The 64,491-nt window shown below is 41.1% G+C and overlaps 6 protein-coding genes across 6 annotated transcripts; 4 read left to right on the forward strand and 2 right to left on the reverse strand.

The window, feature by feature from the left end:
* The first annotated feature begins 6,365 nt into the window (after positions 1-6,365).
* Positions 6,366-7,190, forward strand: LOC149406967 (uncharacterized). The gene has a single exon (XM_089618102.1). It carries the CDS (start codon positions 6,366-6,368, stop codon positions 7,188-7,190), a length of 825 nt encoding a protein of 274 aa, XP_089474228.1.
* A 9,795-nt stretch (positions 7,191-16,985) lies between these two features.
* LOC149406968 (heavy metal-associated isoprenylated plant protein 28-like) lies at positions 16,986-17,971 on the reverse strand. Its single transcript, XM_089626561.1, has 3 exons — positions 17,836-17,971; positions 17,665-17,743; positions 16,986-17,557 (listed from the first exon to the last, which is right to left on the reverse strand). The coding sequence occupies exons 1-3, from the start codon at positions 17,839-17,841 to the stop codon at positions 17,232-17,234; spliced, it is 411 nt and encodes a 136-aa protein (XP_089482687.1). The 5' UTR covers positions 17,842-17,971; the 3' UTR covers positions 16,986-17,231.
* A 10,186-nt stretch (positions 17,972-28,157) lies between these two features.
* On the forward strand, positions 28,158-29,071 carry LOC149406969 (uncharacterized). The gene is made up of 2 exons (XM_089618114.1): positions 28,158-28,383; positions 28,479-29,071. Exons 1-2 carry the CDS (start codon positions 28,158-28,160, stop codon positions 29,069-29,071), a joined length of 819 nt encoding a protein of 272 aa, XP_089474240.1.
* A 24-nt stretch (positions 29,072-29,095) lies between these two features.
* Positions 29,096-29,868, forward strand: LOC149406970 (uncharacterized). Its single transcript, XM_089618121.1, has 3 exons — positions 29,096-29,527; positions 29,602-29,677; positions 29,765-29,868. The coding sequence occupies exons 1-3, from the start codon at positions 29,096-29,098 to the stop codon at positions 29,866-29,868; spliced, it is 612 nt and encodes a 203-aa protein (XP_089474247.1).
* Positions 29,869-41,219: 11,351 nt separating this feature from the next.
* Positions 41,220-42,323, reverse strand: LOC149406971 (heavy metal-associated isoprenylated plant protein 28-like). Its single transcript, XM_089626553.1, has 3 exons — positions 42,221-42,323; positions 42,050-42,128; positions 41,220-41,949 (listed from the first exon to the last, which is right to left on the reverse strand). The coding sequence occupies exons 1-3, from the start codon at positions 42,224-42,226 to the stop codon at positions 41,552-41,554; spliced, it is 483 nt and encodes a 160-aa protein (XP_089482679.1). The 5' UTR covers positions 42,227-42,323; the 3' UTR covers positions 41,220-41,551.
* A 235-nt stretch (positions 42,324-42,558) lies between these two features.
* LOC149406972 (uncharacterized) lies at positions 42,559-50,397 on the forward strand. Its single transcript, XM_089618126.1, has 12 exons — positions 42,559-42,633; positions 43,371-43,859; positions 44,772-44,804; positions 44,909-45,031; positions 45,129-45,481; positions 45,644-45,981; positions 46,164-46,408; positions 46,538-46,844; positions 46,938-47,082; positions 47,236-47,314; positions 47,420-47,759; positions 50,171-50,397. Exons 1-12 carry the CDS (start codon positions 42,559-42,561, stop codon positions 50,395-50,397), a joined length of 2,754 nt encoding a protein of 917 aa, XP_089474252.1.
* The last annotated feature ends 14,094 nt before the right edge of the window (positions 50,398-64,491 follow it).

Consider the following 64,491-nt stretch of genomic DNA (forward strand, 5'->3'; position numbering starts at 1 on the left):
TCAAGGTGGAAGAAGGGTAAAATTCCATGTAATTGGGTTAAAGGAGTTCCAGTCAAGGTACGTACATTTTCATTATTTGATTAAGAAATACATGTAGCTCATATTCATTATTAATTATTGATTTTCTTTAAATATATTTCAGTCATTATGGTACATTCCTCCAATGTCGCGCTTCCGTCGAATGTTTAATAGTGTCAAACACGCAAAGAACATGGTTTGGCACTCCGAAAAACGTATCGATGATGGTATGTTGAGACATCCTGCTGATGCTTCACAATGGAAATCCTTCGATTTAGAGTATACGGATTTCAGTGTTAATACTCGAAATTTGCGCCTTGGTCTAGCGTCTGATGGTATGAACCCGTTCAGCATGATGAGCAGTAAATATAGTGTTTGGCCGGTTATACTCGTGAACTACAATCTCCCTTCAAAGCTATGTATGAAGAGAAAGTTCTTGATGTTAACGCTTCTGATTTCAGGACCGAATCAACCAGGAAATGATATCGATGTTTATTTGGCACCGTTGGTCGATGATTTGAAGATGTTATGGGAGAAAGGGATAGAAGTCAAAGACGCTTACCGTGGAGATTCGTTCAACTTAAGGGCAATGTTAATGTGGACTATTAACGACTTTCCTGCCTATGGAAACTTGTCAGGATACTCTGCGAAATGCTCGATTGGTTGTCCGATTTGCATGAAAGACACATCTTCCATCAGATTGAAGCATGGTAAGAAGACCGTTTTTCTTGGTCATAGAAGATTTTTACCAAGAGATCACTCATATAGAAGGTTGAAACAGGCATTTGATGGAAATACAGAAGAACGACCGCCTCCTAGAATTTTGTCTGGTGAAGATGTCTATGAGATGGTTAAAAACGTCAATGAAGTGCTTGGGAAAAGAAAGCGGAGTGCTAGTACTAAAGAATCCTTCAAAGAGAATCCTTGGAAGAAGAAATCGATTTTCTACGACCTTCCTTATTGGAAGTCACACTACGTTCGGCATTGTCTGGATGTTATGCACATCGAGAAAAATGTGTGTGAATCGTTTATCGGTACGCTTCTTGATGATCCAAATAAATCGAAAGACGGATTAAAATCTCGAATGGATCTCAAAGAGATGAATATAAGAAGCATTTTGCATCCCCAAGAGGGGGGTGGAAAAAAAATAAAATTGCCACCGGCAAAGTACACTCTAGATCGAAAGGAGAAGAAGAAGTTGTGTACCTGGGTTGCTTCTATTAAAGTCCCCGATGGTCATTCATCAAACTATAAGAGGTTCGTGTCTTTGAAAGATTTGAGACTTATTGGAATGAAGACTCACGATTGTCATGTACTGCTACAACAAATGTTGCCTCTTGCTTTGCGAGGAATCGTGCCAAAAGATGTGAGATTCGCAATATCAAAGATATGTGTATTCTTTAACTCAATTTGCTCGAAGGTCATCGATCCTACTCGCCTAGATTTAATGCAGTCAGAATTGGTGAAAACTCTCTGCTTGCTCGAAAAGTTCTTTCCACCTTCGTTTTTCGACATCATGGTTCATTTAACCGTCCACTTGGTACGTGAAGTGAAATTATGCGGGCCCGTATTTTTACGGTGGATGTATCCAATCGAACGTTACATGAAAGTGTTGAAAAGCTACGTGAAGAACTACAATAGGCCCGAAGGAAGCATTGTTGAAAATTACATAGCAGAAGAGTCGGTTGAGTTTTGTTCTGAGTATTTAGCTAAAGCAGATGAAATTGGGGTACCCAAAAACACCAATTTTGATTCAAAAGCTCTATCTACAGGTATGTTTTTGACACTTTATTTGTTACTTTAAATTATGATGCGTTCTTGTTTAAGTATGTTTTTATTTATAGGTACCTATTCGAGTGTCAACCGAAAAGAATGGCAGCAAGCCGGTCTCCATGTGCTACACAACGTTTCTGAGGTCACGCCATTTGTGGATATTCATTTGAATGAGTTGAGAGTGAATAATCCAAAGAAAGGCAGAAATGAAAAATGGTTACAAGAAGAGCACAACCGTTTGTTTCAGAACTGGCTTGGAAAACGATTATTTAAAGAGGCAGGACATTCTTCTACATTGAGTAAACTATCTGGCGGGCCTTCCTCAATGGTTACAAGGTACACTGCTTGGTCTGTTAATGGTTTTACATTTTACACAAGAGAGAGAGACAACAAGCATCCCGTTCAAAATAGTGGTGTTACATTGTTTGCCGAAGCATTACATGTTTCGTCGGCCAAAGATAAGAATCCAAAACATGCTTTTATGAACTATTATGGATACATTGAAGACATTTGGGAACTTGATTATTGCGGGTTGCGAGTCGCTTTATTCAAGTGCAAATGGGCAGATAATAATCATGTTAAAGTTGATAATGACGGAGTTACAGTTGTCGACTTTAGACGGATTGGCTACGAGAATGATTCATTTATTCTGGCTTCGCAAGCAATTCAAGTGTTTTATGTTTCGGATCCAGCCAATCCAGAGTTATCGTTAGTAGTTCATATGAAAGCGAGAAATGGTAATGATGAAGAAGACGAAGACATGTCTAGCATTCCACCGTTCACATCGGGATTACCTCCTATTGATCAAGAGATGGATGATTTTGATGATGACGATGTTTCTCATCTACTTCGTAAGGATATAGATCCTATTTTTGTTTGATTTAGAACAGTTAACAATGTATTTTCATTTTGGATTTTATGTTATTCTCTTATGGACAACATTTCTATAGTGTTTAAATTTACAATATCATTTCTAGACTCTTGCCGCGGCTATGTGTGTTGTCCGCCGCGGCGACAAGTTTCTACAACGCTTAATAAGCGTTGTAGGACATCTCGCCGCGGCGATAATGTAATTTCGCCGCGGCGAGAGAAACTTGCCACGGCGAGAAAATTATGTCGCCGCAGCGAGGATATGTTCTCAAATATGAAGGCTCTCGGTAAGTTTCTCGCCGCGGCTATATTGTATTTGCGCCGCGGCGACACGTTGTCGCCGCAGCGAGAAAACTATGCCGCCGCGGCGAGATTATGTTTTAAAAAATGCATGCTCTCGGTAAGTTTCTCGCCGCGGCGATGTTTAATTTTCGCCGCGGCGAAGAATTTCTACAACGCCATGAAAAGCGTTGTAGAATCTCTTGCCGCGGCGACTATGTAATTTCGCCGCGGCGAGATAAACTTGCCACGGCGAGAAAATCATGTCGCCGCGGCAAGGTTTTGTTTTCAAATATGCATGCTCTTGGTATGTTTCTCGCCGCGGCGATGTGTACGTTTCGCCGCGGCGAAGACTTTCTACAATGCTTTGGAAAGCGTTGTAGAATGCCTCGCCGCGGCGAGGTGGAAAATACGCCGCGGCGAACGTTATACGCCGCGGCGACATTTCTAAGTCGCCGCGGCGAGATTAGAATAGAATCACCTCAGCCTACACATTTTTACTTTCTTTCCCATTTTAAACCTGGTTTTCAACAGAAAAATTATCATTCAAATAAAAAACCATCACACATTCAGATTTCACAATTTTTAAATATTAATCAAGTCTCAAACACACATTAACTAAAACACGAGTCTTAAACATAAACAAACCATGCGAGTCTTAATTTAAATTTAAAATGAAGCTTAAACAAACCAAACGAGTCTTAAATTTAAAATTTAAAGTTGGTGTTGTTGGTTTAGTCGTCATTCGGTGGTGGTGGTGGTGGTGAGTGCGCCGGATATTGAGGAGGTGCCATATGCGGTGGCCACTGTGGTGGTGGGTACAGATAATCGGAGTATTGAGGATATGGAGGAAATAACACCTGGTTCTCTTGGTTGATGTCCCACCGAGAGTAGAGATCGTCCAGTTGGTTGATGTGAGAGACGCCATACTCCGCTTGTTGGTGCATGTACTGTTGCGTGTGTTGGAACCCGTCGACGAGATAGTTGGAGCATTGAGCTATGTAGTCGATGGTGGCGGGGTCGACTACCGGAGGTGCTGGTAAGAACAATCGAGGCTCGTTGACTGGTGGTCCCTCTTCCCCTTCCTCCTCCTCTTCCTCCGCTTCCTCCTCTTGTGGTTCCTCCCTAATCTTGTAGCGATCGATGATGTTATTCGTAATAGGCCCCATAGGACCCTTGATCGTATCCCTTTTCGAGCGTCCTACCCCCGCATTTGTACAAAGGCCGGTAATGATCGACGGATATGGCAAACCGTGTCGTTCATTAGTATAGTCTAGACTCTTCATCCAATTGTAGATGAATCGACCGACGTTGATAGAATGACCTTTTATGATGCAGAACAACACCTGGATACGACCCTCGTCAAGAGTGGTGAAGTGCTTGATCGGATAGAGGCGAGCGCAAACAAAGTAAATCCAAGCTTTAGCAATATTGGTGAGTTGGTCACGCTTGAGTACCATTTTCCCTTTTTCAAGGACCCAATCCTCTCCTGGAATGCACAGCAACCTCGCCATCTCCTCGTGGCTGCAAGTTCTCAACCATTCCCGATAGCCTTCATTCTCGAAAGGCACATCTGGGGTCCCAAGCAAATCGTTGATCGCTTCGATGCTCACATCGACCGGTCTACCTCGGACCGTCACAACATCTCCATTGTGATCTGGTAAGTTTGCGTAGAATTCGTACACGAAGTTTAAGTTCGCCTCGAACTCGGGAACGGCACAATACTTCACCCAGTCATGACCAAGAATACTGTTGCGGATTGACACTCCTATATCGGTGTTAGAGCTCACATTGAATCCCCGCTTAGGGATCACACTGCGCGACGAGATTTTGTCGTAACGATCCTCCGCGGCCTTGCTGGTGAAGATACTTGTGTTATAATCTGCTTCAGGGGACGGTTGACGAGCTCGCTTACTTTTACTTTTACTAGGACCTTTGGAAGTGCTCGGAGCCGTGGCGCCCGCCGGATTTTTTGTTCGAACCATTTTTCACCTTCACAAAGCATAATCATAAAAAATTCAATCTCGACATCTACAATCAACATAACCATTTTAAATACTAACAATGTCACAACAATCACAAATTTTATATCAATTCCAACTTCATTTAAACATAACAATATCAAATTCATAAACAATTCCATTCTAACACAAATTCTAACTCAAATTCATTCTAACACAAATTCTAACTCTAATTCATTCTAACATAAATTCTAACACAAATTCTAACTCAAATTCATTCTAACACAAATTCTAACTCAAATTCATTCTAACACAAATTCTAACTCAAATTCATTCATAATAAAATAAAAAACCCTAATTTTGTTAAATCAATAACCACAACATGCAACTCGGGGAAATAACATGAAATCCATATTCAAAAACACGAAATCCATATCAACAACACGAAATTAAATCAATAACCACCTTAAAAACATAGAAAATCATACCTTTAAAAAGAGAGTGAGAGGCGGTGAGAGAGAGAGAGAGGCGCGAGAGAGTTGGGCGGCGAGGACGTGGCGAGCTAGAATGGCGGCGAGGATGTGGCGAGCGAGAATGGCGGCGAGGACAAGGCGACGGCGAGAAATCGGGGCGGCGATGACGTGGCGAGGGAATTTGGAAGAGAAAATGAAGACAGACTCGGCCGAAATAGTTTGTCTCGCGTTTGTATTTTGAGGAGAATGAGAAAAAAAAACTGAAAATGGGTTTATATAGTGAAAACCTAAAAACCTCGCCGCGGCGAGAATATGTCTTCGCCGCGGCGAGAGGATCCTACAACGGATATTCTAACCGTTGTAGGATCTTCTCGCCGCGGCGGGAGTCCTTCATCGCCGCGGCGAGGAAGTTTCATAAAAAACTGCTAGGCCACGGTATCCTTCTCGCCGCGGTGGAGTATATTTCCAGCCGCGGCGACATAGTCTCGCCGCGGCGAGAGATGACCATCGCCGCGGCGACTTTATTCTATAACGCTTATAAAAAGCGTTGTAGAATGCTTCGCCGCGGCGAGGTTTAAATCATGCCGCGGCGAGGTCCATCCTTCTACAACGCTTTGAACTTGCGTTGTAGAAAGTTTTCGCCGCGGCGAAAATCACATGGTGCCGCGGCGACGGTTCTACAACGGATAGTGTTAACGTTGTGGAAAATCTGAAATTTAAGTTCTTCTACAATGCTTTACAAAAGCGTTGTAGAATCACCCAGATTCTACAACGCTTATCCAAAAGCATTGTAGAAACACCTGGATTCTACAACACTTAGTCATAAGCGTTGTAGAAACACTAAGTTTCTACAACACTTATGTTAAGCGTTGTAGAATCCCTAGTTTCTACAACGCTTATGTTAAGCGTTGTAGAAAGTGGGTTGTATAATCCATCATTTATAGTAGTGAACGTTCTGACAGGTACTAACTACATGCCTTGGAGTAGATCTATGCTCATTGTTCTTGAGGCCAAGAACAAGTTAGGGTTCATAGATGGAACGATCTCGAAGCCATCACCTGAAGATCCAGAACTCTTGCGCTTGTGGAGTCGCAACAATTCAACGATCATCGCATGGATCATGAATTCTGTCAGCAAGGAAATTGCATCGAGCATCCTGTTTGGAGGAACCGCGAGAGATATCTGGAATGACTTGAAAGATCGTTTTCAGCAATCAAATGGACCAAGAATCTTCCAATTAAGGCGTCAATTCGTGAATCTCTCCCAAGATCAGCAATATATTGGCGTCTATTTCACGAAACTGAAGTCTGTTCATCAAGACCTATGCGATTTCAAACCTGAGTGTACATGTCCTTGTACGTGTGGAGGTAAGGCTAAACTGAGCAAATATGCAGAATCTGAGTATGTGATGCAGTTCCTCATGGGCCTCAATGAGAACTACACACACGCTCGTGGTCAAGTTCTCCTTATGGAGCCTATACCTCCTATCAACAAGGTCTACGCCATGCTCACTCAAGAAGAGACTCAGAGGTCTGTCGGAATGGATTCAATTGCTCCAATTGATCAGTCAAACACCCTCGCCATGGCAGCGCGTGATGACCAAAAGAAACTCAAAGGGAAAGAAAAACCGATCTGTACACACTGCAAGATTTCTGGCCATACAGTAGACAAGTGCTACAAGATACACGGCTATCATCCTGGTTACAAATTCAAACCAAAGAATTTGGCCAACAATGTAGAAGGATCAAATAATGGAGGAATCTTTGGGAATGTCACCTCAACTGATGCCTCCACAGGTCTTTCAGCAGATAGATAGATAGAGAGAGAGAGAGAAAGAGAAGATTTTGGTGCGAAAATGAGCAGAATCGGAGCTAAACAGTGCAAGTTATGGCTTGCGACGCGTGGACTTCAGCTGCCTTTTGACTTTTAGGGGCCATAACTTGCACTGTTTAGCTCCGATTCTACTCGTTTTCGCATAAACACAAATGCGACACGCATGACCAGGGACGCATCGTGTACCTGTCACATTTCATCTCTAAACCTCACGCGACAGATGCGTCTACGAAGACGACATGGAGACGGTACGCACGAGCAAGACGCGTACGGGTCTACACGTGTCGCGCCCGAGCACATTGTCAAATTTTTAAATAGATCTTTTTAGAGCTTATCTCAGCCTTTAGATCTCATCCAAAAGCCCAAAATGCTCCGAAAATATACCCTAGTATCATATACTCTTAATGTGGTCATTATTCATACATTACACAATACTCTAGAGTTTAGAGCTTAGAGCCATTTTTTAGAGAGAGAAAGCTTAACTTCTTGGAGTGAAGAAGAAGAAGAAGAAGAAGAATGGAGTTGCCATCTCTTTCATCCTCATCATCAACACTCCATTTGTTAATAATTTTTCTTTCTCTTTAGCTTATTTTCTTGTCTTGAACTCCATTTCATTTATTGTTCTAGTTTATGCTTGTTCTTAGTTTCTTTTGAGTTGAATCTTGGATTTGAAGTTTCTTTTTATATTTGGATATTGAATAGAGTTGACTTGATATTTGTTGTTGATTTCTATGTCTCTTTATTATCTGGTTTTTTTTACTATTGTTCTTATGCTTTGCTTGATTAGAGTTATGAATAGCTAATCTCTAGAGGGGCATGATGTAGTTAGAAATTTGATGTTGGTTGGTTTATCACCTTAGGGTAGAGTTGAGCTTCATGTTGGTAAAAGAAAAGAAATCTTTGGGATTATGGGTATGTGTTATCTCTAAGTAATTAGTGAATCTCTAAGCAAGTTTTGAAATCGAGAGGTGATAAACGAGCGAGCTCTATGCTGCTAATAATCCGCGTACGCAAGCGTATGTATGTCACTCAAGTAATATAGAATATAAATTCGAGTATCGTACCCCAGAGAGACTAGAAAAACAGCGACTTCCTAAAATTTGATGCTAATTAAATCCAAGTAAATTGAGAAGATGTTTGTCACAAGAACAAAAGTAAACAAAATTAAAACATAGAATTAAATACGAGTTATGCAAGGATGAGAAGGTAGGGGTCACGACTTCACCGGGGCTAACTAGATCGGGGGATTTCGGGTTCGAATAACATATCTACTCCTATAAACGATAATCTCACTCTATCGAAATTATTTACTAGTCTCTCTCGAGTGATCTAGCAAACCTATGCAATTGACGGATTATTATCATCTCGACATCTAATCCTATTAAAACAATCACACACAATAAATTAAGAGTTCAAACGATTACATAAATTGCCTAGATTTTGTACTAACCTAGGATCAACTATGAAGCCATAATAAAAGCATGATTATCGATTCTCTCTCGAGTAATAAAAAATCCTAGACAACATTTCTAATAGTGATCAAGCACTAGAAAACATTAAGCATGATTCATGACAAGCAATTCAATAGATGGAGCAAACAAGCATAATCTAACCTAACGAAACCCCCCTTCCATTATCAACCCTAGCTATATCGCAACCCCATAAGAACCTAGCCGCTAATGGAACCCATAATAATCAAAACGCAAAGAAAAATAATTAAAAGCAACAATATGAGCATGCAAAATAATTAAAAGCAACAATATGAGCAAAATAATTTCGGGAACACCCTTCCACAACGGGACATCTCTGCCGTTGTAGAAGTACTTCACTGCAGCGAAAAGACTACGTCGCCGCGGCGAAATTCAATAACGGGATCATTTCCCGTTGTGGAATTACAAACTTTTTTTTATATTTCACAATGCAAGAGTATTCCCGTTGTGGAACCTATATGATTCCACAATGGAAAAACTCTACCGTTGTGGAATCATATAGGTTCCACAACATGAGAGCTTTCCGTTGTGGAAGCCCCGTTATGGTATCCAATATTTGCAGTAGTGAAAGCAAAAAGAGATTCATATTGAAACTAAACAATATTCAACAATAATTTAAAGCAATAAAATAAATAAAAGAAGAGAAGAAAGAAACATGAATGAATTCGGAGAAAGAGAACTCGCCATGTTGTCAATTTCGTCGAAGAATGACTTTTTTCTTTTTCCAAAAGCTCTAAAAAACAACCAAACAGTAAAAGAGAAACTTAAACAAAAGGGAAGATGTGTTTTTGAGAGCTTAAAGTCGAATATATAGGTCAATATGTGATTTTCGGAGCATATTGGGCCTTTAGAAGGGTTCAAATGGCCCAAAAACATCAAAAACGGAAAGAACGTCCGTCAAAACACGAAGAAAAGAAACGACGTGCATGTCAAGGGCTCATGGCGCACACTGGTTGTTAGAGAGGCGCGCGGCGCACACTTTTTTCTGCGCGGCGCGCAGATGCTTCTGGACGCCCGGCCTATTTTTGTATCGGTCGTATCTTCTTGCTCCATTGTCTGATTTTCGTAAATAAATATGTGTTGGAAAGATAAGAGATATCTCTATCCAATGGTGGAAAGAAATTCATCCAGAATTGTGACTTTAGAATCTTAAATCATGCAGAAGAAGACGCCATGTTTCTTGATTGGCTCTAACTTGTCCGAAAAATCTTCAAATCATCCCAAAGTTGCTCAATTGCCCTCAAAACACTTTTAGATCATGATAAACCTCTAATAATAAAGAAAAACACAAAAAGATATCAAAAACACCTAAGGATTCGCTTCGATTCAAGTACGAAAACGAGGGATTACGTATAAAACGCACTCTTCACTCTACTCGTCTCATCGCAAATATACCTAGATCTATAGAAAGACTAGGGGGTATGTGTAGTTGGTTAAAATCTCGGGTATAATGTGATTGTTTATTTTAATAGGATCCAAGCCGATAGATGTAAGTTCGTTAAACCATTAGATCTCTAAAGACTCGAAAGAGATTAAATTAGCGGATATCTTACGGGGATTTAGACTAAGTTTTCCCATTTTAACCCTTCCTTACTTGTCCCCATATAACCAACCAAGTCATTGAGCTAATGAAATCATGTCTCTTGCTTTTTTTATAGGTTTTTAAATCGTTTTTATTATTTTTCTTGTTATTACTCTTGCATAAATTGAAAACCATCAAAATAAAATCCTCCATATTTACTTTTGCGTCGAAACTTAATACAAGTCCTCGTAGGATCAATAATCCGTGCTCATGCACGATACTACTTGAGGACACGTACGCTTGCGTCGTGTGAGATTTTCCTAATTAACGAAATCTCCCAGTAGTATTACCTTGTAGTCCTTCATGAGAGTCTTTTAGTTTGCTTTGGCATCCACACGGCTATTCATAATTAACGAAATCTCCCAGTAGTATTACCTTGTAGTCCTTCATGTATATAGCCCTAATTAAGGCCGTATGAAAAGGAATTGGATATTTAGTTTGTAGTCATTTGATATATCAATGGGAGATTAATGAAAAAACCAAGGTACGTGTTTTTCAGCATATATTGACATTTTCTCTACAGTATCCACTCTCGCCCCACCTCGATAATTCACGTACATATTAGTTTAATATTTCGTGTCCTTGCTATCCAAAATAAAAAAAATAAAAAAATCGTGTCCCTGAATAAATATTGATTAAATATGCACTGAGTTTTACAATATACTTCTTAAGTCCTTCGACGGAAAATGACACGTGAAGCAAGATTAAATTGACCATTCCTAAACAGAAAGAAGCTATTCAGCGTAATGTCTGTAGTTTTGACTTTGTCCCTGTTATTATACAAAAAACAAACGTTATTGGCATAAAGCTTAGAGCGCTTATCGATGTCTAGTTCACTTTTGAGTTGATTTGTTACTAACAAGTGCCTTACACATGGAGTTGACTTATGCTCCCGTTGAAGTTTGGTACCATTATCTCCGGAAACGGGGTGAGGAAAAGCATTCACACGAGAGAGAGAGAGAGAGAGAGAGAGAGAGAGAGAGAGGGAGAGTTGACTTTCCGTTAGCATTTGCTTATTACTGACTAAAACGTTAAACCTAGATAAAATGCACTCGTCACATCCAGCCCCGGCTCTAGTAGTAGGCCACATAAGCGGTTGCTCAAGGCCCATCTCATTTTGAAAAATATTAAGCCAAAAAAGACCTCTTTTGAAAAATAATAAACCAACAAATAGCATGCATTTCTCTAATTATGTTGATAAGTAGTCCGCGCTTGAGTTGTGGAGTCCTATATTTAATTATCATTTTGTTCTTTCTCTCTTGTCACTGACTCCTCTCTCACACCCTCTTACAAATACCAACATCCATCCAGTCAAAGTCAAGTACGTGGCCCACCTTCATAACAAAAAGTACTTGATCCAATCCAGAAAAAAAAATGTCATATAATTATCTTCCATGCAAAAAAAAAAATGAATTGGTATTAATAAATTATTGACCAAAATGATTAAAATATATATATAGACCAAAATAATAATAAAAAGGAGCAAAATGTTATGGCCTCATTAAATTATAGACCTAATGATCAATAAGAGAATTAGTGATGACTAAAATGCTACAATGATAAGAGGTTATGGACTATTTACATTAAAAAAAATAAAGCCTAATTATTTATTTTCGCTTAAGGCCTCGGTATGCCTTGAACCGGCCTTGGTCACATCGCAAACGATATGACTTTAAACGTCATCGAAAGTTATGATCCCGTCATATTTATAGAACACGTAACTTGGTTTGTCTAGGATAAGCACCGGTACTAAAAAGTAACAACTAATACAACTCAAGTTTTCTTTTTAAATTTTACTCTGGCACAAAGCCAGGTGGCGGTGAGGGGGTTAATAGGCTTTTTTTTATAATAATTTTGTATATGTAATTTTTATATTATTTTTAAAGACAAGTTTTCAAATAAAATAAGAGGAATTGCCATAACTAGCTACCACCAACTCAATAACTATTTCCAATAATCCATCGAACAATAATTTTGGCCAAATATACCACTTGCCTCTATGTGTAAAACCCTAAATACCCTTAAAAATTATTTTTTACATTTTATCATTTAATTCCTTCTCTCTCTCCCTAATGTATGATACTTCTCCAAAATCTCATCACTCAAACTCACCCAAAATCAAAACTCTTCTTCTTCTTTGAACCACGATCGAAATCCTTGCCCAAACATTTCAGCGAACGAAACCCTTTTTCTTCTCCACGAATCCCTTCTCCTTCTCCACGAATCTCTTTTCCTTGCCCGGATTCTACTTGGTTAGTTTCAGCGAATCTCTTTTCCAAAGACTCTACTTGGTTAGTTTTAATGTTTTTTCTTACCATTTATTTCGTTTTTGTGTATGTTTATTCTGAGTATGTTTAAATTTGGGGCAAAAATAAGGTTTTTGTGATTCTGGGTAATTTTTGAAGTTGTTCAGCGAAGTTCGTAAGTTTCGTCAAATGTCAACAGTTGACATCAATTGTTGACATCTTATGTCAACAGTTGATGTCATCTGTTGACATATATTGTTGATGTATAATATCAACAGTTGACATCAACTGTTGACGTCAACTGTTGACATATGATGTCAACAATTACTAACTTTGGATTTCTTCTTGATTTGTACAGTGATGGCGGAAATTTATTTATTATTCAAGCACGGTGGTACTTTGGTTGAACCTGGTCGGTATCATGAGAAATGATCTTTCGGAATTATGGTGTCGTCTGAAGTGAACTTCGCTAGCTTTGTTATCAATACTCGAGGAGGGGTGTGATTCGGTCCCAACTCATGAATCGGCAATTCGTTCTACATTAGGATTGGATGACTATTTTTTTTTATATTTTGTTCAGACTACTTTTTTAATTTATTATGCTTGGTTCATACTACTTTTGTTTAAGAGTCTATTTATTTAATTCATTATGTTGTTTGTTCAAACTACTTTTGTTAAAGAGAATCTCTTTTGTACAGACTACTTGTTGACCTCAACTATTGACTTGATGTCAACAATTGACGTCAACTTTTGACATCAATGTCAACAACATCAATGTCAACAATTGACGTCAACTGTTGATATCAATGTCAATAGTTGACGTCAATTGTTGACATCAATGTCAATAATAAACAGAGAGCTCATAAATCACAAATGTCAACAGTTGATGTCAAAACCATTAAAAAACAACTACAGATTGATAATTGATATATTGTTGATATTCATTAAACATGTTATCAAAAGCATACCAAAAGATTAAGATATGAGTAGTACGTGAACAACATTGCTACCAAAAGCATACCAAAAGATTAAGATAAAAGTAGTACGTGAAACACATTGCTATCTATTGTTTACATTGTTTCCTAATTGTCATAAATCTCCATGTCCGATCCAACATGGGTCGCTAACTTCACTGCCCCGTGCCGGTATAAGTCGATCGTGAACTTTTGTCGGTGCATGTACATCTCCTCTTGTTTGACATCTTGCAGATCTAAGCCGTGAGACATAAACGTAGAATTGACTGTCCCGTACCTGATCGCCAAGCCATTCTTCTTTGGTCCAGAGTTAAAAATGTCTTCAATTTGATTTCAACTTTTGTGAAATTACATCCCTATGACAATTTATCTTCTAGTGGCTTGTACCAACGCCTTTCCTCATCTTTCTTCTTCAACAATCCAAACTTCAGCCAACTCTCCATTACAGTGACGTCCTCAATAAATTTCCACCATCACTGCGTACAAATCAAGAAGAAATCCAAAGTTAGTAATTGTTGACATCAGATGTCAACAGTTGACGTCAACAGTTGATGTCAACTGTTGACATTATACATCAACAATATATGTCAACAAATGACATCAACTGTTGACATAAGATGTCAACTGTTGACATAAGATGTCAACTGTTGACGTCAACTGTTGACATCTGACGAAACTTACGAACTTCGCTGAACAACTTCAAAAATTACCCAGAATCACGAAAACTGTATTTTTGACCCAAATTTAAACATACACAGAATAAATATACACAAAAACGAAATAAATGGTAAGAAAAAAACATTAAAACTAACCAATTAGAGTCTTTGGCAAAGAGGTTCGCTGAAACTAACCAAGTAGAATCCGAGCAAGGAGAAGAGATTCGTGGAGAAAGAGAAGAGATTCGTGGAGAAGAAAAAGGGTTTCGTTCGCTGAAATGTTTGGGCAAGGATTTCGATCATGGGTCAAAGAAGAAGAATGATTTTGATTTTGGGTGAGTTTGAGTGACGAGATTTAGGAGAGGTATCAGATGTTAGAGAGAGAGAGAGAGAGAGAGAGAGAGAGAGAGAGAGAGAGAGAGAGAGAGAGAGAGAGAGAGAGAGCGAGAGAGAAGGAATGAAATGATAAAATGTAAGGAATATTTTTTTTAAAGGGTATTTAGGGTTTTACACATAGAGACAAGTGATATATTTGGCCAAAATTATTGTTTGGTGGATTATTGGAAATTATTATTGAGTTGGTGGTAGTTATGACAATTCCTCATAAAATAAAGAAAAACGGTACAAAATAACAATTTGAAACTTATTGATTAGTAAAATAACTCAAGTTTCAACTTTTCAGTAAAATAGTTAAATTTACGTTTTCCAAATTCTTTTGACAGTCAAAATTAAATTTTTTGACGATTATTATAAGTAATTTATCACTTTCAAATAGAATTAATCTTGGGGTAATTTTTTTTTTAAATTACATTACTGCACATTTTGACTATTTCACTAAATTAAGACAAACTTTGATTATTTTATAAATTCATAACTTTAAATCGCCTATTGTTTATAATAGGAGGTAATTTAAACGTTCAACTTTTTGTTGAAAATTTGAATTAGCCATAATTTGTCATGACAAATAATCTAAATTGCATGGCTGATTAGTCACAGCTAGAAGGCTAAGAGTTTTTTTTTTTTTTTTTTTTTTTTTTTTTTTTTGTATCATAAGTTATTTCCTCTATATTCGCAAAGCAATCAAAGATCCTTTCATTTTTTTTTTCTGTAATTGCACCTTCATTCTTGCTCTAGATCAAACCTCGAATTACAAGTTGTCGAGCGCATTCAACACCCCAAAAGAAGAGTAACAAATCGGAAATTTGTCATCAATAGGGACGATAAGAGCTAGCCTGTTTAATTGACAATATGTCTAACCAACGGCCAAGTTGTAATATTAAACTTCCTCAGAGTTGAGCTAGACATATTAGTTGAATATGTAAGATGTAGTCTTTCATGGTTGTCGCATATCAATCTAGTACGGTTATAATACATACTCTGGATTTTTGTTATATTTGAGGTGGCCTAAGTGGCCCCGGTGGATTCCACCCACGAGCTCTCTTTGCAATTGATGTTAAATTCTATTCCACAAAATTAGGTTTTGTTACATGTGTTGTTGGCTTATTTTTTTACGGTAAGTCTGTCTCGAAAAGATGTTTTGAAACATGCACCAAGATAAGTTGAGTCATATTGACCGTTGTGCGCATAATCTATATTTATGACAAGTTTCCTGTTTCGCCAATATTGTCAGCTGAAGACCTTCTACGTATATCTTTTCTGCATAAATGGGTAAAAACCATAATTCGACTTACTATAAAAAAAAAGTTTTTCTCTTAGTGGTCTAGTCTTGACTCTTGACGCATTCATTCACATGATTAGGGTTTTAAGACGTGCAAGATCGGAGGACTGGAAAACTATTTGTGTTGTGTGTGTGTGTGTTGTGACTCTCTAGACGATATTCCTGTTTCATAAAGCGTTGGAGTGTTGTTTTGGGTTTTGTGATTTCGTGATTGAGGATTCACGAGTGTTGACATCAAAGATTACCAACACTTGGCAGATTGTTTGAGAGTGGAAGTCGGATTCAAATGGAGCCCGAGTTAAAATTCACATGTAGTAATAAGAAAAATAGTCTTGAAGCGGAGATCTTTGAAATAAGACAATCGTGTAATATTGACTACTTTTCATTTAGTGATGATTTTTTTTTCAGTGGTCAAATTGCTCCCCAGATCAGTCGATAACGTTGCACCGAACTGAGTTATCATTTTTTGTACCATTTATTTTTATGCATTGTTTTATATTTTCATTGCATAAGAACATATTGTCGTATACATTGACTTTACATATTGTGCGCGATCTTTTCTCTCTTACTAAACAAAATTTCACTAAGAATCAGGGTGTTCTGATTGGAGTGATCCTCAACGAAACTGATCAATTTGTAGTTCTTATAATGGAGTTTTTTTTTTTTTTTTTTTTTTTTTTTTTTGAAATAAGAGCAAAAGTTGATGAGAGGGAAAAGATATGAAAAAAACAATTTCAATAAATATTATGTCACAGTGTCATTTTTTCAATTTCTTTTAGTTTTAATTTACTAATGAACAGAAACTAATATCGGGAAGGGGCGTTGCACTATATGACGTTCACTAGGTAGAATCATTATTTGTTATAATCATACATATCATTACTTGACGATTTCATGCAGTCCATGTGCTTGTCCTATATTTCTCAAGTAAACAAGACAAAAGTTGAGCAATTAATTGGATGCCTACAATCTTAACAATGGGATCCTTATTCATTTTTATCATGTTCCATATTAAGTTTCGATGTAAAAAAGATAAAAGGGACTTCAGTCCAAATGTAATGCGATATTCAACATAAAATTAGCGCAAAGAGTCATCACTCTTTGAGAGAATGATGTAGGCTACAGTTATACAAAGACGAACAAACTCAATAGGGGAAACAAACATCTAGGGTTCATTTTTATTTTCTTTAAAACTGAATTTAAAGACAAAAACATAAAAGCTTTTTTAGAGGCCTTGTTACCCGAAAATACATCTCAAAACGAAAACAAATAACGAGAATCAAAGCAATAATACAAATAAGGAAAATATCACAAAATAGGAACGACGGTTGGAAATCTGAAGATGGTGTCGTTTTTTCCACTCGATTCTGACATGGCGGCCCTAAGCCTCCATAAATATTAGGTGTTTGTTACTAATCTTGTCACCAATTTCAAGATATTCAACATACTAAAATAGATCTCGCATCTGTTTATGTATTCGTCTTCGCAGATCATGATGGACCCCGGATCATGGCGGTAACCGTGGTTATAGAAGTTGAAGGACAGAGAAGGTTTCAGCTCATAGGCCACGCTCTGGCCGTTGCACACGTGTGATTGGCTGTAAGGGTTGACCAAAGACGCCGCAACTAATATGGTTTTTAGAAACTCGGTCGGGTTGTACCGTGTTTTCTTTCGCTCGGCTCTCACTCCCGCCTTCCTCGTCATCTTCAAACCCTTCTTTTCGCCTGCATACCCGGGCAATATCGTCTCTTCCAAGTTCATGTCTAGCTCGGTCCCATACGCGCAAACATAGAGAATCTAATATGTAATCAAGTTATGGTATGTATATTACCTTGTAGTTCTTCAAGAGAATCTATTCCTTTGCTTTGACATCCAAAGCTGTTCATATGCACTCTCATGTCAGTGATGATCTGCATATATAGAACCACCAATTATATCACTCTATATTACACAAGTAGCTCTTAATTAGAAAACTAGAAAAGAGAGATGAAATATAACGCACCGTCATTGTTCATGGATATTTTTAGTTTGTAGTCATTGTGATATCAATGGGGGATCGATGGAAAAATAAGGTATGCGTTTCTCAGTATATATTGACATTTTTCCTCTATAGTACGCACTCTCTCATCACCTCAATCGTTACATATTAGTTTAATACTTCTTGTTCTCGAAAAACTACATTAAAAATGCAAAGTTGTTTAGTTTGACTTTGTCCACGTTATTAATTGATTTGTTAATAACTCAAGCGGTGTAAAAAGTTAAACAAGTGCCTACACATGGAGTTGACTAACTTAAACAATGACTTTTAGGTTTCTTATAATATATGATTAATTGATGGCCATGTTCAGTGGAGTAACGTTTTCTCGGGAGACGGGGTTGAGGAAAAGCATTCACACGATGCGAGAAAGAGAGAGGGAGTTTCCACCAACACCAGCATGCGCTTATATGATCGGTATTGAAATTGCAGTGCCCGTTTTCCTGTATAATAATTACGATGAAGATTAAAAAAAAATGTGTTCATAAATATTACGGTGTCGTACAAAATTTGATGTGACCAATGAAAATCAGAATAATCGGAAATAATATTACAAAATAATATATATAGATATAGATATATATATCCGCACGAATTTATAGGTCAAATTTTATATAACTTGAAGTAATATGAGAAAATAAATTAAAGCTTAATGCAAACTACGTTCTTTTTAAGAAAGTGCAAACTGGCACTCGTGCTAAATGCATTTTTAAGATGTTATTCTTTTTATTATGATAAAATCCAAAATCATGCGGAAAAATTACAAAAAAAGTTTTTTTTTTTCTACATTTTTAAGTCGTTTTAATTTTGTTCAAAAAATAGTAATTTTTTTTATTAACTATAAACAGTTATTTACCAGTATAATATTCCTTATAAATATAACTCATATCCTCCTCCGTCCACGAATTGTGTGTCATGTGTTCTATCCCTCCAATAAACGAATGACAGCTCATCTCTCTTAGAATTTTCAATTTCTGTTTATTTAAACACCACCTGTACTTCCCTGTTATTATGTTACAATATTTTTATAAGAGAAATATTTCCTCGATCCACGGCCATAGCACTGCTTATGAACACCGGAAAGTGTTTAAGACCACGTCGTTGCTTGCCAAGCTGCGACCTTTTTGTCTCCTTGTATATAACCTCGTAACATTCTTATATAAGAAGTACATGACTTATGGCGGCTAATCAACAAAGAAGGAAACGACCAACAAAAGAAGAACATTACCAACGAACATCCTCTAGTGAAGTGTAAAAAAAAGAAGAAAAAAAGTGATGGTGTTTTTTTTTTTTTTTTTTTTTTTTTTTTTTTTTAAATGAAATAACTTGGCTAACAGAGTAACATACCAAATAAAATCATTAAAAAAGCGTGAGTAACGTGGCCAAATTCTACGCTAATCTTGCGATTAAGTTTTAAAAATGCATTGCCGTATACAATTGGGATTATTCCTATTCTATGACCTCCACAATGATTTTGGACCAAAATCAAATAAGTTCAATTTAATCCTAAACTATGACTATCTATTTTCTTTAAGTACAAAAATACCCTCAATAACTCACTGTGACTTTTTATTGACATTAATACAAATAAGTTCCAATGTTTATTGACATTAATATAAAAAAAAAGAACATGAATTAATTATTTTTCAATAACTCACTGTGACTTTTTATTGACATTAATACAAATAAGTTCCAATGTTTATTGACATTAATATAAATAAAAAAGAACATGAATTAATTATTTTTCAATAACTCACTGTGACTCTTTATTGACATTAATACAAATAAGTTCCAATGTTTATTGACATTAATATAAATAAAAAAGAACAGGAATTAATTATTTTTCAATAACTCACTGTGACATTTTACTGACATCAATACCAATAAGTTCCAATGTTTATTGACATTAATATAAATAAAAAAAGAACATGCTCATGTTTAGAATTTCAAACAGAACATGCTAATAAAACAGATGGTTTATTGACATCAATGTCAATAAACTAGACGGTTTATTGACATCAATGTCAATAAACTAGACAGTTTATTAACATCAATGTCAATAAACCAGCTACTGTCAAACCCGGCAACACCAAACACATGTTATCAAAATTGGGAATCAACAATATTGTATAAACACACATTTGGGCGCAGTTATCCACCCGACGTTCTCTCGATTCTACCCGGCCTCGCCTCGCCGACGCTCGTGCGGCATCTCCGTCATGTCTTGGGCCGTGTCTTCGTCGACCCGAACCGCCGCTGTGGGCTCTGCGTAGCCCGCCCTAATCTAGCCTAGACCCTCGAGAACAAAACTCAAACGAAGACCAAACAAAATCCATAACAACTCAGTTACACACGGCAAAAAAAAACAGCATACACGGTCAAGTCTCACGGCCAAGTCCAAAACACGTCCAAAAATCAGCAAATCCATGGTAAATTCATCCAAAATTCGAAAACAGCCCAAATCAACAATCCCAAGCATAATTCCAAACACAAAATCGAGTCACAATATCAACAATTCTCAAGATTATCAAAACCCCCAATTTCTAATAAACATACCCTGATTTTTCGGCCAAAATAATCAAGAGAAAATCCAAACAATAATCTTAATCCATGAATCCGAGTAACAACATCACAATCGAGCTCAAATCAAGTCCAGAGTACATCGATTTCACAAAATCAAACCAGAAAATCAAAAATCTCAATCTCATGAACAAACCCTAATCTAAAAATCTATTTTCGGGTTTGATTTTTCTTACCCAATTCCTGTGAAATTCACTCTCCTCGGTGGGTTCTCTTCCTTTCCCGGCGTTCGCTTCCCGGTCGGTCTCCACGGCGACGCGCGGCGTTCTCGTCTCCTCGGCCAAGGCGCGCACGGTGGAGAACTGGTGGCTTGAGCTGTCGGCCGAGCTTTATCTTCCTCTGCGAGCTCAACTCCGTCTCACTCTCACTCTCTCTCTCTCTCTCTCTCCCGAATTCTCGTTCTTCTTCTTCCTCGCTCAACTCGGCGATAAACCACGAGAACCCCAAACTAATTTTAGGGGTTTGAAACCCCCGTGATAAGCCTCGACGGAGTTCTTCTTCTTTTGGACGCAAGAGAGAGAGAGAGAGAGAGAGAGAGAGAGAGAGATTTTGGACGAAGAAGAAGAAGAAAAGAAACGCAGAAGAAGAAAAGAAATAAAGGATAAAAAAAGCAATGAGAAAAAATTGAAAGAAATAAAAGGATAAAAACGTAATTGTGTAAAAAAGCAAGTCATGTTTTTGGATTAAATTAGAGATATTGGATTTTGGTCCAAAACTATTGTGAATGTCATAGTTTAGGAATAATCCCTATACAATTTACATAAACTGGGATATTTTCCCGACAAATTAAGCTAAAATAATAAAACCATACTTGAGCCCATGCAGGGAGGGAGGCCCAGCCCTCAAGGTCTTGAACTCTCTAACTTTTTAATTTTTTTTTCTTCATTCTATTTATTTAAAAATTATTAATTATTCTTTTTTATTATTATTGATCTTAATAACTCTTTGTTATTTTGATCTTGTACAAAATATATAACTACTCTTTTTTTTGTTAGTAATAAATAGTACAAAATATAATATAATATATATATATATATAAAGGTCTGAGATGTAAGAAAAATATATATATATATATTTTTTTTAAACGTGGGCGGTGCCACGGAGATTTCATAGAAGCCCTCACGGATGGCGGAGGAAAACCGTGGTTACAAGAGAAAGAACAATACAATCGCAAAAACCACGAAACCAAAACAGGAAGCCAAACGAAAAACGCTATCCCGACATGCGGGACTGAATTTCTCTGTCATCGGCTCTAATAGCCTCTTCCGAGCAAGGAGGGACAAGCCCCATCCATCTCGAGTTAGAATTATGAGATACAACAAAACGGGCTAAGTTGTGAGCCGCGATATTAAAGAGACGAGGAATGTGCATAATTTTAAATTCAACCAAATTGCTTACCTCTCTCTTGGTCTGATGCAAGATCGTCCCGAGCTCGGTCGTGGGAATCTCCCCCCGGCCACCGCCTTGACCACCTCCGAGCAATCCGAATGAAGTTCCAACTTCGACCCGCCTATGCTGCTAGCTAAAACTACGCCCTGGAGAACCGCAAACGCCTCAGCAAGCTGGGAGGTAAAACCTCAAGCTTGGGAAAACGTTTGCGAGGCTATCACCCTTCCGGTGTGGTCGCGCGTAATGCACCCCACACCGAACCCTCCCTGGTCCCGATTTAGCGCAGCATCCACAGTCACCGAGATTGTTCCTTGCGACGGAGGGATCCACCTAGGCTTGGTCATCATCTTCTCTTCTCCCCAAGTAGTTGTCTTGTTCGCGTCTCTGAACTCTTCGAGGAAACTCCTAGTCCACCGAACAAGCTCCGACTGATTCCAAGCTCGCTTCCCCGAGACTACATTGTTCCTGTGGTTCCACAATTCCCAGATAATAGTAATATAGAATTCGAAATTACTTACCTTAAGGGAACCAGCCGCTCTGAGGATGTTGTCAAAAGCCTCCCCCTCCCCCTGCGGCGGGAGAATCCAACCGAAACCCGCCTCTTTCCAGACTTTCCTACTCCACTTGCAGCCCCAGAGAGCATGGTGAACCGTCTCAGCCATTCCCGAACAGATGGGACAGCGATCGTCAGTGATAACCTTCATCTTGGTCAGCACGGTGCGAGTCGGGATCCGTCCCTTGCACACTCTCCAGATAAAGAGCTTAACCTTAGGAGGAGCTCTAAGCTTCCAGAATTTCCTCCACCAATCCTCCATCAGGGACTGGTCGGACGAGCTGGCTTCATAGGTGGACTCCATAGCTACCCGGTACCCGCTCTTGACCGTGTACTCTCCATCCTCTGTATAATGTCAGCGCCGACGGTCCGGGATCCCCTCACCCCCACACGGGATACTCAGAATAACCCTAGCGTCTTCCTCAGCAAACATGGCTCGAATGAGCGTCTCGTCCAACCTCATCAGCTCAGCAACTCTCATATCAGGGGGGATCAGAGGGGGATCAATCCACGTGAAGGATCTAGGTCTAGGAATCCACTTGTCTCCCAAAACCATGACCGACTCACCGTCCCCAATATTCCATCTCGTGCCAGCCAAGATGATCTCTCTATACCCCAAACCAGACTTCGCCACATAAAGGAGCTATTCGGCCCGCAATGACCACTCAGGATGTCCCCGTGTGGGTAGTAACTCTCGCAGAAGACCTTGCCCACCAAACTCTCGGGCCGCCTGAGGAATCTCCACACGTTCTTAGCGATCAGAGCTTGGTTGAACTTTTCCAAGTCCCTAAAACCCATGCCACCCTCCAGCTTATTACGCACGAGGGCCTCCCAAGCAACCCAGTGCGTCTTATTGGCCCCATTACAATTTCCCCACCAGAACTTGGCTATAGCCGAATGAATCTCCGAGATCAGCGTCTTCGGGAGCTTGAGACAAGAAGCCACATAACACGGGATTGTTAGGAATTCTTGCCCACGAGAAGATACTTATGTAAATTCTCGTTGAAATTATTAATAAAATAAAGTTTGACATTTATTATCTATTTGAATTGAAAGCATTATTTCTTATTTAATAAGCTTTATTAAACATTCATTATTCCATAGCCTCTGTATCTAACTGAGTCACGTGTTGGGCACCTGAGTTCGGGCGGTGTGCTAAAACATGGTCGATGACTGATATACGCCTGGAAAACTATATCTAAAGTCATATATGTGGAACACATGGGTGAAGGCTGATCACTATGTGGGAGCATTCTACACTTGTGGTAAGTGTACGACCCGGACAGGTCTTGGTGTAGATGTGTCGTTTAAGGACCGTTACGACACACTAACCGAGGCCACTATGATGGTCACAGTGAGACTTGATCTAAATCCTGAAGTGATCATGGACACTGGGTTATGTTACTGAGCTCTTTGACTCATTCGCTAAAAGGCTATTCATGCTAATCACAGCTTATGTCTTGGGAGTTTTCTCAGAGCATAATTCGAGTGGGAAATGATTTACAGATATGGAATCCAGCCTTCCTGAAAGAAGGTTAATGTTCTCTCACCTAAGGGTTGATTTCAGAACCGATAGATTACGCGCACTTTCGAAGTAAGTAACGTTCGAAAGAATCTTTCGATGGGGAAGCAACAATGCTTAGGGCTGATATGTATCAAGAGAAGTATAACGGAAAAATTGACTTCTCTTGACACGGGTTGAACCTGGAGGATCTTGATCACGAACTGACTATATCAGTGGACACTCGTCACGATGAGTAAATATAATTCTAGTATAAAGGAGAGTTCAGTCTTGGCTTACAAGGTGGAGTATTTGACCAAGATTAGACGAATCGATGGACAAAAGAGATAGGACTATTTCGTCTTTTTCATCGGATTTGTTAAGCTCCTATTACTAGGTCCATAGTCCCCGATTCGGCTCTGATAAAGGCGGATAAGAACTTTCGTATAATAATGTTTATCATTATTAATCTCACTTGCTGTAATTGTGATTGACAACATTAATTCTGGAAAACGGGTATTCGCAGAATTAAATAAATATTTATGGTAGAATTGTTTATTTATTGTTTGATCAAGTAAATAAACAATTATTAATTATTTGTTTATTATTGGACCAAGTAAATAAATAATTAATTGGGTTTTAAGCAATTGGGCCTTGCACAAAATATGAAAATCGGATTTGGGAATTTTTGGCACTAGGTTTGTGCAAATCCCCCCTAGGTCGTGTGCCTAAAATTCGAAATTTATAATATTGGTATTTACCAATATTTTCTCTTTAGTTGTTTAAATAAAGGAGAGAGAAAAATATAAGATATTGTCCTATATTTTCTCCTTATTTAAAGGAAAGTATTTAGGAGAATATTTAGGAGAATAATATATTCTCCTTTATTATCTCACTAAATAAATTATTCTCTATTTAAATAAAAGAATAATATCTCATAGATATTGATCTGATGGATGAGAGAAAAAGTAGGATTCACTTGTTGAGATCCAAGGGCCTAGATTAAATCCTCTAGTGTGAACACAATAAAAGGAAATAAAATATTCTGGAAGATTCCATGAATATCTCCTTTTTACTACTATAAATAGGGGTTCATGAGAATGAAAAAATAAGCAATTATTTTAAGCAATTATTTGAGAGAAATTTCGTGCATCCTAGCCTCTCCTTGGCCGTGCATCTGCCTCTCCCTCCCCTCGGAAATTCGTTTCCATTCTTAGTAAAATAAGAGAGAGATCTCGAAACACCTAGTTTCGTGATCTAGTGAGATAAAGACTGTGCCCACTCATCTTTCTTATTCGTCTCGGAGATTACGTTTCGGAAGACTAAGGTGTCATCACATCGAGTCCTTGAAGTAGAGTCCCTTATTTGATCGTGTGGAGGCTTGTACGTTCAAGACGAAGACGGATTGTGAAAGCTTTCAGTTCGTGAACCGAAAATCAATGTAAGTACTCGTTTACTCTTATTTCGGTTGCTTGACATATATGCTCTCGTATAATTTTTTAATTAACGTAAATCTAGATCTTGTCATATAATCATTGAATTAATTAGCTCATGATTAGCGTAATTAATTACTTTTCCGCATTAATATGGTTATATGGGGGAATCATCCCCGACAGGGATAGCTTGAAGAATAGACTTAATAAGAACCTCTCTGCCAGCCTGGGAGAAGAAAAGACCGTTCCAACCCTTTATCTTCTCCCAGATGCGTTCTCTCGCGTATCCGAAGAGCTCAACCTTTTTCCGACCTGTGAACGCAGGGAGACCTAAATAACGCTTGTGGCAAGCCGTCCTCCGAACTCCAAGGGTCTGGGCAAGGATCTCATCATCCTCCTCCGTCTCGACGTCTTTACCAAAGCAGACATCGGATTTCTTAAAATTAACCAACTGACCCGAAGCCCAGGAATACACCCGTATGATCTCTGCCACAGACTCGCACTCCTTAGGACATGCCTTGAAGAACATCAAGCTGTCATCCGCAAACAGGAGGTGGGACACACGGAGGTTTCCGAAACGGACTCCACTGATAGATCCAGACTGCTCTCCCGCTCTGAAGAGACTTGAGAGACCCTCAGAACAGAAAAGAAAGAGGAAGGGAGAACACGGGTCGCCCTGTCGGAGACCTCTCTGAGGAATAACATGACCCCGAGTGGTCCCGTTAATGTTGAAGGAAAAGCGGACCGAGGAGACACATCTCATCACCTTTTCAACCCACTGGGCTGAGTACCCAAGTCTCAACATCTTTTGAAAGTGGAAAATAACTCAAATAAAAAAGAGAGCATTAAATTATCTTTTTTTTTTACAACTTTTTCATTCATACAGTTCATATATTTAAATGCATGGAACATTTAAATAATGTAGGAACCTATGTCCATGTAGGAGGAGATCTCACAAGTAGGAAGTGGCTAGGGCAACCAAGTTAGTTTCTCGAGGTTAAACTTACCTGTTCGAATTCAGTACTTTCTCAGTTAAAAAAAAAATAAAAAAAAATCAATACTTCTCTATGTCTGTGTGGCTATTTTTTTAATCGTAATATCTGTGTGGATTTTGATTACCGCCTGTGCCCGGTATAAGTATAACATAATAGATGAGAGAACGAATTAGCACCATGGGTTTAAATCCCGGGGGAACCGGACGGGAACCGGTCCGGTTCCCCCTTTTTTGAAGTACCCGGCACCGGAACCACCAGAACCGGAATTTTCCGGTGATTCCGGGGGAACCGGACCGGGATCCGGGTAGGAACCCGGTTCCCATTTCCCGGTCCGGTTCAGTTAAAAAAAACCCGGGTATAAATACCCGGTTTCCTCTTCAAAAAACACAATTCACGTCGGTTTGAGGAGCTTCAATTTCCGCCGTGAGCTAGACGTTTTTTGCCCAGATCCCGCCCGGATCCCGCCAAACCGCCACCTTCCCGACGCAGTCACAGCCATTTTCTCCCAGATCCCGCCGGTTCCAGGCTTTCCCGGTGAGCTTCCCGTCGTGGTTAATTTTTTTGATGATTTTGAGTTTAAATCTTGAAATTTGTTGGTAATTCTTGAAGATTAACTATAAATTAATATTTGTGAGCATGAATGTAGTTTTTATTTAAAGTTTGTGTTGATGTTTGTAATTTTTTTGTATTTAATGATTTAATCCGAATTATTTATTAATTTTGTGATTAGTTAGTGATGATTAAGGTTATGTTAACTTGTTTATTGATTTATGAAGAAATTGTTATGAATTATTTTTAATTATAGAGTTTGTGTTGATGTTTATAATTTTTTTGGTAATTAATCCGAATTATTTAGTAATTTTGTGATTAGTTAGTGATGATTAAGGTTATGTAAACTTGTTTATTGATTTATGAAGAAATTGTTATGAATTGTTTTTAATTTTAGAGTTTGTGGTGATGTTTATATTTTTTTTTTTGGTAATTAATCCGATTTATTTAGTAATTTTGTGATTAGTTAGTATGATTAAGGTTATGTTAAACTTGTTTATTGATTTATGAAGAAATTGTTATGAATTGTTTTTAATTTTAGAGTTTGTGGTGATGTTTATAATTTTTTTGGTAATTAATCCGAATTATTTAGTAATTTTGTGATTAGTTAGTATGATTAAGGTTATGTTAAACTTGTTTATTGATTTATGAAGAAATTGTTATGAATTGTTTTTAATTTTAGAGTTTGTGTTGATGTTTATAATTTTTTTTATTTAATCCGAATTATTTGGTAATTTTTTGATTAGTTAGTGATAATTAAGGTTATGATGAACTTGTTTATTGATTTATGAAGAAATTTTGTGACTTGTTTTTCATTTTAGAGTTTGTGTATATTACAAGTTTATAATTAGTTAGTGATATTTTGTAAATGTTATTTGTTAATTTGTAGATTACAAGTTGCAAGAATGTCGGCCCCCGACTTAGCTAGGAAGTATTGCACACCTATTTCCGGAAAAAGTACCGGCCACCGGTGCATATTTTGCGAGCACATTATGGGAGGTGGCGGCATCACGAGAGTGAAAAACCACCTAGCCCATGTAGACCCAACGAGGAGTGTCAAATTCTGTGAGAAAGTCCCTCTTGAAGTGAAAACAGAGATGCTTGCTTTACTTCAAGGCAATGTCGTAAAAAAGAAGAACAAACAGTCGTCGGAATCTACGCTTCGCACGACATTGACTAAAAATGTTGGCGTGGAAGAATCAAACGAAGAAGAGTACGAAGCACAATTACGAGCAGTTATGAAGAGGTCAAGACAAGAGGCGGCGCAGACGGAATGAGAGGCTCGGATGATGTCGGGGCCCGGCAGTGGTTCTACGGCAAAATCTCCACCAGCTGCTCCGTCATTATATAAGTCAGCGAGTGCGAAGCAAACAAAAATTGATGAGATGGTGGATCCGAAGAAGAGAACGTGGCTCGGAAGACACATAACAAAATTCTTTGTTCACCAACATGTGCCGGCGAGTAAGGCCGCCTCGCATGAGTTCAAAAACATGATAGCGTCCGCTCAAGATCTAGGTAATCCTCGATTCGTGATAAGTAATTTTATTTTCATATTGTCGATTCGCATGTGTTCTTGAAACGTTAACATGATGTATATTGGCATATTGCAGGTCCAGGCGTTCCTATACCAACTCCGTATGAAATTCATAACAAGTACCTCGATATGGAGGTTGCAAACGTGGAGAACTACCTTGAAGAACAAAAGAAGCGGTGGGTAAAATACGGCTGCACCATACTCACTGATGGTTGGACGGGGCCGACCAGACTGAGCATCATAAACATTATGGTTTATTGTGCTGGTGCAACGGTGTTCTTAAAGTCCGTTGATGCGTCAAAGCATACAAAAACAGGGGACTACATCTACGGAATATTGAGGACAGTGCTCAAAGAAATCGGAAAACACAATGTTGTCCAAGTTGTGATCGACAACGGTTCGAACTACAGGAGTGCCGGGTTGAAATTACAACGAAAGTACCATGTGTACTGGACACCTAGCGCCGCACATTGTCTAGATCTGATGTTTGAAGATATTGGGAAGAGAGATAGTGTTAAGCATACTATCAAAGCTGCGAGGGATACGACTAAGTTCATCTACAACCACAGCACTGTGTTGTCCAAGTTACGGGAGACATCCCCAGGTGAAATCATCCGTCTCGGCGCAACAAGATTTGCCACGAACTATCTAGCTCTCAGAAGTCTCTGAGAGAAGAGAGCTGCGTTGAGGACGATGTTCAGTAGTCAATGGTGGGATGATTCCAAATTGAGTGCAACTCCTACAGGTAGATCCGTATCTGAGACTTGTTTAAATCCCAGATTCTGGCATTCGGTGGACGAAGTGTGTGCCATATTCGAGCCGATGTACACCACTCTTCGATTAGTGGACACTGAGGTGCATCCCACGATGGGATTACTATACTACATCTTCCACGAGATGAAAAAGAAGTTGGAAGCGATGAGTGGGAAGAAATGGGTTGTCGACATCGTGAACCACAGATGGAGTACTCAAATGGAACATCCACTACACATTGCAGCTTTCTTCCTAAATCCAAAGTTGTTGTTTAACCCGGATATAACCATGAACAATACTCACATGGCCGCTGTCACAAAGGTTTTCGACTTCTTGCATCCAGATCTTGATGGGTCAACTCTTGGGAAAGAGGTATAAAACTATAAATTGTTACAAGCTATATCACATTATGAATATATGAGTCTTATTTGATTTTCTAATTACAGTTAATCGCATTTCGAGACGCTCGAGGGGACTTCTCACAAATAAGTGTTGTTTCGGCACGAAGCACCCTTTGTGCAAGTAAGCTTGTGAGATGAATTGTATGCATTAACTATGTCATGGAATGGTGAGAAATGACATGATATGATTTATGTCACATGATTGCAGGTGAGTGGTGGGAGCTTTACGGAAATTGGACCCCGACTTTACAGACGTTGGCCATTCGAATTTTGTCACAAACTTCATCCGCCTCCGCTTGTGAGAGGAATTAGAGTACATTTGCCCTCGTCCACACAAAACAAAGGAACCGTCTAGCCTACAGCAGACTCGAGAAGCTTGTTTTCTACTCATACAACATGAAGTTGCAGCTTTGTGAAGCAACTCGGATTCACGACAACAACCTCAACCCGATGGATCCTTTGGATATCATCGAACGAGGGAGACGACGAAATGCTCCGCTGGATTGACGAAGTTCACATGGACGACGTCAACCAGAACCCGGATCCGACAGTAGCTGAAGCGGCTCGAGAGCATGGAGTTGATCCGGAGCGAGTGCTGAACGAGGACGTCCAACCTCAACGCGGATCCGGAGACAGTTCAGATTCAGATGGCGGAGGTTCAAGCCGTAGATCAAGCGGAGCAGGTGGAGGTGCAGGTGACGGTGGATCAGGGGGAGGTGATGGAGGTTCCTATCGGTCTGGGGGTTCCTTTACTGCTGGAGGCACCTCATTTGGTGATGCCGGCGGTGCTCAACTTGGATACGCACCATCGCAAGAAGATTTTGATCGTCTTCATCACCATGCCTTTTTTGATTCAGAATACGGGCACGGAGGTCAGGGCGGAAGTATGAATGATGCCATGTCATTTACGTCTAGCAATGACGTTGATGACTTGTCCTAAAACGTCGGATCGGTATCAATTGGTCCTCAAGGCACAGAGTCATCTTATGATGACAGATCTTCCAGTTACAACCAGGACGCCTATGCATCAACTCACGCTCCCGAAACGGTGCGACCATATCCAGGTTATCCCATCTACTCCATGTTTGTTGGTTCATCTCAGTATGAGTACGACTATCACTTGGACAGGTACTTTCGTGTGTGCTCATTATATGACTTGGTATGATTACTGTATGACCGGTGCATACGGTCACTTTGAGTAGTCATTTGTATTCCTCCTTTGTTGAATTTGTTGAACTATAGTATTTGGTGGATTGTGTTGAACTTTATCATTTTGGTTTGTACTATTGAACTTACTTTTTGTAGTGTTTGTAATTTGATATTGTGTTGAAACAGTCTACACTATTTTTTATTTTATGAATTTTATCCTACGTACTTTGTATGTTTTTTTGTATATTTCTTTTCTGAATTTCTCTCGGTAAATATGGTATTTGACGGTATTCCTCTACGGTAACGGTAAGTTCAACGGTACCGGTTTCCTTTTTTTTCCCGCTTCCCCCGGTATTCCTTTACGGTACGGGGGGTTACCAGTAAATTCGAAAGCTCGGAACGGTAACGGTAACGGTATTTTAATCCGACCATCCAAAAGGTTACCATATAAAAAAAAATGAATCAGTATAGGGAAACTAACTACATTATATTTGAGGGAGGCAAACAACATTACTCGTTTTTATTATTTTTCTTGTTATTACTCTTGCATAAATTGAAAACCATCAAAACAAAATCCTCCATATTTACTTTTGCATCGAAACTTAATACAAGTCCTCGTAGGATCAATAATCCGTGCTCATGCACGACACTACTTGACGACACGTACGCTTGCGTCTTTTGAGATTTTCCTAATTAACGAAATCTCCCACTAGTATTACCTTGTAGTCCTGCATGAGAGTCTTTTAGTTTGCTTTGGCATCCACACGGCTATTCATATATATGCAGTCTCATCTCTGTGATCAGCATATATAGAGCCACCAATTATATAAGATCACTCTATATTGCACAAGTAGTTCTTAGAAAACTTGAAAAGATAGATGAAATATCTAGCTCACCGTCATTGTTCATGTATATAGCCCTAATTGAGGCCGTATGAAAAAGAATTGGATATTTAGTTTGTAGTCATTTGATATATCAATGGGAGATTAATGAAAAAACCAAGGTATGTGTTTCTCAGCATATATTGACATTTTCTCTACAGTATCCACTCTCGCCTCACCTGGATAATTCACGTACATATTAGTTTAATATTTCGTGTCCTTGCTATCCAAAATAAAAAAATCGTGTCCCTGAATAAATATTGATTAAATATGCACTGAGTTTTACAATATACTTCTTAAGTCCTTCGACGGGAAATGACATGTGAAGCAAGATTAAATTAATCATTCCTAAACAGAAAGAAGCTATCCAGCGTAATGTCTGTAGTTTTGACTTTGTCCATGTTATTATACAAAAAACAACGTTATTAGAGCGCTTATCGATGTCTAGTTCACTTTTGACTTTGAGTTGATTGGCTAACAAGTGCCTTACACATGGAATTGACTTTCGTTGAAGTTTGGTACCATTATCTCCGGAAACAGGGTGAGGAAAAGCATTCACACGAGAGAGAGAGAGAGAGAGAGAGAGATTTGACTTTCCATTACATGTGCTTATTACTGACTAAAACGTTAAACCTAGATAAATTGCACTCGTCACATCGCAAACGATATGACTAAAAACGTCATCGAAAGTTGTGATCCCGTCATATTTATAGAGCACGTAACTTGGTTTGTCTGGATAAGCACCGGTACTAAAAAGTAGCAACATACAACTAATATGACGAGATCACAACTAATACAACCCAAGTTTTCTTTTTAAATTCTACTCTGGCACAAAGCCAGGTGGCGGTGAGGGGGTTAATAGGCCCATTTTTTTTTTTTTTTTTTTTATAGTAATTTTGTATATGTAATTTTTATATTATTTTTAAAGACAACTTTTCAAATAAAATAAAGAAAAACGGTACAAAATAGCAATTTGAAACTTATTGATTATTAAAATAGCTCAAGTTTCAACTTTTTAATAAAGTAGCTAAATTTAAGTTTTCAAAAAAAATTTTGACAGTCAAAATTAAAATTTTTGACGATTATTATAAGTAATTTATCACTTTCAAAGAGAATTAACTTTGAGATATTTTTTTTAAACTAGATTACTGTACATTTTGACTATTTAACTAAATTAAGACAAACTTTGATTATTTTACAAATTCATAACTTTAAATCGCTTATTATTTATAATAGGGGGTAATTTAAACGTTCAACTTTTTTTTGAAAATTTGAATTAGCCATAATTTGTCATGACAAATAATCTAAGTTGCGTGGCTAATTAGTAACGGCTACGAGGCTAAGAGTAATTTTTTTTCTTCGGCAGTATCATAAGTTACTTTCTCTATATTCGCAAAGATGAAATCAAAGATCCTTTCATTTTTGTCTATAATTGCACCTTCATTCTTGCTCTAGATCAAACCTCGAATTACAAGTTGTCGAGCGCATTCCACACCCCAAAAGAAATTTGGATTCGAGTAACAAATCGGGAAATTGTCATCAAGCTAGCCTGTTTAATTCCCTAAAAAAAAAAAAAAAAAAAGAGCTAGCCTGTTTAATTGACAATATGTCTAACCAATGGCAAAGTTATAATAATAAACTTCCTCATAGTTGAGCTAGACATATTAGCTGAATATGTAAGATGTAGTCTTTCATGGTTGTCGAGGACCGGTTTTCTAGCTTATCAATCTAGTATGGTTATGATATATACGCTGGATTTTTGTTATATTTGAGGTGACCTAAGTGGCCCCGGTGGATTTGAACCCACGAGCTCTCTTTGCAATTGATGTAAAAATACTATTGCACCAAATTAGGTTTTGTTACATGTGTTGTTGGATAATTTTTTACGATAAGTTTGTCTCGGAAAGATATTTTGCAACATGCTCTAAGATATGTTAGTCATCTTGACCGTTGTGTGCATAATTAATCTATATTTTTGGCAAGTTTCCTATTTCCACTACTACAAATTAACATATTGGGTGCGGAAGGGTATTAGGTGCGACATGTCGCACCTAAATGTCGCACCTAAGAACATATTAGGTGCGACATGTCGCACCAGATAGTCTTCCAAGCGCCTAAAAATTTCGCTGATGATTATGGCTATCCGGTGCGACTTTGTCGCACCTGATATGCAATTGTCGCACCGGATACTATTGGGTGCGACATCTGTCGCACCTAATACCATTGGGTGCGATTCCTGTCGCACCTAATGGGTTTAAAAATTTAAAACGGTTAGAAATTCCCCCCGAATATTTTGGGTTTTGGAATTTCACATTGGGTGCGACAGTGTCGCACCTAATAGTCATATTAGGTGCGACACTTATGACTATTAGGTGCGACTGTGTCGCACCTAATAGGTTTAGGGTATGTTAAATACCCGAACGTCTTCTTCTTCGCCCAAACCGCCTCTCTCACTCTCTAACTCTCTCTTCTCTCTCTAACTCTCTCTCTCTCTCTCCGACGCTCGTCCCCGGCGCGACCAGCCCCGCCTCCAGCGCCCGACGCTCGTCCCCGGCGCGACTAGCCCCGCCTCCAGCCCGACGCTCGTCCTCGGGCGACCAGCCCCGCCTCCAGCCCGACGCTCGTCTCCGGCGCGACCAGCCCCGCCTCCATTCCCCGGCGCCGTCCTCCAGGTACGTCTCACACTCTCTCTCTCTCTCTCTCTCTCTGTCTCACTCTCTCTCCGTCAATCTCACTCTGTCTCTCTCCGACCAGGTCCGACCCACCCGACCAGGCCCGACCAACTCACTCTCTCACTCTCTAACTCTCTCTTCTCTCTCTAACTCTCTCTCTCTCGCTTCACCGGAGACGAGCCGAGTCGTCGTCACCCTTCACCATTCATGCGTTCCGGCTGAAGATCGAGACCGAGTCACAGTCTCCACGACCCAGCTCCGGCCGGTAATCTCTCTCTCTCTCTCTTTCTCTTTCTCAGTGTACCTCTCAATCTCACTCTCGCTGTCTCTGCGAGCCTCGCTGCCCAAAACAGGCTCTCGCTGCGAGATAGTCCCTTCGTCCGAGGACGTCTCAACACAACCCCGAGCTTTTGTCCGCTGCTCCGTCGCTCACAGCCTCAAGCCACCGTCTTTGCTCGTCGACTCTTCAAGAGGTTAGTTCATTTATTTATATTCTTATATGTGGTCTAATTAATTAGAAAGTTAATTAGATAGCTAGTTTAGTTTAGTTAGGTTAGTTTTATATGTAAATTATAATTTGAAATGTTAATTTACACATTTTAGTTTGTTAGTAATGTTATATTGTAAATGTTATGTTAATTTTAGTAATGTTAATTTGAATTAATTTAATAACATGTTTAGATTGTATAGTCAAATGCTTAGGTTTGCGATTTAGTAAATGATATATTTGATTGAATTAACAAATGTTATGTTGATTTTAGCAATGTTAATTTGAACTAATTTAATAACATGTTTAGATTGTATAATAAAATGCTTAGGTTTGTGATTTAGTAAGTGATATGTTTGGATTGAATTAACAAATGTTATGTTGATTTTAGTAATGTTAATTTGAATTAATTTAATAATATGTTTAGATTGTATAGTAACATGTTAAATTTAATTTAAACTTATTGAAAATTTATTGCAATGGAGCTACGAAGGTTAAATTTAGTATTTAGTATGTTAATAAGATAGTCTTGGTTGGTTATATATGTGTTTTTTTTTTAATTGCAGATTTTGGTTAGTCAATATTTTAGGGGAAACTCTGCCGAATTTTCGGTAGAATAAAACGTATTTGTCAAGAAAATTAACTCTTTTGATAATATATTTTAACGAATTAACTAATTTGTCGAAATTGGTTAACTCGTTAATGAAATCAGTAGTGAATTTGTATATATTAACGAATTCTAACCACTTTTCAAAATTAATACATGTCAATCACAATTTCTCTTTCATTCTTACAAATTTGCTCTCGAATCTTTCAAATATTAACGATCCACTATCAATTTCCTAACAATTCATCACTCTCAATTTCATAATAATTCACTCTAAATTTCAAATATTAACGATTCACTCTCAATTTTACCTCTCAATTTCCTAATAATTCATTCTTACAAAATGAATTCTAACGATTCAGTTTTATCCCCCAATTTCTCGTCTCATTCAGAAGAATGTCAAATCCAAGTAGGGACTGGATTACCGAGAACAATCGGTTGAGTTTGCAATATAAAACAGGGGTTAACGAGTTTATCCGCGTTGCAAGCAGACTCCCGAACGAAAACGGTCATTATCGTTGTCCTTGTAAGTCTTGCAATAACGTGAGATGTCTGGACATCGGGGTCGTAAAGAATCACCTTTTGAACAAGGGGTTTACTCCGGGATACACCGAATGGTATCATCACGGCGAACGTCGAATGGTAGAAGATGCCAGCGAGACTAACCAAAGAGGAGTCGGTGGATTGCACGATGCTCTCCATGATATAATGGATCACGAGCACTTCGACGATTTTACGGATCCGACTCCGAGTGAAGTGCGTGCAGATGAGCAAGTGGAAGATTTGTTCGCTGAGTTGGAAGCAGAATTGTACCCTGGGTGCAAAGAGTTTTCGTCTTTGTCGTTCTTGGTTTCGTTGATGCACATCAAAGTCACGAACCATTGGACGAACAAGTCGTTTACAGAATTGTTGCAGCTCTTGAGGAAGTCTCACCCAATTGGTAATCGAATTCCGGAAAAACACTACGAGGCAAAGGCGAAGCTGAAGCGTTTCGGCATGGGATACGATATGATTGATGCGTGCATCAACAATTGTGTGTTATTTCGAAAAGATCTCGAGAAAGCTGAAGTGTGCCCAATTTGCAATGAGAGCAGATGGAAGCCAACGGGGAAGAATGTATCACAAAAGATATTACGATACTTTCCCTTGAAAGATCGATTGAAGCGATTGTACGCTTCTCGACACACGTCGCTTGAGATGCAGTGGCATGAACGAGATCGCGTCAAAGAAGAAGGCGTTTTGCGACATCCGGCAGATGGTTCGACGTGGAAGAATCTAGATGAGAGACACCCAAATTTCGCTGCAGAGCCTCGTAACGTACGTCTGGGACTAGCTTCTGATGGGTTCAACCCGTTTGGGGAAATGAGTCTAGCGTATAGTATGTGGCTCGTGGTACTAACTGCGTACAACTTGCCACCTTGGTTGTGCATGAAAAAAGAGTACTTGATGCTAACGCTTTTGATACCTGGACCGAGCTCACCTGGAAAAGACATGGACGTGTTTTTAGAACCACTAGTTGAAGAGCTGAAAGAATTGTGGGATAATGGATTCCAAGTGCGAGACGGTGCGAACGCTGAAGTGTTTCGGTTGCGTGCCGCGCTTCTATGGACGATAAACGACTTTCCGGCTCGATCGTATTTGTCGGGATGGAGTGGCCAAGGGTATCTTGCTTGCCCCACGTGCAACATTGAGACGCCATCTATGAAAATTAGAAACAGGATTGTCTATTATGACCATCGTCGATTCTTGCATACGCCTCACCGATTGAGGAAAAGCACTGATCACTACGTAAATCGTCACGAGAAGCACCTGAAACCTGTCAAGTTGACTGCGCAAGACATACTCGATCAGTTGACTAGTGTGTCTTCCACGACAACCGGCAAGCATATCGGTAAACGAAAACGTGCTGAGTGCGAATTGAATTGGACCAAAAAGAGCATCTTTTATAAGTTGTCTTACTGGTCAGAATTGGAGTTGAAGCACAACATGGACGTCATGCATATAGAGAAGAACGTGTGCGAGAATCTTTTTGGGACGATGCTCAGCTTGGAAAAGAAGAACTACGATACGGAAGAGTCGAGATTTGACTTGATGGACTTGAAAATCAAGTCTTCTTTGCACTTGAGACAACAAAGGAATGAGTGGTACAAACCGCCAGCAGCGTACACGTTAACGCTTGAGCAGAGACATCGGTTTACCGAGTTCCTCCAATCTGTTAAATTCCCAGACGAGCTCGCTGGAAATTTGAAGAAAAATGTAACTGCTGACGGGAAGCTCACAGGCTGTTATACTCGCGACTCAAGCGAAACAAGTGTTTTACATCCAAGATCTCGTTAAGGGTCGCGAATGGAAAATCGTTCAGGAATGCAATCAACGTGGGATATGGGACATTCCTGAAGTTGATCCGACCACTTCAGCATCGATTCCATTGACAATAGAATTGTCAAATATCGACTGTCTTAATCATCGACACGAAACTGCTACGGCCGAGCTTGTTAATGTCGTTGAAGATGATGAAGAAGTGGATGAAGAAGATGAGGCGCTTGCCGTTTTTGAGAGAGACGATGTTGATGTCGATACTAACATTACATCGAGTGACAACGATGAATGACTAACACCATGTAATAACCGTAGTCGTCGAATAGTAATTACATAGTAATTAAAAATACTAACTACAATTCATTTTGCAGGATGTCTACTTCAGGTCAGGACCTATCAGGAGGAGAGCGTGACCCCCCGCAGATGCCGAGGAAGAAGCGGGGACCAACGACTGGCGTCGTTTCTGCGAGAGCTCGTGTTGGGACCCCTGGAGCGAACACAGTTCGCTACGATCAGAATGCGCAGGCGTTCTACCAAGACGTCAGGGAGCAAAATCCGTTGATCGGGACGTTCCAAAACCGATTAGGAAACCTGATCAAGAGTACCATTCCAGTCGACCTCCCAGACTGGAATCATGTGCCTGCGCAGAGTGTGGCGGCTCTTATGAACTCGATTCATAACGAGTATAACTTCGTTTATGCACATCCCGAGAGTGGCGAGCTTGTGCCTGCAGATCCTATTCGCAACGAGATTGATATGGCTATCATTCGCGATGCGAAGAGGATGCGTCGTGGCCAGAAGTCGAGGTTGTCGCAGCTCTTCTTCAAGACATTTTGCGGGAGTAAGGATCTCGCTAAAAATGAAACTCCCGATGGCTACAACCAGGAAGCCTGGTTGAAAGCAATAGAGGCGTTCGACTCGCCAGAGCATAAGGTATGAGTTGAACTTCCGATGATTATTCGAATTTCTTAAAATTAAACTTCACGTATTTATGTCTTGCAGGCGAAATCTCTCCGCAACCGGGAAAATTCGAAGATGAAGAAGACGAAGGCGAGGCAAGGCTCGCTTAGTTTTTTTGGTCATCGCTCGAGGAACGTAAGTCTCTTAAAATTAATATGTAATATATATGTGATTCATATTTTAATGTTGAAATATTACAGCGAAGAGAAGATGGGAGTATAGGCTCGGCTTTAGCGATATGGTTAGAAAAACACCAGGACGCTAAGGGATCGTGGACGACGGACTCCGCGAAGACGCAATACGTAAGTTAATTTTTTTTTATTTACTATATTTAATTACTTTATTTCTTCTTATCTGATAAGTTTTTTGTGGTTTTATTTTGAAGGATCAAGTCACCGCCCAGACGATAGATATTTTGCGGCAAGCGGAGGAGCAAAACATCGTGATCTCCCAAGAAGATGCGGAGATGTACGCGATGCGCTATGTTTTGGGAGTGCGCAGAGACTGGGAAGTCGGTTTAGGGCCTTCGATCCCAAGGTCATCGTTGGGTGTTGCCCAAACGCTAGATGGAGGCTCGTCAAGTTCGTCATCTCAGACCGATCCATTGGTTGCCGAGATGCGAGCTCAGATGGATGCCCAACAAGCCGAGCTGCAATTGATGCGGCAACAGATCGCCTTCCTCAGCCAGCAGCACAACGAGCCTCCCACGACTCCTCAACCTCCGCTTGCATCGCAACCAGGTGGCACGGATCAGCAGACGCCAGGTTCCACGCCGGGTTCTATGGATTACTTGCGAGACCGTCCTTACGGAAGCGGCGGAACGAGCGGCAGCGCGTCAGGCAGCGGTGGACGAGGACGCGGAAGCGGTTCTCGAAGTTCTGGCAACTTATTCGGTAGAGGAAATTCTACTATCGATAAGTTTTATAAGAAAAAAAAATAGGAATTCATTTTTTCGTTTTTTGGAAAGAATTTGTATTTTTAATTAAGAATTCTATTTTCAGAATATTATTTCTAATTCATTTAGAATTTTGTTTAATTAATATTATTTGAATTTTTATTTTTAATTCATTTTTATTTTGTTAATTTACTTTTTTAATTTTGTATTTTTTTTTAATTGAACAAACATATTCGGTGCGACATTGTCGCACCGAATACCATGGCGCGAAAACTTTCAGGTGCGACATGTCGCACCCGATATGCATTTACCCGCCAATTCTATAAAATTTGGCAGGAAAATAACTTGGGCATTAGGTGCGATAAGTCGCACCTGGAAGTGTCGCACCTAATGGGGTACCTATTAGGTGCGACATGTCGCACCCAATACCTTCTGCGACGGGTTATCAGGTGCGACATTGTCGCACCTAATGTCGCACCTAATAAACCTTTAGGTGCGACATTGGAGGCATTGGGTGCGACATTCGTCGCACCGGATAACGTCTTTTGTCCTAGTGTTCGCCAAAATTGTCAGCTGAAGACCTTCTACGTATATCTTTTCCGCATACATGGGTAAAGAAACCCTAATTCGACTTCTAGAGGTGTTGACCACTATAAAAAAAAAGTTTTGCTCTTAGTGGTCTAGTCTTGACTCTTGAAGCATTCATTCACACAATTAGGGTTTTTAGACGTGCAAGATCGGCGAACTGGAAAACTATTTGTGTGGTGTGTATGTTGTGACTCTCTAGACGATATTCTTGTTTCATAAAGCGTTGGAGTGTTGTTTTGGATTTTGTGATTTCGTGATTGAGGATTCACGATTGTTGACATCAAGGATTACCAACACTTGACAGATTGTCTGAGAGTGGAAGTTGGATTCAAAGGGAGCTCGAGTTGAAATTCACATGTAGTAATAAGAAAAATGGTCTTGAAGCGGAGATCTTTCAAATAAGACAATAGTGTAATATTGACTACTTCTCATTTAGTGATGATTTTTTTTTCATTCGGCAAACTGCTCCCTAGAGTAGATAACGTTGCACCGAACTAGATTATCATTTTTTGTGCCATTTATACACTGTTTTATATTTTTATTGCATCAGAACATATTGTCGTATACATTGACTTTACATTGTGCGTGATCTTTTGTCTCTCACTAAACAAAATTTCACTAGGAATCAGGGTGTTCTACTTGGAGTGACTCAACGAAACTGATCAATTTGTAGTTCTTATAATGGAGTTTATTTATTATTATTTTTTAAATGAGAGCAAAAGTTTATGAGAGGGAAAAGATATGAAAAAAAAAATTCAATAAATATTATGTCACAGTGTCATTTCGTCAATTTCTTTTAGGTTTTACTAATGAATACAAACTAATATCGGGAAGGGGCGTTGCACTATATGACGTTCACTAGGTAGAATCATTATTTGTTATAATTATACATATCATTACTTGACGATTTCATGCAATCCATGTGCTTGTCCTATATTTCTCAAGTAAACAAGACAAAAGTTGAGCAATTAATTGGATGCCTACAATCTTAACAATGGGATCCTTATTCATTTTTATCATGTTCCATATTAAGTTTCGATGTAAAAAAGATAAAAGGGACGTCAGTCCAAATGTAATACGATATTCAACATAAAATTAGCGCAAAGAGTCATCACTCTTTGAGAGAATGATGTAGGCTACAGTTATACAAAGACGAACAAACTCAAAAGGGGAAACAAATATCTAGGGTTCATTTTTATTTTCTTTAAAACTGAATTTAAAGACAAAAACATAAAAGCCCTTTTAGAGGCCTTGTTACTCGAAAATACATCTCAAAACGAAAACAAATAACGAGAATCAAAGCAAGAATACAATTAAGGAAAATATCACAAAATAGGAACAACGGTTGGAAATCTGAAATGGTGTCGTTTTTTCCACTCGATTCTGACATGGCGGCCCCAAGCCTCCATAAATATTAGGCGTTTGTTAATAATCTCGTCACCAATTTATTTTGAAATGGAATTTCAAGATATTCAACACACTAAAATAGATCTCGCATAATTGGAACCTGCGTATGTATTCGTCTTCGCAGATCATGATGGACCCGCCCGCCGGATCATGGCGGTAACCGTGCTTATAGAAGTTGAAGGACGGAGAAGGTTTCAGCTCATAGGCCACGCTCTGGCCGTTGGACACGTGTGATTGGCTGTAAGGGTTCACCAAAGACGCCACAACTAATATGGTTTTTAGACACTCAGTCGGGTTGTACCGTGTTTTCTTTCGCTCGGCTCTCACTCCCGTCTTCCTCGCCAATATCTTCAAACCCTTCTTTTTGCCTGCATACCCGGGCAATGTCGTCTCTTCTAAGTTCATGTCTAGCTCGGTCCCATACGCGCCTTCATAAAATTAATATAAAATAAAAGAAGCACGTTTAATTTGAAACCATTACAAACATATAGTATCTAATATCTAATCAAGTTATGGTATGTATATTACCTTGTAGTTCTTCAAGAGAATCTATTTCTTTGCTTTGACATCCAAAGCTGTTCATATGCACTCTCATGTCAGTCATGATCTGCATATATCGAACCACCAATTATATCACTCTATATTACACAAGTAGCTCTTAATTAGAAAACTAGAAAAGAGAGATGAAATATAACGCACCGTCATTGTTCATGGATATTTTTAGTTTGTAGTCATTGTGATATCAATGGGGGATCGATGGAAAAATAAGGTATGCGTTTCTCAGTATATATTGACATTTTTCTCTATAACGCACTCTCTCACCACCTCAATCGTTACATATTAGTTTAATACTTCTTGTTCTCGAAAAACTATATTAAATATGCAAAGTTGTTTAGTTTGACTTTGTCCACGTTATTAATTGATTTGTTAATAACTCAAGCGGTGTAAAAAGTTAAACAAGTGCCTACACATGGAGTTGACTAACTTAAACAATGACTTTTAGGTTTCTTTAATATATGATTAAAAGCATTCACACGATGCGAGAAACAGTGAGGGAGTTTCCACCAGCACCAGCATGTGCTTATATGATCGGGATTGAAATTGCAGTGCCCGTTTTTCTGTCCATAATAATTACGATGAAGATTAAAAAAAATGTGTTCATAAATATTACGATGTCGTACAAAATTTGATGTGACCAATGAAAATCAGAATAATCGGAAATAATATTACAAAATAATATATATATATATATATATATATATATATATATATATATATATATATATATATCCGCATGTCGTTCAATTTTGGTGCGAATTTATAGGTCAAATTTTATATAACTTGAAGTAATATGAGAAAATAAATTAAAGCTTAATGCAAACCGTTCTTTTTAAGAAAGTGCAAACTGGCACTCGTGCACTAAATGCATTTTTAAGATGTTATTCTTTTATTATGAATAAAAACCAAAATCATGCGTAAAAATTACAAAAATAGTTTTTTTTCTACATTTTTTAGTCGTTTTAATTTTGTTCAAAAAATAGTAATTTTTTTATTAACTATAAACAGTTATTTACCAATATATTCCTTATAAATATAAGAAAAATTAGACGGACTAGCCAAATTCAAACGTTGAGATTGCATTTTAGCCAACATTTACATTTATTTTGAAAAATAGCCAATTTCGCTGACGTGGCGTTCAAGCCAATATTTTGTTTCCAGTTTTGCCCTTTTTAATTTTAAAAAAATATAATTAAAGAAAATCAAAATTGATTGCTAACATATTTATGATTTGATTGCCAAGATATTCTGTTTTGATTGCTCAATATTATTATTACTACAAAAAGAATAGGCAGGAGTGAGACTAGGCGCATTGGAAGCCGGAAGGGACGCCGTAGCCGCAGTAATTGAGAAGCAGGGAGAGAGAGACGTTGAGGTTGGCTTGGACCCGACGAACCTCTCGCGGGCCTCGAGCGGCGGCGACAACCAGATCATGAACCTCTCGCGGGCCTCGAGCGGCGGCAACAACCAGATTGCCCCGACGAACCTCTCGCGGGCCTCGAGCGGCAGCGACAACCAGATCGTGAACCTCTCGCGGGCCTCGAGATGCGGCAACAACCAGATCGCCCCGACGAACCTCTCGCGGGCCTCGAGCGGCGGCGACAACCAGATCGTGAACCTCTCGCGGGCCTCGAGCGGCGGCAACAACCAGATCGTGAACCTCTCGCGAGCCTCGAGTAGCGGCGACAACCAGATCGCTCCGACGAACCTCTCGCGGGCCTCGAGCGGCGGCGACAACCAGATCGTGCTGACGGCGTATAGCCTGTTGTCGGAGATCGCAGTACGATGTTGACTTGTTCTTCCCAGCTGATCATGTATGGAACGATTTTAAATCCTGTTAATTAACGTTAATATCTGTTAATTGCTGTTATGTAGGTTTTTGAACGATTTCAATCCTGTTAATTAACGTTAATATCTGTTAATTGCTGTTAATTGAATTTGTTTTTGAATTTTTTCCTTGTTCTTCCCAGCTGATTCATGTATGGAACGATTTTCAATCCTGTTAATTAACGTTAATATCTGTTAATTGTTGTTATGTAGGTTTTTGAACGATTTCAATCCAGTTAATTAGTGTTAATATCTGTTAATTTAATTGCTGTTAATTGACTTTGTTTTTGAATTTTTTCTCGTGCGGTGTAGGTTTGGTTGCGTGTTTGAAAGATAAACATTTATCACGGTGGATTTGTTAGATATGCATATATCACGATGGATCTGTTTTAGTTGGCATTTATTCACGCGATTCCAATTTCATTTCTTTCTTTTTTGGACGCGGGAATCTTCCAAATATTTTGATTTGATATTATTTAAATGAAGGGCAAATTTGTATTTTTTTTTACTGTTAATGTGGTATATTGGCTACACATTAAAAATAAACCAAAAGTTGTCTATTTTGACAATTACAACGTTTGCGTTTGCTATTTTGCTCGGGCTCCCTAAATATAACTCATATCCTCCTCCATCCACGAATTTTGGGTTAGAGTGTTTAGATTAGTCTGTTTCTTAGTGTACAAGTCACGTGCACTAATTAGTCGTTTTAGATTTTTATTAGTTATTGTCGTTTTTCTCTTTTGCTTGTACGACTAGTCGTTTTGACTAAACTTGTACGTTTGTTTGTATAGAAGGAATTAAATTCCTTTACATTTAATCTATCAAATCAATTCAGTTTTCTCTTTTTTCCGAAATTTCTTCGTAGAATCTTTCTCTCTCGTTCTCAGATTCCGATATGGTATCAAAGCTACTCTGTTGTTTCTGATTTTCTTCTACGACCTCATGCGTTTTTCCGCTACTCATCTTTGAGCTCATTTCCTCTTCGCGATCATGCTGGATCAGGAAGCTTCATCGCTGGAATCGCCAGTCACCGGAATCAACAACAACCAGAGACCTAGGTCTGTTTTTGATGATCCATACTATTTGCATCACTCTGATTCTTCTGGAGGCTCTCTTGTCTCGAATGTTCTTGTCGGCACGAATTACACGGCGTAGAGTCGATCGATGCTGATTATACTTGAGACGAAGAACAAATTGGGTTTCATTGATGGTTTTTATCAAGAAACCTCCTCCAGAGGATCCAGATTTCGTCCGCCTATGGAGTCGCAACAATAATACTATTGTGGCGTGGATCATGAATTCTGTGAGCAAAGAAATTGCTGGAAGCCTTCTTTATGGAGGAACGGCCACGGAAATCTGGAATGATCTCAAAGATCGTTTCCAACAGAGCAATTGTCCACAGATCTTTCAGCTCAGATACGAATTCGTCAATCTTGCTCAAGATCAGAAGACTATCGGCGTCTACTTCACCAAATTGAAGTCTCTCCATGAAGAATTGTGTGAATTCAAACCAGAATGCACATGCGCTTGTTCTTGCGGAGGAAAAGCGAAATTAAATGACTATGCTCAATCTGAGTATGTCATGCAATTTCTGATGGGGGCTTAATGACACCTACACACACACGCATGGTCATGTTTTGTTGATGGAGCCTATTCCACCAATGAGTAAAGTCTATGCACTTCTCACTCAAGAAGAGACTCGGAAAACGATTGGAGTGGATGTTCTTGCCAACACAGATCATCAAAATCGCTGGCAATATTGGTCAAAGATGATCAAAATAAGTTCAAAGGCAAGGATCGTCCAATGTGTACGTATTGCAAGATGCTGGATCACACAATCGACAAGTGCTACAAGATCCATGGTTATCCACCAGGATACAAATTCAAAACCAAGCCTCAAGCACATGCAGTGGATGCAACTGGTATGGGAGGAATCATCGACGAATCAGCGTTGAGAAACACCTCTTCCAGCCTCCCATCCGAGCAAATCCATCAGCTAATCAGCCATCTCTCCAATCAACTCACCAATCAAGTTTCCACCTCTGGAGAAGTCAATCTCACTTCCTCAAAGACAGGTTTATACGGTTTGGTTAATTTTTCTCATTCTTGCACTAATTCTTCTCTAGGCACTTGGATTATGGACTCTGGTGCTACTAGAAATATTAGTGTTGAAAAACTCTTTTTAGTAGACTTAGGAGTGTTGTTAACTTTACTGTTACTTTACCAAATCGCACTATCATCCCTATCTATTTTATAGGTGACATTGTTTTGAACTCTGATCTCACTCTTCATAATGTTCTATATGTCCCTAGCTTCAAGTTTAACTTGATTTCTGTTAATGCTTTAACCAAAGACTCTAAGGTTGCTGTTACTTTCACATGTGATTCTTTTTTCATTCAAGATATCAATTACTCGAAGATGATTGGGAATGGTAGGCTATGTGAGGATTTATATGTTCTCACCAAAGACATCATCACCACTTCTACTACATATGTGAATAAAGTGACAACACAGACTTGCATAAAAGGGTAGGTCACCTTTCTTTTAAGCGTTTAGATTTTTTGAATACTCGTTTACCTTGTAATGTTTCTGAACATGATAAGAACTTGCCTTGTTACATTTGTCCTTTAGCTAAGCAACATAGATGATCCTTTTGCAAGCCTTCCTTTACCTGTCTTGACTCATAACATGATTCACTCTTCTCATGAGTCTCATGTTTCTGAGAGTGTCCCTGATGATCAAACACATATCCATCACACTGAGCCATCTTATGGTCCTGATATCCTTGCCCCACAAGAACCAGTCATTGATCAACCTGCCCAACCTGGGGCCATTCTTGATCAACCTGCTCTTCATGATTCAACCATCAGAAAGTCTTCAAGGACTCATGTTCCACCAACCTATCTAAAAGACTATCATTGCAACTTACTTAAAACAGGTCAAAGTTATAATTCTAAGCATACTATTGATAAAATGCTTAACTATAACAGATTGTTTGTTGGCTTTAGAAATCTTGTTTAGTCTGTCACAGCTACTTCAGTGCCATCTTTCTACCACACTGTTGTCAAGTCAGAGGATTGGAGGAGAGCAATGGCAGAAGAGATCACTGCTCTGCATGCTAATAATACGTGGTCAGTTGTTCCTTTACCTGCCAAGAAGACTTCTATTGGTTGCAGGTGGATTTACACAAATAAGTTGAATGCTAATGGGACTTTAGCTAGAAGAAAAGCAAGATTAGTTGCTAAGGGATATACTCAACAAGAGGAAGTTGATTTCCTTCATACTTTTTCCCCTGTTGCTAAATTAGTCTCTGTTAAATTTTTACTCAGTATTGCTTCCTCTCAAAAGTGGTACTTGTCTCAGTTAGACATTAGCAATGCTTTCCTTAATGGAGATTTATTTGAAGAAGTATGTATGGACCTGTCTCTTGGTTATTTACCTCAGGGGGAGTACAAAACACATACATGGAAGTTGGTTTGCAGGATACATAAGTCTATTTATGGTCTTAAACAGGCCTCTAGACAGTGGAACTTGAAGTTCATTGAGGCTGTTCAGGGAGTTGGTTTTGTTCGATCCAAATCTGATTATTCTTTGTACACTCGTGGTAGTGGGAATACTTTTGTTGCTATCTTATTGTATGTTGATGACATCAAATTTTCTGGTCCAAATAAGCTTGTTACTGCTGATGTTAAAACCTTTCTCAGCTCAGTTTTTAGGTTGAAGGATCTCGGTGATCTCAAATATTTCCTTGGCCTGGAAATTGCTAGGTCAGAGAAACCTGTCAAGACCCCTATGAATACTAGGGTTGACTTATCTTTATCTGATGACACCGATGTGCTAACTGATATTACTGGTTATAGGAGACTCATTGTGTTGGATTTGATATAGGGTTTAAGAAAAAGTTTAACGCTTCGGGTAAGCGGCGGAATTTTAAAAATATTCTTTAGACAAGTAAAATGATTTTACTAACCTAGACAAAGAGCAAGTACACGTAAATAAAAACTATTATGAGCATAATAAATTTACTAACCTTTTTAGAAGCTTGAACGTTGATGAGCCTTCGGAAGGTTGAAAACGTTCGTCTCCCCTCGCAGCACGTCTCTCTTCTTTTCTCGCCAACTCGAGCAACCACGAAAGTTTCTATCACTATAATCACTCGAGAAAAATAGGAATTAGTGAGTGGGCACTTTTAAACACTACGACTCAAGAACAAGTCTTAAAGTCGAAGAGCTAAAACACTAGGTCAAATAAGGACCTATGTGCCAAAACAAAAACGAAATCGACTAGAGAGAGAGAGAGAGAGAGATAGAGGAGTCGGCCAAGCTAGAGAGAGAAGCTCTCAAATCTTTAAAACTTGGGATGAATGAAATGTGAAGAATGAGGGCTCTATTTATAGGAGAGGTCTCACCTTCAATAAGATAGTTTCCTCTTCTATAGAATATCACATATTCATGAGCAAATATTGCCCATTACCCTCTTAAGTCACACGGCCAACAAGGCTTCTAGAAGCCCTTGGATTTGTTTCCTATTTTGTTCCTCTCTTAGCCTTGGCCGAAATTCCCATTGCCATGCATAGGAAATTTGTTTCCTCTTTTTCTTTTGGCAAGTATCTAAATACATTCATGCACAAAATAATCTCCCTTTCTCTTTTGGGTAGTAGGCGCCCAACACCTTCTAGAAAGGCCTTCTAGAAGCTTTTCCATTTGTTCATGACAACATGAAAAAAACCCATTAAAAATTTTCAATAAAATTCTTATGAAATGAAATTAATCCACAAGGCCCAATTAAACTAACTTGGCCGAGTGGGTTTAAGTCATCAAATGACCTTGTCAAAAAAATTTATTGACATTCATTTCATCCTATGTCCAAAAAGACAAAAATATCATTTTGACAATTTTCGTAAAACTTGTCTCGTTTTTGTTTTGACTTAGCTTCTAGTTTAACTATTCCTACTCGATGTGATTTTTGACAGTGACCTCATGGATCCAAATGAACAAAGCTTGAGCTAAACACTTGGACTCCAAAGTTCACAAACCTTTTCCAAGTTTAGCTTAATGTCAACTGACTCCACCAACGAGTTGACACTGAAAATCTCTCGGTTCAAATGAATTTATTTTCTACTCAAGAATTCAACCAAATTATGATGAGCGGATCCACTGAATATTATCTATGTTTACCCTTCATGAATATCATCAGCTAGTCGGGATTTACAAAATTACCATTTTACCCTTCTAGCTGTTATTTCCTCAACTCCTTTGTCGCTTGTGAATAAGTTAGAAGCAATGTATTGACGAGGAGCTAACAAGTCACATTGTTTCATCCAGAAGAGTCAGGACTCAATTTGGACACTGGCCAGTTCATTTATTCACATTCCAAGGAACAAAGCATGATGTGATATACATTGCATTTCAGCAATCTTGTACATGAATTCCATATCTATGAGAACTTCACAAAGTTACTCATGACATTCTCATAACTTAGTACTTCACCAATAGGCCCTATGCAGAATCATATAGTGAGTCTGAACTCTGACTTTCTCAAATGAGAATATGTAAGCTATGAAATGGCATGTCTCATTTTAGGATTAAGGTAAGCACGATGCAATTCATACGTAGTGACTTCGAGACATAAGAGGTTAAATGGTTTGTTCTTATTTTGTCTCTAGAAGTGCACTGGTCAATTCAGTACCTTCAGAAGATACCTAGAAGAACTATAGAGTCTCCAACTCTCAATGCCCCATAACCAGAGATCATAGATTCTCCTAACAATCGTACTGATGTCAATAATCCTTTGACCCTTAGATTGCGAATATATCGTTTTAAGCAAACTATGAAGAGTTTGTTCATGCAAATCTACATTTGTCTCTTCGTAAGTTGTTAAGTTTGTTTATGGACTAAAGACTAATGTTTTATCATAAAGCTTCAAACAGACAAGGAAGAATGAATGAACGTTTCAGCTTTTTATTAATGAATAAGCAATTACAAGCAAGAGTCTTCGTGAGACTTTATTACATCAAATGTACAAAATAAAGACTACAACTCTTCTTGTGGGTACCATTGACAACACATTGGTCGTTTATTGTATCTAACCATTACTCGTCTAGGTATTACCTTTGCAGTCAATTGTTTGAGCCAATTTGTTCATTCTCCAAGGGACAAGCATCTACAGGTTGCACATCATCTTCTTCGTTACATTAAGTCTAACCAGGATTAGGCTTATTTTATCCTTCTTCTTCTTCTTCTGTACACTTTCGTGCTTTTTCAGATGCTGATTGGGGTACATGTACTGATTCTAGGCGATCCATCACTGGATATTGTGTTTTAATAGGTGATGGTCTTGTTGCTTGGAAGTCAAAGAAGCAGTCAACGGTGGCTAGGAGTTCATCAGAGGCAGAGTATAGAGCTCTTGCGGTGGTGATGAATGAAGTCTTGTGGTTACAGCAATTGGCTAAGGACTTTCAGATTATTGCTGACTCAGCCTCCGTGATTTAGTGGGACAATCAAGCGGCAATGCACATCGCTTCGAATCCAGCGTATCTCGAGAGAACCAAGCACATTGAGATTGATCTCAATTTTGTCCGGGATCATATCAATCGTGGTATGGTGAAATTACTTCCTATCCGGACTCATCTTCAAGTTGCAGACATCTTCATGAAACCATTACCCTTTCCGACGATTCTCAGACTGTCATCCAAGATGAACTTGGTCGACCTCTTTGCACCAAATTCATCTTGACGGGGAGTTTTGGGTTAGAGTGTTTAGATTAGTCTGTTTCTTAGTGTACAAGTCACGTGCACTAATTGGTCGTTTTAGCTTTTTATTCGTTATTGTCGTTTTTCTCTTTTGCTTGTACAACTAGTCGTTTTGACTAAACTTGTACGTTTGTTTGTATATAAAAAATTTAATTCCTTTACAGTTAATCTATCAAATCAATTCAGTTTTCTCTTTTTTCCGAAATTCCTTCGTAGAATCTTTCTCTCTCGTTCTCAGATTCCAATAATTACCAACAAACATCCTCTAGTGAAGTGTAAAAAAAAGAAGAAAAAAAGTGATGTTTTTTTTAATGAAATAACTTGGCTAACAGAGTAACAGACCAAACAAAGTCATTAAAAAAGCATGAGTAACGTGGCCAAATTCTACGCTAATCTTGCAATTAAGTTTCAAAAATGCATTGCCGTATACAATTTACATAAACTGGCATGTTTTCCCGGCAAATTAAGCTAAAATAATAAAACCATACTTGAGCCTAAACCTGGCCTAGCGGGATCTCCCGCGTCTCCCGCTACCGCCATCAGTCCCCTCCCGTTAATTGGTCAAACGGGAGTCCCGTCCCGTTATGTAGTGGGACGGGAGCGGGATTCGGCCTAACGGGAATTCGGGACCCTGTTAGGCATAAAAAAAATAAAAAAAAATAAAAAAATAACTTTTTAAAAGAATTTAAATAATTAAATAGAAGGATGTAATTGTAAGGAATTTAAATTAAGTGGGTAGAAATGAAGATTTAAATGAAGTTAAATAATTATATACAAGGACTTAATTGAAAAGATTGTGAAGTAAATGGGTAGAAAAATTAATAAAAAAAAATGTGAAATTATAAATGGGCCTCCTAAAAAACCTCACCGACCCCTAAAAAGGTGCAACGGCGAGGAAAAAGAGCACCCCTTTCCTCGTTAATTATTTGAAAATTTATCCCGGACAAGGGCCGGGATATCCCTTAGTTATACAAGTTAATCTAACCATTTATGTTTACATTTGCGAAATCAACTTCAAAATCGTCATAAATATCGAAGCACATGAATGTTTCTTGTGCTCGATTTCTATGTTGAATCCAATCCTTACCGCACGTCAATGCTTCGACCATCTCCGGTTTCAAGCTACATCTTCTATCGTCGATGATGCGGCCCGCGCTACTAAAAGCCGCCTCAGATGACACGGTTGAAACAGGGATGGTGAGGATGTCTTGTGCCATATATAGATGACAAGACCGGGAACCTCCTCGCATTCTGTCTCCACCAAACCAAGAGGTCGATGGCTTCGTCATCCGACCTGACCCAATCATTCCGATCGTACTCTTGGATCTCCGGATGGGACCGTGCGTCAGTTGCGCTCGACCTCGTCTGACTTGTCCCAGCTTCTTGTTGTTGAGGCGATGGGCTGTAAGCGGGCGCGTTGACGAAGACATTCGTGTATTGGTGTCTTCTCGGATACTGCGTCTGTGATTGAGATGGTTGTGCTCGGTATTGCGGTAGGAGTTTCGCCTCGTACACCTTGAAAAGATCAAAAAAAGCTTGCACGATCCTCGGGAGATCAAGTGCAACGTAATCTTGGTCCACGAAATGGTTTCTAATGTACTTCAGAAATTTTTTTAAACCACCAATTTTACATCGGACGTCTAGAATGGCTCCAAAACCGTATAATAATGGAACCTTTCCAGCCCCCCAATATTTTAAAAACTTGGCTGTCATTGCTTGAATAGAATCTTGAAAAATTGTTTCGTTTTTATATTTATCAAGATGCACAGCAATTGCGGTCATAGTATGAAGACCGAGAAAAGAAGTAGGAGTGTAAACAGCAGAGAGATAACAAGTTTCTTTGTAAAAAATGTCGAGAAAAGAAACAAATGATTCAGCCATCCTAATATCATATTTGGATATAGCGTTTTCCCCATGTTCGCTGTTAATGTAAGAAACAATAACATTGACGTAATGCTCGGATAAGAAGTTGGTCAACATGAGAAAGGTAGAATTCCACCTAATTTTGTTATCTAGGTGAAAGGTGCGTTCTTGGAGACCGTTTAGTCTAAGGCGTCTCTTAAGCTCATCTACTCTAGAGGTTGAACTATTTATCCAACTAATGTAATTCCTAATCTTGTTGATTGAAGGGTCATAACTAGCGGCTCCGGCTTGAACTATGAGGTTTATGATATGGGTAGCACAACGTTGATGCAAAAGGGTATCGTCAACGTTAAGTTTCTCCTTTAACTCCCTAATCATGGCGTTGTTGCTTGTGGCATTATCTAAGGTTACAGATATAACCCTATTGGTCAAACTCCACTCACCTATAACACTAACTATGATGTCTAAGATGTTTTCACCAGTGTGAGAACCTTCTATCCTCCTAAAGGCAATGATACGTTTGTTTAGGTTCCAATCGTCGTCTATATTGTGCACTACAACGCTCATGAACTCCATCTTAGATTGACCAGTCCATATATCCGAGGTTAAGGCAACGCTATATCTACCAGATGATATGGTGTCTTTCATTTGTTCCTTTTCTCCTAAAAACCATTTTAGGATATCGGATCTCAAGGCTTTCCTAGACATTATTTGAACATTTGGAATTATAGAACTAATGAATCTAACGAAGCCTTGAGATTCGATATGACTAAAAGATTGATCGGTGGAAACAAAATATTCTACTAACTCACGCCTAAAGCTTACAGGATCAATGTGACTTACCTGGCTTGACGAGGCTCCAGATTGAGTCCACTAGCAGTGCCTGTGATGACTCCACAATAGCGACGTCCCGACTCTTGTGTTGTGAGCGCTGAAAATTTTACCACAACTGTGACATTTTCCGGCTTTTTCGCCGTTCGCAATCACCTCTTCAAAGAAGGTCCACACAACGGACCTAGCACGACGTCGTGGTGGTTGTTGTTGTTGAGGTGGTTGTTGTTGTTGTTGAGGTGCTTCACGTTGTTGTTGTTGTTGTTGTTCTCGTCGTTGTCGTCGTTGTCAGGTCTCCTCTTGTTGTTCACGTTGTCGAGGTCGTGGAACTTGACTTCGAGGTTGAGGTGGTGGTGGTGGTGGTGGTAGGTCTTCTTCTTCTTCTTCCTCCTCATCCTCCTCCTCTTCTTCATTTGGATTTTGGGTTTCATCGTCATCTTCTTCTTCATTTGGATTTTGGGATTCACGATAATGTTGCTCGAATACTTGAAATTCTTGAAAAGCCACTTCGGATGGCGGAATTTGAGCTTGATAGGCTTGCTCGGGATCCATTTGAGGGTAGTATGGCACTTGGGTGTTTGGAATTTCGGTGAATTCCGAATGGTTGAAAGTAGGAGCAACATAATTTGGATCGAAGGAGTATTGGGTGTTTGGGTCGGGGGCGTTTTGAGATAAGTGCAACCAATTTTCTTCAAAACGGTGCATTTGTTGACCTCGGGAAGCTCTTCCCATTCGACCTCCTTGGTTGCGGGATGATGAGGTTGTTGTCGGTCGTTTTCGGAAAACCCGAGACGCCAAGAAGACACGCCGTTCAAAGGGCCGATGGTCAGGCCGGAGGTCCTGAAGAGCGGCAAGCCTTCTGTCACGAGTCGACTGACAAGTCCTCGTGCCAAATCCTCACGTTCCTCGAGTCGAGCCTCTGGTCGCTCCTCGAGTCGAGCCTTGAGTTGTTCCTTGAGTCGAGCCTCGAGTCGTTCTCCTCGAGTCGAGCCTTGAGTCGTTCCTCGAGTCAAGCCTCGAGTCGTTCTCCTCGAGTCGTTCCTCGAGTCGAGCCTTGAGTTGTTCCTCGAGTCAAGCCACTCTCGTCGAGTAGAAACCTTCATATTTCGCATGGCAAGAATGGTATTCAAAGACCCCTAAAGGCCCGCAAGAGTCCGGCAAGACGAGCCATTCGCCGCGCGCACAGCAAGCTGCGCCGGCCAGCCGCGCAGCAAACAGCGCGCCGCGCCATCAAGCAGCGCGCCGCGCCAGGGAGGCGCGCGCCGCGCCAAGACGCGCCCGCGCCGCGCGCTCCATGCGCCGCGCACCCGCGCGCCGCGGCAGATGACCCGCGCGCCGCGCCCCCTGTGCCGCGCGACACGCGTTGTGCGCCGCTCTTTGTGCGCCGCGCGCGCCGTGCGCCTCCGCTTGATGCCACATGCGTTCCTAGTCCCACATGGACGAAAAAGAAGCCTTCTAAGGCCCCCAAACACCTATAAATACCCCCTCTCATTGAGGGGAAATCCATCCCATTCATTCTCAAGGAACTTGAGACTTCTCTCCGCTTCTCTAGATGTCATCCTTGGCCTGAAGCGGATTCTCCACGATTTCTCGCTCTCGGAGATTCTGAAGCACTTTCCGGGGACTCCCGAGTGCCGCCTCTCTTGATCGAGCGATTAATCTTGAGCCCACGAGTGCTCTAACGGTTTTCTACTGAAAATCGCCTACGCGTCTAGCACCCTAGACGCGTCCGCCATTTCTGGCAAGAAATCGCCTACGCGTCCGGCATTTCCGACTAGGAATCGCCTACGCGTCCGGGATCTCCACCACAACAAGGAACTCTTGACTTAGAGTCTTCCACGTCTCCAAAAGAGAGAAAACACACATTCTCTCTCGCGCTCGCGATCTCCGAAATCCTGAGACGCCGCCGAGGACTCCTCGCGCCCCGTCTCCTTCGTCGAGTACGCTTCTCCATCAAGGATCCGCGCCTCACACTGCGTTACACACGCTTGAACTACGTTCTGACCTGATCCCACACACGGGTACGTAGGCAGCCGACACCCAAGGCACGGTCACTCTTCCTCCTCACCCCCTACCTCTCCCGAGAGGCGGGTTGATCGGAGAAAACCCTAGCTCGAGACTATCGAGTTCCCACTCTTGGCCCGGGTGCGATCACTTGGTCCGGCCTTGGATCGAACCGTCCGAGGTTTTAAATAGTTGTTCATTTTCGTGCGACAACATTTTGGCGCTAGAAGGAGGGGGCTTCCCAACCTATTCAGCCCGAAATCCCTTCTGTTCATCTTCTTCTTTTCTTCTCCAAACTCAACTTTCTCGAACTTGAGAAACATGAGTACTCAACCACCCGTATGTTCTGAGGGCGTGAACAACCCCGAAAACGTCACCGGGACCAAGAAATACTTCTTGCGCTCCCGAGTGCATGGTGACGAAGAGTCGCTCCACGAAGAGAGCTCGACCCGCTCACCATCTCCATCTCCTGATAGCAGGGACAACCGCATCATGGAGCTGGAGGAGAGTATCCGCCAACTAAAGGCGAAGAACGCGAGGTACCGCAACTGACTGGCTGCAAGGTCGAGTCGAGCATCGCTCCTCAAGTCGAGTCATACTCCTCGAGTCGAGCCTTGCTCTTCGAGACGAGTCACACTCCTCGAGACAGGTCATTCTCCTCGAGTCGAGCCTTACTCCTCGAGTCGAGTCATTCTCCTCGTGTCGAGCCTTGCTCTTCGAGACGAGCCACACTCCTCGAGTCGAGCCTTGCTCCTCGAGACGAGTTATTCTCCTCGAGTCAAGCCTCGCTCCTCGAGTCGAGTCAATCTTCTCGAATCAAGCTTCGCTCCTCGAGTCGAGTCATCCTCCTCGAGTCAAGTTTCGCTCCTCGAGTCGAGTCATTCTCCTCGAGTCGAGCCTTGTTCCTCAAGATGAGTCACACTCCTCGAGTCGAGCCTTGCTCCTCGAACCGAGTCACACTCCTCGAGTCGAGCCTTGCTTCTCGAGACGAGTCATTCTCCTCGAATCGAGCTTCGCTCCTCGAGTCGAGCCTTAAAACTTTATGCACGAAGAGCCTCCGTCCGTGCCTCACGAGACGATCTACTTCACCAGCAAAGAGACCAAGCGAGTTGTGCATCCGCACAATGACGCAATAGTGCTCAAAGCCCAAGTGGCTAACAACTTGGTGAAAAGAGCTCTCATCGACAACGGCAGTGCTGCCGACATAATTTTCAAGTCCACCTTAGAGCGCATGAAGCTCGGGGGGCTACGCCCAACTCCGACCCAAACACCTTTATTCGGGTTCGCTGGGGAGAGAGTCATGACCGAAGGCATCATCGATCTACCGGTCACCTTCGGAACTCCCGGAGGCATTGAACTCGTTCACATGGTCCCATTCCTAGTGGTCGACCAAGAGTCCCCCTACAACGTGATCGTTGGGCGACCCACGCTGAACCGACTAAGGGCCATTACTTCAACATACCACCTACTGGTGAAGTTCCCCACCGAGGATGGAATCGGCACCATGGCTGGAGATCAATCCCAAACCAGAATATGCTACATCCAAGGAATCGATGGAAAAACTGCTAGTAAGACGGTTAACACAATCTCCCAGCTCAGAGATAGCGTCGAGTCGACCAAGGTCCTCCGCGAAGTCCATGAAGACATCTGCATGACACCCAAGTGCAAGGTACCGACGTCCTCATCCCAAGCAGAGAGGAACCCTGCAGAGTCCTCCAAGTCATACATGACGAGACCTACTACATCAAATACACAGACGAAACACCGATCTGTCGCCTGTGGAATGCGGAACACTTGAGGCAGTACTACCGATAGCCAGCGCTTCCCCCCATTTTATTTCTTTGCTTTCCAACATTCAATAAGGCCTACGAGCCAACGTTTTAGGATTTCAAATTTTTGCAATATTAATAAAGTTCGAGGTTTTTCTTTCAAAATCCATTTTTTCAAAGATTTTCGATCATCAAAGATTACGCTTGTAAACCTAAAAACTCGGGGGGCTGGTGACATAGGCAATGGTAAGTACGCTCAAAATATTCAAGAAAGTACGCTCCACAAAAGGAAAGCACGCTCCACAAAAACAAAACACCCGAACACAAACAGGAACGAGCGTTCAAACCAAGACGCCTTCGCGGCGCGCCGTAAGACATCCACAAGATGCAGGCTGAAGACGCCTCCGCGGCGCGCCATAAGACATCCCAGAGATGCAGGCTGAAGACGCCTCTGCGGCGCGCCGTAAGACATCCCCAAGATGCAGGCTGAAGACGCCTCCGCGGCGCGCCATAAGACATCCCAGAGATGCAGGCTGAAGACGCCTCTGCGGCGCGCCGTAAGACATCCCCGCGATGCAGGCTAAGACGTCCCCGTGGCGCGCTGTAAGACATCCCCGAGATGCAGGCTAAAGCCGTCCCTCGCGACGCACTTAAGACGCCTACATGGCGCACGTAAGACGCGTAAAGGCGCAGCCCGTAAGACGCCTACATGGCGCAACCTAAGACGCCTACATGGCGCACGTAAGACGCGTAAAGGCGCAGCCCGTAAGACGCCTACATGGCGCAACCTAAGACGCCTACATGGCGCACGTAAGACGCATAAAGGCGCAGCCCGTAAGACGCCTACATGGCGCAACTTAAGACGCCTACATGGCGCACGTAAGACGCGTAAAGGCGCAGCCCGTAAGACGCCTACATGGCGCAACTTAAGACGCCTACATGGCGCACGTAAGACGCGTAAAGGCGCAGCCCGTAAGACGCCTACATGGCGCAACTTAAGACGCCTACATGGCGCACGTAAGACGCGTAAAGGTGCAGCCCGTAAGACGCCTACATGGCGCAACCTAAGACGCCTACATGGCGCACGTAAGACGCGTAAAGACGCAGCCTGTAAGACGCCTACATGGCGCAACCTAAGACGCCTACATGGCGCACGTAAGACGCGTAAAGGCGCAGCCCGTAAGACGCCTACATGGCGCAACTTAAGACGCCTACATGGCGCACGTAAGACGCGCAAAGGCGCAACCCGTAAGACGCCTACATGGCGCGACCTAAGACGCCTACATGGCGCACTTAAGACGCCTACATGGCGCACTTAAGACGCTTGCATGGCGCACGTAAGACGCCTATATGGCACAACCATAGCACACCTAAAACGCCTACATGGCGCAACCAAGATGCCTACATGGCTCATCTAAAACGCCTATACGGCACACCTAAGAAGCCTGCATGGTGCATCTAGGCCATCCCTCGCAATGTGCCTAAGGCGCCTAAACGACGCACAAAACCGCTTCTCACGACGCGCTAAGAGTCGCCACAAAGCGTTGCATATGATGACTAAATCGCAACGCACCTGAACCGCCGTACAAGGCGCAGTTCATGCTGTCTTCGCCATCGCCAACTAAACACGATCGCCCTCACCTTGGGAGAATCCCCGTTTCATGCAAGTTAATTGAAGCTGCTCGCAAAAACTCGCGAACCCCGCCTCCGAGCAAGAACCTCGCTCGGCCTGAACTAGCTGAGACTTCGCTCCTCGAGTCGAGTCATCCTCCTCGAGTCGAGCTTCGCTTCTCGAGTCGAGTCAGTCTCCTCAAGTTGAGCTTCGCTCCTCGAGTCAAGTCATCCTCCTCGAGTTGAGTTTCGCTCCTCGAGTCGAGTCAGTCTCCCCGAGTTGAGCTTCGCTCCTCGAGTCGAGTCATCCTCCTTGAGTCGAGTTTCGCTCCTCGAGTCGAGTCAGTCTCCCCGAGTTGAGCTTCGCTCCTCGAGTCGAGTCATCCTCCTCGAGTCGAGTTTCGCTCCTCGAGTCGAGTCAGTCTCCTCGAGTTGAGCTTCGCTCCTCGAGTCAAGTCATTCTTCTCGAGTCGAGCTTCGCTCCTCGAGTCGAGTCATCCTCCTCGAGTCGAGTTTCGCTCCTCGAGTCGAGTTTCGCTCCTCGAGTCGAGTCAGTCTCCTCGAGTTGAGCTTCGCTCCTCGAGTCAAGTCAGTCTCCCCGAGTTGAGCTTCGCTCCTCGAGTCGAGTCATCCTCCTCGAGTCGAGTTTCGCTCCTCGAGTCGAGTCAGTCTCCTCGAGTTGAGCTTCGCTCCTCGAGTCAAGTCATTCTTCTCGAGTCGAGCTTCGCTCCTCGAGTCGAGTCATCCTCCTCGAGTCGAGCTTTGCTCCACGAGTCGAGTCAGTCTCATCGAGTTGAGCTTCGCTCCTCGAGTCAAGTCATTCTCCTCGAGTCGAGCTTCGCTCCTCGAGTCGAGTCGTCCTCCTCGAGTCGAGCTTCGCTCCTCGAGTCAAGTCATTCTTCTCGAGTCAAGCTTCACTCCTCGAGTCGAGTCATCCTCTTCGAGTCAAGTTTCGCTCCTCGAGTCGAGTCAGTCTCCCCAAGTTGAGCTTCGCTCCTCGAGTCGAGTCATCCTCCTCGAGTCGAGCTTCGCTTCTCGAGTCGAGTCAGTCTCCTCGAGTTGAGCTTCGCTCCTCGAGTCAAGTAATTCTTCTCGAGTCGAGCTTCGCTCCTTGAGTCGAGTCATCCTCCCCGAGTTGAGCTTCGCTCCTCGAATCAAGTCATTCTCCTCGAGTCGAGCTTCGCTCCTCGGGTCGAGTCATTCTCCTCGAGTCGAGCTTCGCTCCTTGAGTCGAGTCATTCTCCTCAAAGTCGAGCTTCGCTCCTTGAGTCGAGTCATTCTCCTCGAAGTCGAGCTTCGCTCCTTGAGTCGAGCCATTCTCCTCGAGTCAAGTCTTGCCCCTCGAGTTGAGTCATTCTCCTCGAGTCGAGTCTTGCTCCTGAAATCGAACCATTCTCCTCAAGTCGAGCATCGCTCCTCAAAGTCGAGTCACGCTCCTTGAGTCGAGTCTCGCTCCTTGAGTCGAGTCTCACTCCTTGAGTCAAATCATTCTCCTTGAGTCGAGCACTGCTCCTCGAGTCAAGACGTCCTCCTCAAGTCGAGTCACACCCTCCTCGAGTCGAGCCATGCTCCTCGAGTCGATTCACTATCCTCGAGTCATCCCTCTCGAGTCGAGCATCACTCATCAAGCCATTCTCCCCGAGTGGAGTCTTGCTCCTCGAGTCGAGTCATACTCCTCGAGTCGAGCATCGCTCCTCGAGTAGAGTCATATTCCTTAACGTCCAGCCAGTCTCCTTGAGTCGAGTCTAGCCCCTCGAGTTGAGACTTGAGTCGGCTCCCCGAGTCGAGCCTAGCCCCTCGAGTTGAGACTTGAGTCGGCTCCCCGAGTTGAGCTTCGCTCCTTGAGTTGAGACTTGATTCAGTCTCCCCAAGTCGAGCTTCGCTCCTCGAGTCGAGCCTTGAGTCAGTCTCCTCGAGTCGAGCTTCGCCCCTCGAATCGAGCCTTGAGTCAGTCTCCTCGAGTCGAGCTTCGCCCCTCGAATCGAGCCTTGAGTCAGTCTCCTCGAGTCGAGTCCCACTCCTCGAACAAACAGCTGGAGCGACCTGAAGAACAGGTCGGCCAAAGTAGAGACCCGCGATCGCGCCTGGGGAATAAGGGCCGATCTTCCGAACGCAGACGAAGAAGCGTCACCAAGGCGGGAATGGCGGATGCCCCGTGAGACCGACTTATGCTTGATGCGTGGTCAAACTTTTAGCGTCTATCCCCGAGCAGTCGAAGCCCTCTGGTGTGGCAGAGCCTTCCAAGCTGGTGCCACTCCGTCTTCTCGAAGCATCAGCCCGCAGCATCAACCTCCGTCTTCGAGACCTCGGAATGAGCACGCCTTTGCAAAATGCAAAAGTGCAGTCGCCTTCCAAGCTGGCCGAGACGGAAGCCAAGATCTTCCCCTAATAGGTCATGATTACACAATCGTCGCCGTGCTAGTCACCGTCGAGTCCCACGGACTCCGGATTAATGATATTATCAAGCAAAATGCCATCGAAGAAAGACTTTGGCATGACTTCGCCACAAGATCAACGAGCTGCGACACACCGATACACTTCTACACTAATGCGTGTCCCGTTTGCCCACGCATGTCCCCTTTGCTCCGGGGCTAGAGCGATGGACGCAAACGCGTCTGCCTCGCCCACGTCGAGCTACGTCTCCTATCCGCTTGAATCCTCCTCCACGTGTCGATCACACGCTCGTGTCGAGAGAGACGGAAAAGCGAGAGAGAGCACTAGCAATTGTGAGAATATTCTTTATAACCACAAAAGCTTCGTGACAGTGAAGCTCGGGGAAGTCTATTTTCCTCAAACACCCGGCGGAAACAACTAAAAGTTCACCGCCCGGGGCCTCCCGAGCAATGAACTTGGGGGGCTAATGTTGTCGGTCGTTTTCGGAAAACCCGAGACGCCAAGAAGACACGCCGTTCAAAGGGCCGATGGTCAGGCCGGAGGTCCTGAAGAGCGGCAAGCCTTCTGTCACGAGTCGACTGACAAGTCCTCGTGCCAAATCCTCACGTTCCTCGAGTCGAGCCTCTGGTCGCTCCTCGAGTCGAGCCTTGAGTTGTTCCTCGAGTCGAGCCTCGAGTCGTTCTCCTCGAGTCGAGCCTTGAGTCGTTCCTCGAGTCAAGCCTCGAGTCGTTCTCCTCGAGTCGTTCCTCGAGTCGAGCCTTGAGTTGTTCCTCGAGTCAAGCCACTCTCGTCGAGTAGAAACCTTCATATTTCGCATGGCAAGAATGGTATTCGAAGACCCCTAAAGGCCCGCAAGAGTCCGGCAAGACGAGCCATTCGCCGCGCGCACAGCAAGCTGCGCCGGCCAGCCGCGCAGCAAGCAGCGCGCCGCGCCAGGGAGGCGCGCGCCGCGCCAAGACGCGCCCGCGCCGCGCGCTCCATGCGCCGCGCACCCGCGCGCCGCGGCAGATGACCCGCGCGCCGCGCGTTGTGCGCCGCTCTTTGTGTGCCGCGCGCGCCGTGCGCCTCCGCTTGATGCCACATGCGTTCCTAGTCCCACATGGACGAAAAAGAAGCCTTCTAAGGCCCCCAAACACCTATAAATACCCCATCTCATTGAGGGGAAATCCATCTCATTCATTCTCAAGGAACTTGAGACTTCTCTCCGCTTCTCTAGATGCCATCCTTGGCCTGAAGCGGATTCTCCACGATTTCTCGCTCTCGGAGATTCTGAAGCACTTTCCGGGGACTCCCGAGTGCCGCCTCTCTTGATCGAGCGATTAATCTTGAGCCCACGAGTGCTCTAACGGTTTTCTACTGAAAATCGCCTACGCGTCTAGCACCCTAGACGCGTCCGCCATTTCTGACAAGAAATCGCCTACGCGTCCGGCATTTCCGACTAGGAATCGCCTACGCGTCCGGGATCTCCACCACAACAAGGAACTCTTGACTTAGAGTCTTCCACGTCTCCAAAAGAGAGAAAACACACATTCTATCTCGCGCTCGCGATCTCCGAAATCCTGAGACGCCGCCGAGGACTCCTCGCGCCCCGTCTCCTTCGTCGAGTACGCTTCTCCATCAAGGATCCGCGCCTCACACTGCGTTACACACGCTTGAACTACGTTCTGACCTGATCCCACACACGGGTACGTAGGCAGCCGACACCCAAGGCACGGTCACTCTTCCTCCTCACCCCCTACCTCTCCCGAGAGGCGGGTTGATCGGAGAAAACCCTAGCTCGAGACTATCGAGTTCCCACTCTTGGCCCGGGTGCGATCACTTGGTCTGGCCTTGGATCGAACCGCCCGAGGTTTTAAATAGTTGTTCATTTTCGTGCGACAACAGAGGCCATGAAAAAATGAAAGCGTTAGAGAGAATTTGAGATTAAAATCGAGAGAGTGTGAGAGAATTTGAGATTGAGATTGAGAGAATTTGAGAGAGTTTGAAGGAAATGTGTGAAGAAAATGAATGAAATGGGGGGTATTTATAGATTTTAGAAATAAGTGGGTAAAAAAAAAAAAAAAAAATCGGCCGAAACTCTTTAAACGGCTATATTTAAACGGTAAAAAAAACGGCTCTTTTTTTTGGGCCGTTGGATCAAGGATCCAACGGCCGAGATTAAAAAAAAAAAAAAAGCAGCGGGACTAACGGGATCACCGGATCGCGTTAGCCAAAGTAACGAGACGAGAGTCCTGTCCGTCAGCGATAACGGGACTACCGCTCCCGTTACTGTGCCTAACGGTAGCGGGGATTCCGTCCCGTCCCGCTACCGTTAGGCCAGGATTACTTGAGCCCATGCAAGGGCGGAGGCCTAGCCCTGGACTCTCTAACTTTTTATTTTTTTTTCTTCCTTCTATTTATTTAATTAAAAATGATTAATTATTCTTTTTATTATTATTGATCTTAATAACTCTTTGTTATTTTGATCTTGTACAAAATAAATAACTACTCTTATTTTTGTTAGTAATAAATAGTACAAAATATAATATATATATATATATATATATATATATATATATATATATATATATATATATAAGGTCTGAGATGTAAGAAAAATATTTTGAAAGTAGAAAATAACTCAAATAAAAAAGAGAGCATTAAATTATCTTTTTTTTTTACAATTTTTTCGTTCATATAGTTCATATATTTAAATGCATGGAACATTTAAGCTCAACTTACAAATTTTTTTTGTAAAGATTAAATAATGAAGTAGGAACCTATGTCCATATAGGAGGAGATCTAACAAGTAGGAAGTGGCAAAGGCATCCAAGTTAGTTGCTCGGGGTTAAAATTACATTTTCGAATTCAATACTTTATCAGTTAAAAAAATAAAATAAAATATCAATACTTCTCTATTTTTTTTTTTTGTGGGAAAATATCAAGAGTATCCGTCGTGTTTAATCGAAATGCGAGATTTATCCTCTCTATTTCTAAAAATATCTTACATATCCATTAAGTTTAATATAAATGACTTATACATCCCTTAAAAAAATGTTATAATACAAATATCACCATTTTCGTTTATTTTTTACAAAAAAATAATTTGAACTCCCAAAAATACCCTTAATAGAATAAATATTTATTTACTATTTTATTAAAAAAAAATCAAAATCTCTCTTTATAAAAAAAATCCTTAACTTTTTATAAAGAAATTTTTTAATTTAATTTTTTTGTATATAGAATAGAAAATAAAAAATTAATTCATGAAAGGTATTTTGGGGAGTTCAAATTTTTTTTTTTTGTAAAAAATAAACGAAAAAATGTGATATTTGTAATATAACATTTTTAGGGAATGCATATGTCGTTTATATTAAAGTAAA

This window comes from Urtica dioica, chromosome 1, assembly GCF_054948205.1.
Source record: "Urtica dioica subsp. dioica isolate 48M chromosome 1, U.dioica_male_clone48M_v1_H2, whole genome shotgun sequence".
Lineage (NCBI taxonomy): Eukaryota > Viridiplantae > Streptophyta > Magnoliopsida > Rosales > Urticaceae > Urtica > Urtica dioica.

Bases quoted from the DNA above. Each gene is read 5' to 3' on its own strand.
- LOC149406972 (XM_089618126.1), top strand. From the start codon at position 42,559: ATGCGAGAAACAGTGAGGGAGTTTCCACCAGCACCAGCATGTGCTTAT. The intron at 43,860-44,771 runs GTACGATGTTGA...ATTTCTTCGTAG, and splicing joins GCCTGTTGTCGGAGATCGCA to AATCTTTCTCTCTCGTTCTC. The intron at 46,409-46,537 runs GTGACAACACAG...TTTGTCCTTTAG, and splicing joins CTACTACATATGTGAATAAA to CTAAGCAACATAGATGATCC.
- LOC149406968 (XM_089626561.1), bottom strand. The intron at 17,558-17,664 runs GTAATATACATA...CCGGGTATGCAG, and splicing joins TTCTCTTGAAGAACTACAAG to GCGAAAAGAAGGGTTTGAAG.
- LOC149406967 (XM_089618102.1), top strand. From the start codon at position 6,366: ATGCTCATTGTTCTTGAGGCCAAGAACAAGTTAGGGTTCATAGATGGA.
- LOC149406971 (XM_089626553.1), bottom strand. The intron at 41,950-42,049 runs GTAATATACATA...AATTTTATGAAG, and splicing joins TTCTCTTGAAGAACTACAAG to GCGCGTATGGGACCGAGCTA.
- LOC149406970 (XM_089618121.1), top strand. From the start codon at position 29,096: ATGTTCAGTAGTCAATGGTGGGATGATTCCAAATTGAGTGCAACTCCT. The intron at 29,528-29,601 runs GTATAAAACTAT...TTCTAATTACAG, and splicing joins GGTCAACTCTTGGGAAAGAG to TTAATCGCATTTCGAGACGC. The intron at 29,678-29,764 runs GTAAGCTTGTGA...ACATGATTGCAG, and splicing joins ACGAAGCACCCTTTGTGCAA to GTGAGTGGTGGGAGCTTTAC.
- LOC149406969 (XM_089618114.1), top strand. From the start codon at position 28,158: ATGTCGGGGCCCGGCAGTGGTTCTACGGCAAAATCTCCACCAGCTGCT. The intron at 28,384-28,478 runs GTAATCCTCGAT...GGCATATTGCAG, and splicing joins AGCGTCCGCTCAAGATCTAG to GTCCAGGCGTTCCTATACCA.